The sequence below is a fragment of the Ascaphus truei genome, chromosome 3 (genome assembly GCF_040206685.1).
Source record: "Ascaphus truei isolate aAscTru1 chromosome 3, aAscTru1.hap1, whole genome shotgun sequence".
Lineage (NCBI taxonomy): Eukaryota > Metazoa > Chordata > Amphibia > Anura > Ascaphidae > Ascaphus > Ascaphus truei.
The window spans coordinates 374,203,465-374,261,824 of NC_134485.1; the positions used below are offsets into that span (position 1 = coordinate 374,203,465).

The window sequence follows — 58,360 nt, forward strand, 5'->3', positions numbered from 1 at the left end:
CAGAAGGGAGATGAGTAGAGGTAGGTGGGTGATAGATGACCGCCACATGGACAGGGAGAGGAGAGAAGATCTGGACAGTGTGAGCCTCAAAGGAGGGAAAAGCAAGAGATGGAGATAGGAAGGGTTTGATAACGGCAGAGAGAGGAGAGCAGGAGCCCCATGCCTCCACCCCTGCCATCAGTGTGCGGAGTGTGGGAGAAGGAAAGGCCACCATAGGAGAGGGCAGCTTTCAGAGCAGTGTCAGACTGAGTGAGGCAGGTGGGTATGAGGTTAGAGGGGTTAACACCAGAGGGAGTTGAGTTTGCAATTGGCAGGCGAGGACGAGCGCATGTAGGAATAAGGCAGGGACCAGGATTGGGAGAGATATCACCAGAAGCAAGGAGAAGCATGGATAGAAAGGGAATGTGTGAGGATGATTTGTAGGGGTGTTTTTTTAGTGCAGGGGATATAGCTGTGTGGTGTCAGAGGACGCAGGTAAGAAAGGAGTTCACGTGAACTGAGAAGTGGCCTAAAGAAAGATGTCCTAGCTTGTGGATCCCAATCAGTGGACCGAATAAAGCTCTTGTTAGTACCAATAAAGTTCATAGCGCCCTTCATTACCCCCTTCTAGCATACACGCCTTGCCAGCCCGGACGCGAGCACCCTGAGAAGGTAATTTGAGACTCTGAGCACGGCTGTATAGAAGGCACCTTGAGGTAGCACTCTTTTTGGTGCTTTAAACTCCACATATCAATTCTTGTCACTCAACTCTCTTTATTTGGCATCAACACAGGAAGTCACTAGCATTTTCTGTGCCATTTCTGTCCCTCCACCCTCAATGGCCTACAGCAGCTTTGCCTCCCCAAAAGAGTTACATTTGTAACCTGTTGTGCACTTCTGTGATTACAGATGCACTATATTTCTCGTAATATTCAGTGACTGGATCTAAAAAGTGACAAATAAAAGCACCCTGTATTTAATGGCAGATGCTCTGATTAGGAGGACTGCGCGCAGTTCCCTGTGTGGGCTTTGGGTGGCGCTGTGCGCACAGAGCGGCCGCTCCCAGTCTCACCCCCCTTGGCTTAGCCCGCACCAGGAAGTGTCTCCCGGTAACAGCAGCAGCTGCTGCAGGAAGCTAGGAGGGGCTCCGCGATCAGGGTGTTCAGCGCATGCAGCCCAGGGATGGAGTACATCAGGACCACCAAGGTACCGGGGCCGGGCGTAGGATGCATACAGGGGTTTGTTTAGCGCCCATCACTACACACCTAATGCTCCAGGCACCGAAGGAGTTAATTCAGCCCTGTTCATTGTGTATTTCTTACCTTCTCCCCTGGCATCCCGGGACTTGTAGCTCATTATGTAGGTAAACATGGGCTCTAAGTCCCCGGATGCATCCAGAAATCAAGGGCTTGGGTGGCATCCCCTGCATGTACCTGGGTGGGGTGTATAGAGGGTTATGATTATAGGGGACAGTGGGCTGTTATTTACACCAGGATGTGGGTTCCCATCACCAACCCCAGTGTGATCATGTTGGTCACCTTTCTTAACCCACTGTGTGCCAGAGGTGCTAAAACAATGTGTTACAAGTCTCACTGGCACCCAAGGGGTTATTGCTGACACCCTCTGTTTTCTCCTTTCTGTGCCCTATTATTTAATATGCGGGGAAGCTGGCTTCCCTGTGATGGACAATAGTGCACGCAGTATTCATTTGAATGGGGAGGTGGTATATTGACTGCACCTATGTTAAATAGTTGCTATTAAAAGTGTAGATTCCCTCTAGGGCAGAAAGGATTAATGAGATGATAAAAATAATGAACCCGGAGGTGACAGTCACATCATACCTTGGTGCCTAGCAGAAGGTTAACCCTTCCACTGCCAGTAACTGGGTTAAGATGAATTTTTTTTTAAATTGTCTTTTTTTCTTTCCTTTGCTAAGAGTTTTCCAAGTGAAAAAGAGATTGTCTGATATCTGTGAACCTAGCAACATGCTTTTAATTTCACATGTATGTATATATATATATATATATATATATATATATATATATATATATATATTTTATATTTTTAATTAAGTACATTTTCTAGATCAGCTAAGTTGGGATGGGAAACTTCGGTCCTCAAGGGCTACCAGCAGGTCATGTCCTTGTTTTAGCGCAGGTGGCTCAGTAGAAGACTGCACCAACTGTGCTGAAGCAGGGATATCCCTAATAACTGGCCTGTTGGTGGCCCTTGAGGACTGGAGTTGCCCACCCCTGATCTAAGTGATTAGTGACTGAGCGCACCCACAGTAAACACTGCTAGCGACCAGCTCATTGTTACATGCAGCTGTTTGTGGTCAGCCTTTGTACAAATAGAGGACTGGCCACTCTGTATTGGCATAGTGCTCCAAATGTGCCATTTTCCCAGTCTTAATTATTGTTCTATATTTCATAAAGTGATGTAATTGACAGTTTTATAATCGTATCATTGATATATATTTAATAATTATAAAATAATATGTACCGTTATTAATTTTGGGACATCAATATGTAATTGTTAAAGATGCATTTTGAACACCAGATTTCCTAAACCATGCTAAGCCTTGGTGCATCTTAAAGTTATATAGTAGATGAGGTTGAAAAATGACACATGTCCAACCTATGCTAAATTTAGGCGACAGATACTTTATCCTATATTTGTATTTATAGTATATTGATCCAGAGGAAGGCAAACAAAAAACCCTAGTGAAATATCATCCAAGGATGTCTTTATAAGGGGAAAAATAAATTCCTTCCTGACTCCAAATAATGGCGATCAGATGACTCCCTGGATCAACATCCTTCTCTTGTTTACTTATTTGACATTCCTGTATACCTTTCCTTTCTAAAAATATGTCCAACTTTTTTTGAAGATACCTATTGCATCTGCCATCGCAGTATATATATATATATATCTCTATCTCTCTATGTATCTCTCCTCTTAGACGCCTCCTTTTCTAATGTAAACAAATTTAAATTAGCTAGCCTCTCCTCGAGTCAGATTTTCCACCCCCTTTTTTAATTTGCTATCTCTTGTCTGCACTTTCTCTAGTTCCATAATGTCTTTTTTTTATGGATGGATGCCCACAATTGTACTCCATATATGTGTGGTCTTACTAATGCTTTATAGAGGGGCATAATTATGCTAACTTCTCTTCCATCCAAACCCCGTTCAATGCAAGAGAAGATCGTGTTTTCCTTTGCAGCTACTGCTTGACATTGGGCACTATTGCTAAGCCTGCTGTCTACAAACACTCCTAAATCGAGCACATCCAAGTAAGGATTAGTAATGTTAACTAAAACTCTGAGTGTGGAAGATCTCTATTTCATTGAATGTTTCCTTCAAGTTTTAGTGGCGAACCCAAGAGCCTGCTGGAAGGTCCTGCTGCTAATATGGGCACAGGAGGCCTAGGGGTCTGTGTACTAAAGCAATTAGGTGGCAACATTTTCTCAAACGGGGTAATTTTTACTACTTGGTGTGAAAATCTTGTGTGCGATTTGAGAAGTGTTAAAAGGAGGAGTTACATGACACACATTATGAGATTTGTGCTCTTGAATCCCATTGTCCGCTCTCCACGTGACCATAGACGAGTCACTTTATCGTTAAATGACTCGTGGCGGCACATCATTTTGTCTGCGTCAACATTTGTTTCATGGCGCACCAGATTTGGTTCAGAGCGTAACGTTAACGTGTGCACCAAAATTGGCTATGTCTGTATATAAAAAAACAATACTATTACAATCAGTCTGCATCCAAAAAACTTCAAGCTCTTAACACTCCTAAGGCTAAGGCCCCGCTCCCAGAGTCAGCGCGCCCGCACTGCAGACAGGCGGGGCGCTGACATACACAGACCGCGATATGCGGTCTGTAGGGAGCCGGAGGTGGGCGGGAGTGGGAGGCTTGAGCGGGAGGGGGGGCGTGGCTTGAGCGGAGGGACCCGCTACTAAAGGCTCGGGCTGCTGATTGAAGGTAAGTAAAGCAACACACACACACACATACACACACAGACAGAGGCAGGCACTCAGGCACACACATACACACACACAGACAGGCACGCACGCACTCAGACACACACACAGACAGGCACGCTGCTTTCACTCGACACTCCTCCCCGCTCCCCGAAGCCTCTCCTCCTCCCGAAGCCTCCCCTCCCCATTGGCTCACAGTCACACCACGTGACGCGTCAACGCTAGGGATCACCATTCTCTTGTATCCCATAGCGGCTGACGTGCCACAGCGTGTAGTACGCTGTGCAGCCAGGGGGGACCGGCTCCGCAGGATTCCCCTGCTGGTGGGGAACTCGCGTGTGGCCGCCCGCGCCACCAAGCGCAGCAGGACCGAGGCCTAACACTGCGCCCCCTGATGTACATTTTTTACAGTTGGCGCATCTGGACTCCAAAAAATGGCACGCTGCATCTAAACACTGTTCTCTGAGTTCATTCTCCTCACTTTTAAAGCTTTAAACACTTCTGCCCCTCCTTACATCTCAGCCCTAATTTCTCGCTATGCACCATCCCGACTCTTGCGTTCTGCTCAAGAATGTCCTCTACCCCTTTTGTATCTAAAGCCCTCTCCCATCTTAAACCTTTCTCACTGACTGCCCTGCACCTCTGGAATGTCCTTCCCCTCAATATCCGACTAGCACCCTCTCTATCCACCTTTAAGACCCACCTTAAAACACACCTGCTTAAGGAAGCATATGAGTTGCTCCATGGCTGATAATTTATACCTGATACATAAAGCTTGGCCCCCTGCAGACGCACTTACCAGGACGCCCTCCTACTGTCTCTGTACGTTCTTCCTACTTACCAATTAGATTGTAAGCTCTTCGGAGCCGAGACTCCTTTTCCTAAATGTTACTTTTATGTCTGAAGCACATATTCCCATTATGTGTTATTTATATGATTGTCACGTGTATTACTGCTCTGAAGCGCTATGTACTTAATGGTGCTATATAAATAAAGACATACATACATACATACAGATGCATCCAGGTACCCTCCGGTCTCCCCGAACTCCCATTTCCCCCCTCCTTACCCTCAGTATGTTTATGCAGGGCAAAGGATTTGCCGGTGGTTCTCGCCCTAGGGCGCCGCCATGTTGGGCGTGTGCGCGCACCAGTGCCGAGTAGCGCATGCGCAGAAGCGGCAAGGGCCTGGAAGAGCCATGGAAGGTTGCGCATGAGCGGGGCAAGGTCGCTGTGGCCATTAGTCGCGCATGCGCAGTGTCCTATGCGCACGCGGTCCCAATGTTAATTGTGCAGCAGAGAGACTACAACTCCCATTATGCTTAGGGAGGAAGTTGCCTGGTGACACATGATAGCCAATGGGATGACTGGATTGCTTCTGAAGGAAGGAAAGACTACTGCCTGCTGGGACAGGAAGTGAGGAGTCAAGATCTGGACACTGGAGGGGCAGGTAGCGTCCATGGAGCAGTGCTCCAGGGACTAGGCCAGAGGTATACCCCCAGGGCCCAGTTAGTCCCTTGAGACACTGTAGAGTATTGCTGTATGGTATAGGGAACTGCCTTAAGACAGGGACTCCTTCGCCATACTCAGAGAGAGAGAGAGAGTGAGAGGCTGCAGCACAGTGCCTGACTGTCAGCGAGTGTGTAGCTGAAAGAGAATCTGACTCCATAGCAGAGACTGTTTGCAAAGGATCATCCGGCTGGAGATCCCTCCCCTGGGCAGTCAGACTGTGTATCCATTTCTGTAGGGAGCAGCGCATCGCGCCGTGGGATCACGTTGCAGAGCTGCTTATCATCCAAGGATCATCCTGGTTAGGACAGTAACCAGGGAAGTAGTATAAGTGCACCAACGGGCCCCAACACAGGGAAGCGCTATCCCTCACATGCACATTAACATTATAGCTTGTGGACACTCAGAGGTCAAGTGCCCTGGCACATCAGTATACCAAGGACAAAGGGTGATGCAAGGATTGATATGTGATGAAATGCCATGATTGACATGTGGGGTGATATTCTGATGCTTTTGATGTAATGATGTTATGCAATGATAAGTTTGCCTAAGTTACCGTACATGCTCAGTAAATACTGTTTAATTCCACTGTGTGTATTTACTGTATGGTTGTTCTGGTGAGGGCACAGTCCCACTACGTTGGGATCCCTCATCAGTGGAGGCGCCGCACCGAGTGTAAGTATACCCCAAGCTCCCAGTGGCGGAGGTTCAGGCCTCTTGTTAGCCTCACAGATGACAGCAGCATCAGTAGTTAGGGTACCCCAGGGGTACACCCGCTACACATACATACATACACCCTTTTCTCTTTGCTCTACATGTAAATCACAATTAACGCATCTGTTGTTGACCAGTCATTTTGTTTCAGCATCAGATGTTGGCATTTTCTGAATTATAGCTGCCAAACCCCTCACATTTTCTTAACCCCCTAAGTAAGTAGTATTGCTTTGGTGAAAATAGCACAAACAAAGGCTCGGGCTTCACCAGTTCTGAAGATTTTTGCTTTGACCGTATTTAAAAGCTGAACACGCCTTCTTCATCAAGACAAGTATCACAAACCAAAGCATCTTTAATAGACCCAACCAAAAATGCGTTAAAGAACGATCAAAACATTTTGCTTTAGTCTCTGATGAATAAAGATGAAAGAAGAACTTCAGATGCCCTTAGCTGATAGACTTGGTCTAAACGGCTGCACCAAGCCCAGGACTTTCTGAACTTCTTCAACAAACCTTCCCTCATTCTTTCTGACAGAAGAGCTCGCAGGCCATCCCCTGTGGAATATATTGCCATAGTGAGAAAGTGTTGCTGCAGGTTTCACCTAACTGAACATTTCCCACATATTTATTTGAGTGCCCTCACGTCATAGGCACGTGTTCCCTTTCGACACTCATGTGGAGTCCCCGCCACCTCAGTTTCTGGTAGCGTCTGAGGTTGCCGTGGTAACAGGGATGGAAATTGGGCGCTGTTGTTAGCCTGGAGCCTAAAATGTGACATCTGGCACCTATGCTGTGCGCATTGCGCAATGACCTGTCAGTCACTGCAATGACTGTCAACAACGCCCTCAATCATGCTTTGCTAACCTGAGCACAACATTTGATTGGGCGCACTGTTAACGGTCGTGGTAGTGAGTGACAGGCCAGTGTGGGGAGGACAGTGGGATGGGGGAGAAGTGAGGCAGAGCACCATGGGACTGCGCACCCCCGCTCTCTCTATTCTGACTGTGTGATTGGAGGGGTCGTCAGTGTGTGCAACTGTGTGTGTCACAGATACACACTCTGACACAGCCAGCCCCCATTTAGCAAATCTCTCGCTCCTAAATATTCTGCCTGGCTTCTGAGCTTTTATATTTTTGTCCTCCCCTGCATGATGACCTTTGCACTACTCTGGGGAGAGCTCCGTTTTCACCTCCAGTTACACTGACAGGTTGTTTAAAAAAGAATACAGACAGTCCTCGGTTATCCAACGGAATCCGTTCTGGAAGTAGCGTTGGATAGTGAAACCGTTGTAAAGTGAGTCCCATGTTAATCAGTGGCGGCGAGCATTGGATAACGCATTCCGTCGTCAAAAAAATGTCCGATAGGGTTGCATTTTAAAGCGTTGGATATGCCATTTGTTGCAAAGTGAAACATTGGATAACGAGGACTACCTGTAATGGGGGAGAGGAAAAAATAAATATATATTATTATATTCCCCCCTTAACCCGCTACGTGGGACTGCATTTTTATACATATAGTTGTGCCTATAAAGTAAATATGACTGTGGTCAGATGTCATCATTTCAGTATTGCGTTGCTTTTCCTTCCGTGGCTGATTCAGCATGCGTTTTGGGAACCAACGAGTCCTGTTCATTCTTCATTATACAATAATTACTTAAACGTTGTGCTTTTTGTTTCCTCCTTAAAGGTGGAGCAGGTGAAATTATTGGATCGCTTCAGCCCCAGCAGCAAATCGACAACGGGAACTCTGTACCTCACTGCAACTCACTTACTCTTTATAGACCCGCTCCAGAGAGAGATTTGGGTATGTATATATTTATATAGCTCCGCCAAGGACATGGGACTTTACAGAAATTGTGATACAAAATGGCGAGCAAGGCATGAAAATAAAAACACATTGGTAGGAGGGAGTCCCTGACAGACAGAGATTGCCATCTAAGTTGTATTTAAGCAAATTTACATAAATCGAGTATGTGCAAACGAATTAATTAGCAGAGCATGTGTTAGAGGTAAAGATGTGCATCTGGTGTGTGCTGAGAAGCTATTAAAATGCTTCCTTAGGCCTGGTCCATAGTGCCTTTGCCCGTGCAGAGGCATGCGCGGCCGTGACGTCACCCGCTTAAAGCTGGTGAGTTTTGTGGCCATGGTATGCGCGCTGTCTGGGGGCGTGCCAGTGACGTCACGGGGCTGGTTCGCCCTAGTTGAGCGAACCGCTCATGTGACCTGTCTGTCGCACTGAGAAATCGGTTTTAACTGATTTCTCGCGCAACGCGCGCCCCCTCCCGCGGATGCGCCCACACGCCACACGTCAGCACTGCCTTAAGGCAGTCTATTCGCTCGTCTGCGGTACCATGGCCCCAGCCTTAGAGGTGAGCGTTAAAGCTGCAATCCCCTGCAGAAGCCTATACGAGTTTAACTCGTATGTTTGTATCTTTTCCCCAGCGCATTTCCTGTGCTTGTTTATAAAAAAAAAAAAAATGGGTTTGTAGTGTAGAACAAACATGGTTTTCTTGATCTCTCGCCTCTGCGGCTATCACTCTGCTCTGGAGAGAACTTCACAGCAATCTCCCGGAAATGTTATATTCAAAGGGACGAGGCATCGGATTTCAAAAATACAAACAGATTTGGAAAGGGCAACAAGTGATCTAGTGAATGGAGACCTTTAATGTGTCTTCTCTCTGCCCTCCCACGCACCATCTTTTCACCGTTTCCATATCCTGCTGTCTTGACCAGCATACTACTCCGGCACACGCACATCTCTCACTTCCTCACATCTCTCTACCCCCCTCACATCTCTCTACCCCCTCACATCTCTCACCCCCTCACGTCTCTCTACCCCCCTCACATCTCTCTACCCCCTCACATCTCTCTACCCTCCCCCCCCCCACATCTCTCTACCCCCCCACATCTCTATACCCCCCCCACATCTCTATACCCCCCCCACATCTCTCTACCCCCCACATCTCTCTACCCCCCACATCTCTCTACCCCCCCACATCTCTCTACCCCCCCACATCTCTCTACCCCCCCACATCTCTCTACCCCCTCACATCTCTCTACCCCCCTCACATCTCTCTACCCCCTCACATCTCTCTACCCTCCCCCCCCCCACATCTCTCTACCCCCCCCACATCTCTCTACCCCCCCCACATCTCTCTACCCCCCCCCCACATCTCTCTACCCCCCCCCACATCTCTCTACCCCCCCACATCTCTCTACCCCCCCACATCTCTCTACCCCCCCACATCTCTCTACCCCCCCACATCTCTCTACCCCCCCACATCTCTCTACCCCCCCCACATCTCTCTACCCCACCACATCTCTCTACCCCCCCACATCTCTCTACCCCCCCACATCTCTCTACCCCCCCCCACATCTCTCTACCCCCCCCCACATCTCTCTACCCCCCCCCCCACATCTCTCTACCCCCCCCCCCACATCTCTCTACCCCCCCCCCCACATCTCTCTACCCCCCCACCACATCTCTCTACCCCCCCACATCTCTCTACCCCCCCACATCTCTCTACCCCCCCACATCTCTCTACCCCCCCACATCTCTCTGCCCCCCCCACATCTCTCTACCCCCCCACATCTCTACCCCCCCCACATCTCTACCCCCCCACATCTCTCTACCGCCCCCCACATCTCTCTACCCCCCCACATCTCTCTACCCCCCCCCACATCTCTCTACCCCCTCCCCCACATCTCTCTACCCCCTCCCCCACATCTCTCTACCCCCTCCCCCACATCTCTCTACCCCCTCCCCCACATCTCTCTACCCCCTCCCCCACATCTCTCTACCCCCCTCCCCCACATCTCTCTACCCCCTCCCCCACATCTCTCTACCCCCTCTCCCACATCTCTCTACCCCCTCTCCCACATCTCTCTACCCCCTCTCCCACATCTCTCTACCCCCTCTCCCACATCTCTCTACCCCCTCTCCCACATCTCTCTACCCCCCCCACATCTCTCTCCTCCCCCGCCCCCACATCTCTCTCCTCCCCCGCCCCCACATCTCTCTCCCCTCCTCCCCACATCTCTCTCCCCTCCCCCCCACATCTCTCTCCCCCCCCCACATCTCTCTCCCCCCCATCTCTAACCCCCCCACATCTCTAACCCCCTTACTTTTGTTAACGTGCATGTATTTATATCTTTAGTTGTATTACATTTATATTACATGTGCTTCTTTGTTCCCACACTGCTGAGGGGCGCGAGAAAATCACGCACGGTTGCAGAATCTCTTCATAACTATTACCTCGCAAGTGTAACCAATACCGCATATTGCAGCCATTTCCTCTTCCTGTAATATATCGTTAGACTGTCATGTTAAGATGCTTCTTTTAACAAAGTGAATTTTAAGATGGGACTCGTGCAGTTAAATGGGGGCATTCAAATTGGTACAGTTTATTAATAGTAGTTTCAGGTGGCTAGAGGCAGATATTCTGACAGCAAGTTATCCTATTCCACTCTTTAAATAGAAACGCTTTGGGGATGTTTGTGTAGAGATGCTCTAATCGCTGCCATGCGTCAAATACTGCTGTGCAATGCAAATGAGAAGAGGATTCAGCTACAACTTCAATATTTCAATGTTGGAAAGGAGTGGCTCAGTGAGTGTAAACTGTCCGGGACACCGACTGAAAACAATGACACTGAGTTTCAATGAAGGGAGCCTGGTTTTATCCCAGATGTTAGCTCCTGGTGACCTTGGGCAAGTCACTTTACCTCCCTGTGCCCCAAGCACCACAATCATAGATTGTAAGCTCATCTGGGACTGTCTGTAACATTCCTATGTCCTGTGCACTATACTGCAACTGAGAATCACTGAGTCCCATTGGGAGATAAGCACTATATGAAATAAAATTGTTGTAAGTAAAAGTAATGCTCATCATTCTACTTGTTATTAATATTATCAGTCCTGTTCTGTGCAGTGTTGTCAGTGAACACGTATTGTTTACACCGTGTTACATGTTTCAGAGATAAGTGCAACAATCGGAGCATTGAGGAACTTGCAGTCTAAGACATTTTAAGGAAAATCATTTCCTTTGCACAGTTTATAAGTGGAGCTGGCAAGGAAATCTTTCTACTGTATGTAAGAAAAACAAAGGAATGGTTATGACTTGTGTTTTTTCATATAGACAAACAGTGCCTCAAATTCACTGTTGGGGTTGTCTTTTGAAGCCCCAGATTTGTCTTTGGACTGTTTTTGCCTACTACGTTTATTACTGGGCAGCCAAGTTTCTCAACTGAGTTTATATTCAAATTAAGGAGGAGGGTAACTTACATTTTTTTCTACTAAAAATTTCGTGTTTATATTTACACTGAAGTTGATCATGGACGCACAAGAGGATATGGCACAGATTACCTGCACATTTGTTTTTAATTGTAGAAAAACAAAAAGAACGATTCCTGCGCACTTACCAATTAGGCTCAAATAATAATCTCATGAAAAAGGGTTATTTTGTTAGACACTTTGGCCAAAGCATTTATAAACCTGCATGCCACGACAAGGCATAACCGTATGCAGGTACCTACACTGAATATTTGTAATAATTGTCCCATGGACTGGTGAAAAAATGTGTGAAAGCCCTTAAGGGGTTAAATAACGCATACGCTTATGCGAGTAGTGCAATTAAAATCTGGCCAAAACCAGTATCATAGTTTCCTTAATGTAGAGGTAAACTGTGGGTGCACAAATCCCTGGTGCGAATATAATTAAACGTACACATTTCTTTCTGTCAGCCTTATACATTCACCTACTCTTCAATAGAGGGTGATGTCCAGACTGACACTGGGGTGTATTATACCAGCACTAATAGGAAATTGGTAGGGGCTCTGTAACTGCTATGTAAAGCAGTCTGTTTTTAATTGTGCAGATAATTCCCTGAGGATTAGAAGGGCAGTTGAGGTTTTTGACAGTACTCTGGGGATACAGTGTGAGGAGGCTTCGGATCTCCAAACCTATTTTTCAAGATTGGAAAAGCAATTATCCCATGATGTCAGACTATGGTGGGATATAGTAACCCTTGAACATTTATATTACAGCAACATGTATTCCGAGGAGATTAAGGGTTAAAAAGGTATCCACGTTTTGGGTTTCAGGACACTGACTTTGAAAATAAGTGGAAGTCGGTGTTTGGATGATTTGCTCCTTCAGGCTCATGGGTTTAATAATACAATGTATATGGATAAAGAAACCCTAGGAAGTGAAATCAAACAGCTGCAAATTTAAACTTAAACAATACACCCTTATGGATGTTTTTAAAGACCTGGAACAATCCCTCTCATCAAACATTAACAAAATGGAGAGGGAAATTATGACAAAGAAACAGGGAAAGTTTGAGCGAGATCACCAAGATTATGTTAAGAAGCAGGTTTATTCTTGGGAGAAACCTCGGCCTACGCAAAGGTTTAATTATTCAGCTCCATCTAAAATAAATGACCAGACACCGCAGAACTTTCCATTTAATAAATCTATTCTGAAAATAAATTGTTTATAGGGTCGGTGAGTGGGGACTCGGACTTCTCTGATACGGATCCCATGGCACACTCAGTCTCTTTCCAGAGTCCCAGTCGCTCTGATGAAGAGCGCTCTAAGGTTGATCAAGCTCATGGCGCCCGAACCTTTTGGGGACAGGATTCTAGAGAATCTAATGATAAAAATTACTTTGGCTTTCGTCAACAACAAAATGAACAACAGTCACAAAACTCAAGAGGACCAGGCGGGGAGAAAGAGGAGGTCGTCAAGGAAATCCACAGAAGAGGAAAAAACATTCATAGATCAATAGTCGGGAGTTATTAAAATCTCCAATATTGAGATATCAGAATCTGATATTTCTCTCTTGAATAATGGGTTAAAGTATGCACCTACCAGTCATTTTTAAATCTTTGATACAGTGATTGATCTGAATAAATTTGTTTGCAAGATCACACTCAAGAAATTCTTTGGTGCGATAGTAAAGGATAATGATGTTACTGGAGGTATATTAGACCCCAATGCTAGTGAATCCCTTCCTAATGCGGTAGAGGGTGGTAATGAACATATGGATTTCAAAGATCTTTGTAGGATCCAAGACCTTAATGAATTGCTCAATGATCAATTTGAGGGTGCGGAGCTCCCTAGGGAATTGGATAGTACTGTATAAGCTGAAGCTTTAAGAACAAATCCGTTTTTATCCATCTTTCGTTAAGGGTCACTACATATCCACCTTTTGAGAAATTTGTTGAAAGGGATTTGCTCCTCCTTGCTGGTGGTTATAGCTTTGAGGTTTGCCCTCTTCAATATAATTACAAACAGAGTAATTTAACCAAGGCTGAAAAACTAGCCGTAAACTCCTTGAGGGAGAATAAAAATTTGGTGATTGAAGGAGCGGATAAGGGTGGGGCCATTGTGGTGCAGCATAGGAGGGACTACCATGGGGAGGCTTTACCCCAACTTTGTGATACTTCCTCCTATGCTGTACTAGGTTCTGACCCTACCCGTCCTTATCTTAGAGATCTGCAAAATCTGCTTGAAGAGGGAAAACTGTTGGGGATGTTGAATGAAAAAGAATTGGATTTTTTATTTAGACGTTATCCGACTCCCCATTTTCTACCATCTCCCAAAGATCCACAAGACGTTGGTCTCCCCTCCCCACTTTTGACCTAAAAGTGAAATGACCCTAAAAAGTTTGCTTGAAATAACTTAAAAAATGAAAAAGCCCCCAACGAACCTTGCAGCAAATAAATTGTGAAATAGAAACTTCGGTGAAATTTTTGCAGGTTTGAAAAGAAATAGAAAAGTTTGTCTGAAAATTCTCAGAACTTTGGCACATTCCCCCATTACTACCAATTATTCCACGGTGGTGGCGCTTTGGGCTGCATGATTACACGGTGTGAATATGTGCTTGTTCCATTAGATTTTACACCATCACATCTCTGCCGTGGAGAAACTTGCCTTGACTACGACTGGCTGCCCTCTGGTGATTCAATGCAAGAATTTTCGGGTGGTGCACTTCATCGTTCCTCGAGAGAGGGATTGTCATGACATTTACAACTCGCTCTTACAACTCTCCAAGCCAGGTAGGAAAATTAGCCACACAACCTCCACACTGTGAAAATAGTCCGCTCAGGGTGACATCTACTGAAATACTAAAAGTCTATTAGTAACGAATTCCAGACTATCCCCCACTGGGAGAGGTGCAAGAGATCTATACAAAATAAATGTGGCAGAGAGGCGCAAACGCAACTACAGCTCAACCCCGTTACATTAAATTCTTTATTGCTAACGAACACACACACACACACACACACACACACCCTGATGAAGCAGGGAGAGGAGAGAGCTGCAGATGCTGGTAAGTCCTCGGGAAACCCTGATCACGGCGGACATTTTTTCCCCCGTGATCCTGGTTATAACACGGTCTCATTATGTGGACCCCGAGCACAGCGTTATAACGGGGTTCAGCTGTATTTATAAAGGTGCACTCAAGTGGGTTGATAACATAAGGTTGAAGTGCAAAGGTGACATGTATGTGTAAAAACTACCATACCCACTTCCTTTCTCCCCCCCCCCGCACCAATTCTACCAACTAATTAGAGTACACGTTAGACCATGTTTTTTTTATCTACTATTGTGTTCAGTCACTTTATTTTAAGTTGTGTATTAAAATTTACATTTTAACACATACATGTCACCTTTGCACATCTACCTTTATGTTATTATCAACCCACCTGAGTGCACCTTTATAGATAGGTGTCTTTGTGCCTCTGCCACATTTACCAGGTAGGAAAATCTTCAGTGTGTCCAACATTTGAAGCACGTAGCAAATTACTGTATATTGGTCTTTTCAGATGTAACTAACTGAATAATTTTTGTGCATCAAAGTTATAACCCAACTTAACCCCACTTAAAAACATATGTTGAATTTGCAATAAAGTGACGGTAATTAGGCATATACCACCATCTCTGTCATTCTCACGAGAATTCAAGTTGTGGTGTTAGGAACTTTTTACATTCATGTAGAAAGGTCCTAATGGATAGATTACGGGTAACGCAAATATACAATTAATTGTGCTTTTGCTGGGTGCTAATTAGGTATGAAACCTGAGTGATAGCAGTGGCACTGTAAATATTGTTCTACATCAACATTGCTCCCAATTATTGATCTACTGGAGAATTTCACAATAGAATAAGTGATCAGAATGAAAGGTTAAAACATTTGTATTCCAGCTAAGGGTACCTGTGCAGTGACAGGGTAGCACCCCATCATGTAATGTGTAAGCAAGGCGTGCCAGTTTGCGTGCAAAAGGTGAAGAAAGAAATGGAGCAATTGAAAGCTTATATATGTGGCAGATGTTAACCAGGATTTCTCTCTTCCTATCAGGGCGATATGAGGATCTGTATGCATTCTCCTACAACCCAAAACAAAAGGAGTCGGAGCGAGTGGTCGGCTGGCAGCATATCGACCTGAAGGCAGAATATCAGCGCATGGGCGTGCCAAACTCTCACTGGCAACTGTCAGATGTTAATCGAGACTACAAGGTAGAGTACCAATGCTTCTAAATAAGATGGCATCATACAGCATATAAACGGGATCCGTTACAGGTACCTCCCTTTTAAAAAAAAAAAAAAAAAATAATAAACCAACATGAACATTACTCTCAATTATAGGCTAAAGCTGTTAAATTCCGGGCATTATTGAATCCCTGCTCTACGACTGGTCAAAAGTCTGGGCATTATCCATTCAGCAATGGGCCGGAATTGTTGGCACCCTGCCAAGTTTTTCAGCTAATTAGCTTGGAGTTCTCATACACAGAGTGAGAGCAGCTCTCGGACAGGGGAGGTGACTGGATAGGAGGCAGCAGCAAGGCACTGACTCCTCCCCCACCCTGTCGGCAGAGAGCTCCGTGTGTGTGTGTGTGTGTGTGTGTGTGTGTGTGTGTGTGTGTGTGTGTGTGTGTGTGTGTGTGTGTGTGTGTGTGTGTGTGTGTGTGTGTGTGTGTGTGTGTGTGTGTGTGTGTAAGAAAAAGCACATATTTAGCCATTAATAGTAATAATCCCCTCAGAGCAGGGCATTACTGGCCTCGGCTTTGCTCGGGCCTTCAACTCTTCAAGCCAGTAATGCCCTGTTCTTCTGGGATTAGTATTCCTTAATTGTTGCATGGGAGACTTCCCCATATTTTTTTACTGAGAGAAGCAGAGTACTGTAACACAATTAATGATGCATCGCCTTGCACTCACGTCATTGGAAGTCGAGGCATGATAGGAGACAGGCAAAACAATGCACGCTGTTCTACGTGACATGGCATTCTTTGTTCTCCCAGAGCAGTCGCAATGTGAACAGAAGAGGAAGAAATATGGGGTTCGCAGCCATGTGATTGTTACACACTTTGGTGTTGAGTCTTCAGGCACCCTAAGAGTTAATGCATTACTGACTGCGTTACTGGGCGTCTCGCTGTATTTCTTCTGTGAATTCGAAAGGCAGAATTTCACCCCTTTGCCACCAGAGAGGCCGCCCATGCTTTGCGGGATTCCTAGCACTTGTTTTGTGCCCGCAGACTGCCTGCCTCCCATTTATAGGATTTATTTTATCTGTAAAACTGCAGGAGAGGGAACAGCACGTACACTGTTATCTCCTCATTCTGTCGATATAATGCTTTCTGCACGTTTCCTGGTAATGATTTAATTGTCTGAAACCAGACAGTGAGATGATATCCGCTGCTGGCTTTCCTTCTTTTTTTTCTTTCTGTGTAACTTAGGAAACCAGTTCCCTCCAGTTGCTCAGAAAACTACTGATTTCTGGGCTGTTCTGTACCAAATCCCCCACAAGAGACTGCACTGATTCCCTTAAATATGGGAAGCTGTGCGTCTTCTACTTCTAAGATAGAAGGGGCGGATGGAGGGGCTGTTTGTGAGTGTGTTTTATAAGGAGGTGTGCGTGTTGGGCACATTTATTCTATATTTAGCCGTCGCCAATCAGAGCAGGGCTCATCTGGCTGATGATGTCAGAGAAAGGGGCCTGGCTATCTGCAGGGAAGGCTCCGCAGAGTCTGAAAGAACTGTTGGGGCCTTTTCCTCTGCCCCTCCTTGCTACCAAATGGCCCGACACCTCGACATCCTGGATTCCCTTTGAGGCCAGATGGCTAGGCAGACATCATGTCTCCTATGCAAATGCTTAGGCTGACTGCATGGATTTTTATACATACAGTATAACACCCTATGGACCATACTTTATTACAGCATACATTTTGGGGTACCTCATATTTGGTTGGGTCATCCACACACCCAATACAGGCCCTGGGACACCTTGGCACTAATTGGGATACCCCCACTTAACCTAGGCATTCCCTCCGCTACAGAGATACTTTTCATCCCTGTGCCTCATTTTACTGTGCACAAAGCATATGTTTTAAAACACACTGTTCAATAAAATATACACTTTACAAATATCCTAAGTCTGTGGGTTATGGGAAATAGAAGAAGCTGCACGTTATTTCTTACTAGCCGTATTCCCCACACTCTAAACAATAAACGTAGGGCTGGACCTTTAAAAGTCACCTCACAACCTCATAGATGATTGGAGTACCCCCCAGAACCTCTATAGTGGTTCTGGGTGACCTGGCATTAACTGGGTATCCCCATTAACCTAGGACCCCTTGACTGTTTCAGGGCCACCTCACATCCCTATGCCCCTTTTACCTTTCTGGTCTGTACTGAAGCAGGAAACCCCTAGTGGTGAGTAGCGAAAGCGTTTTCAAGGGGAGATAGTACCGAGACAGTGTCTACATGCATCCAGGAATCTACCTGATTCCTGGGTACATTTTTTAGGGGAACCAGCAACCCTGGGCCCTGACTAGATAGACATATTCTGACAACACTTTCTCTGCAACATCCCCCCCCCCCCCCTTCTTTGAAACTCCTACAACAGCAATCTCTGCTTGTTGGCACTCCTGGAAAGGTAAAAACACATACAATACTTTATTACTACACATTACAGGTTATGCATGTACAAACCCTGGGCTCCATAGCTGACACTCTATAAACCCAACACACATCAGGGGTAACCAAACGGGATTAAACCTTTATTTGATAGCCTGGCTGCCCCCTACCGTCACAAGCACCCCTTCCCTAATTATATATTTAAATCTACGAGGTGATGCCTGTAAAGTGACCGATATAAAATGTAGGTTTTAATAGCATAGTTTACAATGCTGCTTTAACAAAAAGAGACATCATGACTGCCTCTTTGCATCATCATCATCATCATCATTCATAGTACTAATTGATGTAGTATGTCAACTATAGGACAGGTTTAAGCTTCACAAGAAGGGCGACACAACACCCCAATTTCTAATGAAAAAGTTTAGGCTATTGTTTATCTTTCTGTTTTTGTTTGCAGGTATGTGATACTTACCCGAGAGAACTGTATGTCCCAGTAATTGCCAGCAAGCCCATTATTGTGGGAAGTTCAAAGTTCAGAAGCAAAGGAAGGTTCCCAGCGCTATCATATTATCACCACGAGAAACAGGTATCTATATATTGCATTTCACTACAAGAACATTCCTGTAACAGAAGAGGCAGTTAATATACGGGCTGGGAATATATATTTGTGAGCTGTAAGAGTAGTGTGGGCTTTGTCATGAACACTTTTTGTCTAGGTGTCTAGTGTAATTGTATATGTAGCAATGAGACTTTCTTTCTCGATCTTCTCTGAACGGCTTGATAATTATGCTGATGTCATGTTAGCATAATTGCAGCCAAACTGTCTTTGTATCAAGGCAAGTTTGGAACATGGAGCCTTTCTCTTGAATTTATTGCTTGTTCCTGTGTGCCAAAAATCTCTGCCAGTTCTGTCTCTCCTTCACACACTTGTGACAAAATGGCACCTGAAAATGTTTTATTTAAATAGAAGCTGAAAGTGTTTCTCTTTCTGCTCAGATGTAATACAGCAACGTGGGAAACTGTAGACTTGTAGTGTCACTCACGAAGTGGGATTAAACGTTTTAGCGAGTGGTATCACTAAATAGAAATAGCTTCACTAAGGCCTCTTACTGTTTGTGTGTGTGTGTGTGTGTGTGTGTGTGTGTGTGTGTGTGTATACATACATACATACACATACATACACACACACACACACATACATACACATACATACACACACACATACATACACACACACACACACACACACATACATACACACACATACATACATACATACATACACATACATACACACACATACATACACACACATACATACACACACATACATACACACACATGCATACACACACATACACACACACACATACACACACATACACATACACATACACACACACACACACACGAAATCACTGCACTCTTCGTATTAAGGAAGGGTGTCGGTGCTAGATAGAATGGGTGTCGGTGCTAGATAGAAAAAAAAATATCCAACTTGAAGAAAAGACCACAATGGTATCATCTGCACCAGACAGAATTAATGCAAAATAGAGGATCTTTATTGACCCATAACACACAGGAGCCCGATGTTTCGGACCCCAAAGGGACTTTTGTTTAGGGGTTACCTCACCAAGTGAAAATCACACTTTAAATACACAAATTTAGCACCAAGGGAGAAACACAGGGTGGGAGGTGGAGGGTGTTAACTAGCAACATGTAAGAATACAAATTAGCATACATAGAACAAGACATTTAAAAATGAAAGAGAAAGACTTCTATAACTTGGCACCCATGACAACCATTGGAACAGAAGACAAAGTTATCACTGGACATATGGCTCAAAAAGATTCACACAAAAAAATATCTCAACAATTATGCGCACCATAGCAGTAGTCCTTCAGTGCACAGGATAGCTCAATGCACACAATCCTTAATCAATTAGTCCTTGCCTATATGGCAATTGGACAGAATAGTATCTCTGAAATGTCCCTCGCAGTGCAAGTCTCATCAGCGTGAGCCTATATAGATAATAAAGGTGTCATTCCTCGTGAAATTGTATTACTAGTTAATCCACCTCTGTCCAAGTGTGTTAACCCCATCATGAAACAGAGCGTCTAATCTACTTGGGCTGCATATGAGCTGATTAGGTTCAGGTGATAAAGGAGGGTATACATACAGATTAACATGTTAATTCACAGGGATAACTCCTAAATAGCACAGATTTGCTTGTATGCAATAGCTGTAGATATTTATAAACCAGAAGCAGAGGTTCACTTCCCAGGGAGAACATAGGGTTAAGTGCAATAAAAGGACCATAAAGCATATCAGAAATCACACATCATGCTGTTGGGTTCACTGAAATATTAGACATGGCGACAGGCAGAAGTAACGCACAGTATATTACACTGAAGAACACAGCCTAAACGGGCTTCATAATTCAAGATCTCATGGGTAAATATAAAGGCATATATCTATCTGGGAGTCAACCCACGTTACTGGCAAGTGCACAATTTATATGTGAAAAAGGCCCTATGGGTTTGTACATCCTTTTATACATCGTCTCCCGATGGTTGTGTTTATCAACCCTAGATCCATAGAAACAGCTGCTATCGGCGAGGTGCTTGATGGTATCCATAGCAAGGAAGTCTCATTAGTCTCTGCGTCACCATGGGAAATGTATCATGCTTTAGTTATTAGTTAGAACTTAAAGGATGAATTTACAAGTAGTCCATAGTACAGCATAAAAAAAATCCATACAAAACAATTGTGAAGTTATCAATCCTGTAACAAAGTCCAGCTGGAAATCCTCGCATAATCAATGCTACTAATCTGTATACCCCACCGCAAAAATGGTTGGAAACAAAAAAAAATAATAATTTATATCCATTTACAAAAAGCGTGAAAGGTTGAAGTCCTCATTTAATCCAAGCGGTGTCCTAGTTTTGTGTGAGAATATCCATCGGGCCTCTCTCTGTAGCAACATTTGATCTCGGTCTTCTCCTCTGCAAGGTTTGGGTATATGGTCAATAGGCATGCATTTGAAAGCTAAAAATGTTTAGCTACAGGTTGATGTTTTAGATTCCCCGCGGCACCAATAGGTCTGTAAAGCTAGTTTGATAGAAGACCTATGTTGTGCTATTCTTTCTTTGAGTTTACGCGTAGTTTTACCAATGTGTATCAGGTCGCAAGGGCATTAGATCAATTATATCACATACTGTGAGTCACAATGAGCCTTTTCCTTATTTTGATCAATTTACCAGTCTGTGGATGATTACATCCTCTGCCAGATATTAGATGCTTACAGTTAACACATCTGGTGCATGGGTCAGCTCCTGCCCTGGTACTCAACCAGTTCCCTGCCTCTGATTTGAGCCACCTGTGCTGAAGCGGGGATATCCTGAAAACCTGTCCTGTTTGGGGGGTTGAATGACTGGAGTTGGGCACCCCTGGGTTAGCGTGATAGAGGGTAAAGCGGTGTTGAGGAGTAGGAAGTAGCAGCAAGATTTAGCCAGATCATCAGTGTGAATAGAGAAAGAGAGGGAGGCGTCAAATGTATCACCTATGCAATGTGCTTTATTGACTGGAACGATGGTGCTGATGCTTACAGAAGCATGAAGATGAAGATGATATTGGGTGAGGTTTAGGAGAACATTTTAAGATCTCCATATTTAAGTTTGAGAGGGTGGGGCACCATCTATACTATAGCTGAGAGGCAATATCCTTAAAGTCAGTAAACAAACTTGCAGTGTCCTTATCCCATGTAACATACCTATCAAAACGGATTCAAATCGCTACATAATGACACAATACTGCAGGAGTGCACTATTTGTAGCTGTATGTCAAGCCTCCATAATAACCTGCTGCAGGCTGCTCTTATGGGCTACTATTTGTTTTATAGCAAGATGTACTTCCAAGTACAGCATAGTAACAGAACTACATATGTCACACCATACCTCACTATATCTATCTTTTATAATACTAGAAAATACTCTATATGATTAATGAAATACGCTGCGAGAGTGCGAGACATACATGTACGAGTTCTGTCACTACTGCAACTGAAATATATATTAACTGGGACTGACCCCTTCATGCTCTCATATCTGTACAATCTTTTTGCAGGGAACGTTTTTTCTTGCCACACAGTCGTTTTCCATGGTATTTACCCAAGCATATTAAAATAAGTTATTTTGTGCGTACTTTGTCGGTGAATACATAGCTTAGTAAAGTGTTCTCCTTGGGAATAAATTAGACACCCCAGGTTTAGGAATAGCCAATACATTTATTGATGCTTATTGATATAGGAGCTCAAAATCTGGTCCCTGAGGAGAGACATCTATCATACAGGGGTAATTAGATATGCTTTAGGTTTATTACAGATTGCGCTATCAACTTGCATTTCCCACCATTTATTAAATGAGTCACGAATGGTGACAATAAATTGGCAGGAACTTTTAATCACTATAAATAATTGGTTGTTGCATAACCCAACTCATTTCCGGTCCTGTCTTTCCTCTGGTCAGGCTGCCATTTGTAGATGTAGCCAGCCTTTGTCTGGCTTTAGTGCCAGGTGTTTGGAGGATGAACACATGCTTCAGTCTATCAGTAAGGCCAATCCAGTGTGTCGGTCCATGTACGTCATGGACACGCGGCCAAAGGTAGGTTATTCATATTTCTATCTGTTACATTAGTATTACATATTAACTCGTACTACAGCGGTTATTTAAATAAGCGTATAATTAGGGATTCATATCAACAATGGGGTGGTGGGCCATTCCAAGTGGGCCCTTCCTTTTCCGGCCCCACGTGTATATCGTAAAAACATAGAAACACAGAATTTGACGGCAGAGGAGAACCACTTGGTCCACCCTGCCTGCCCATTTTCTTACTGCCGTTAAACTTTAGACCTCATTTAAAAATGTACACACACACACACACACACACACACACACACACACATATAGTGAAGAGATGACCACGGCGCAATAGGGAAGAGAACAGGAATGTGAAAAAATATATAAATCGACACTATATTGGAACAATAATGAGGCACTTTAGTTGATGGGGATCCTGAAAAACAATGTCACTATATCCAACTGGAAAAGGGAATTGTAACTGCATTCATTTAGACTGTAGATCGTATCAATATAGAAGGAATAATGAAGGTAAATAACCAATATATTAAGATTCTAAAAATCACTTTTATTATAAAACTTCCTCAAGTACAAAAATAAAAAACATCAATGTTTTGTTGAGAGAGGATAACACTGAATATAGTTGGAATAAATGTCCCAATTTGTATCTAAGCCTTTAAAAAGACTTTGAACAACCTGTTAGATCCGTAGGGAAAAGTTCCTATAGTATAGGATATAATTCACACAGAAATTACAATCGAAGTGCGTCTCCTTACCCTCCGTGTGTCTGTCCCAAGCATTTGTTTATTCCCTTACTGTATTGGCCTCTACCACCTCTGTTGTGGACCATATAGCCGCTCCTCTTTGCATAATCTCTTATTTATGTCCTTCTGGAGATACGGTCTCCAGAACTGAAAACCTAATTGTAGATGAGGTCTTACCGATGATCTGTAAAGTGGCATCACCACCCCTCTCTTTCTGCTGTTAATACCTCTCCCTATACATCCTAACATCCTGCTGGATTTCGCCATTGCTTTGTTACATGATTTGCCTATTTTTAAGTCAGCTGAAATAATGGCTCTGAGATCCCCTTATTCTATAGCAGTTGACATCATGGTGTCATTATTTCTGTATTCTGTCTTTGCATTTTAATGATTGAATTTGCAACATTCTTGCATCTATCCCCTAATCTATTTATCTACCTACATTTTAATAATAGTGGTGTATCCCCAACATTTCTTCAGTACCATATATGTGAAACGTTGTATCTCAGAGAGATGTTGGTTACAGTACATCTATCGTGAGCCTTGATTTGCAAGTGTCTGTGCACTACTCAAATGTTTCTACTGTTATTATGGTTGAATCACGTCAGACTGGATCTATCCTTGCCCTGAAGATACCCTGGGACTGGGGGGTTTCAGCTCAAAGTTGCCATACAGACAGGAATCAGTGAATAAGGACTTAGGCCTCGGGCATGGTGCCTCGGGCCGCGCTGATCCGCGCTCCTGCTCTGCCTCGCCTGCTCAAACTGGGGCTTTTTTGTGTCCTGGCAGGCGAGGCAGTGAGTGCGCTTTGTGGGCGGGGCGAAGTCGAGGTGGAGCGGAGGTGTGGCGGGAGGCGAGGCTAGTCCCTCGCTTCCATTGGATGTGAGCGGTCACGTGACCGCTCCCCCGCTCCCCTGAGAGGCAAATTTTAAATTTGCCTGTCTCCTCAGAATTTCTCCGCCTCTGCACGCATGCGGAAGCAGCTGCTAAAGCAGCGCTGATGACAGAAGCAGGGGGTAAGTGAATCTGCTCAGCACGGCTCAGCACGGCCTGCTGTACTATGTCCCAGGCCTTATTGGAGTGATTGGTTAGTTTTCTTTTAATGAATGATCTCTCCCATTATTTTCGTAGCTTAATGCCATGGCTAATAGAGCTGCTGGTAAAGGATATGAGAATGCAGACAACTACTCGAACATCAAGTTTCAGTTTGTTGGAATTGAAAACATTCACATTATGCGATCCAGTCTGCAGAAACTTTTAGAAGGTATGTCTTAAACCTCTCCAAAAGTCTGTTCATACCATGCCTATGATTGTGGTGTCTGAGTGACAAGGAACTGACGGTGGAATTGAACCAGGTTCCCCTGATTCAAACTCGTGTCATTGTTTACAGAGTCAGTGTCTTTACTCGCTGAGCCGCTGCTCTAGTACTATTTTCAATGTTCCACAATGATTTGTTTCATACAAACTACAGCTTCACAATAGTGTAAGAAATGAACATTTCTCACAGAAAACTCCCAGTGAATATCTCATGACATCAGCATCTATGTTACTTGGATCGTTATTGAGTCTTCCTTTTGACAGATGAGCTGAATATTATTAAACATATTATTGTAAAACATCACTGTACTAATCATACTCCTGAACTGAACAACGCTGTATACACTTTGTTAATGTTATCATACAGTATTCGGGTCATATAGCAAAGGAAATGTTGTTTTCTAATCTCTTCTAATTGAGGCAGTTCACTTCCAGAATAACCATGTTAATGTTGCAATCATAGAGGCGGTAAAGACGTAAGGGGGAAGGAGAAATGTATTTATAAAGTATATCATAGCTCTTTAAAAAGTGAGGGGATGAGTAGCGTATAATAGCTCACTAGAGCCAAGCCAACATGGTTCTACAAAGTAGCATCTTATTGCAGCATTACTCCCTAAAAGTGTAAACCGCCAATGGAAACAATGTACAATATATGCACTAGGCTGGTCTCTGGTCTCTGTATCCTTTGCAGCATTTTTACACAGTATATCATTGGATTCCGCATGCAATAAAAACTTATTCAAGAATTACCATAGCATACACCACATGCTAGCATCTATTTATTGTTTAACCAATAGACAAGTGCATTGGCTTCTTTCCCCATGTTATAGCATGGCCACTTTCTTGCTTTCTTTTTATGTCCTGTAGAATGTTTTCTTGCTGATAACGTGATCTCAAGTTATTTGGATCAATGGAAGGGTTAAACGTGCGTAGTGGTTGATATACAATGCAGTTGTATACCATAGTTTAATACAGATCTTTTAACGCAACAATCCCCTTCAGAAGCCCATATAAGTTTAACTCCTATGATGTTGGTGTCTTGCCCCTTGAGCATGTCCTGCTCCGTTTTAGTTAAAAACAATGATTTTAATCTGTAGTGTCTGAGGTTACCATGGTAACCATTATACTGCGCTGGCTCGGGGGAGGGCTCAATTTATCCCCCCTGACACTTAATATTTCAAAATCTTATATCTCCCGAAAGGGGCATCGTGTTTTTAAAATAGCAAGGAGACATCTATTAAAGTAGCCGTGCGGCCTGTTGCTTTTAAAGGGAACACACCATGGCCCATACAGCTCAACCCCCTTATAACGCTGTGCTTGGGGTCCAAAGAATCACATTGCGCTATAAGCGGATCGCGTTAGAAATAATGTACAATTGTATGCATTGTACAATAAAGTATTTAAGATACCAATAATCGTGTTGTAAAGTCTTCATAAATACGAAAATTTGGATCCTTGCTTGCATCGCGTTATAAGCGGATTCGCGTTGTAACGGATCGCGTTATAACGGGGTTGAGCTGTATTTATGAAGCTGTTTCATACAACACATTCTAGTGCTGGAAGATACATTATGGATCTTTCTAGTGTATGGGCCAGAAGGTGTCTTATGGAGCAGCACTGCTTAGTGAATATGGGCACACATCTGCGATGGTATTGTTAGTTTTGGTAAAATGATTAACTTTTGTGCCTTTTTGTTTTCAGTTGGTGGGACAAAAGGCTCGTCGGTCAACGACTTCTACAATGGCTTAGAAAGTTCAGGATGGCTTCGCCACATCAAGGCTGTGCTGGATGCCTCCGTCTGCTTAGCCAAGGTACATCATACTAAATACTGTTATATTAAATATATTTATTATTATTTATTTTTATTACTTATATATTGATTTGATCAACATTTACTACTGTAGCTGTTGATCCCCAAATCTACACATTGCCATACTTTCTTGCTTGGCAGTGCTTTGTAGGCCCCTCTGGCATTTAGGGGGTTAATTCCACTCCACCTTTTGTATCCCCTCTCCTAGGTTTTCCCGTGACCGCCCCACGTTTTTTGTTTTTTTACGTTATATTTGTAATCATTTTTTTTTTTAAGTGAAACTTCTTTCGTGGCACTGCCATCCACAAAAATCTCATAGGGGAAGAAACTGAAAATGGTCACAAAAAAATAACGGAAGTGACTGCGCATGTGCAGAATTGTATTCTGCGCATGTGCAGAATTGTATTCTGCGCATGTGCAGAATTGTATTCTGCGCATGTGCAGAATTGTATTCTGCGCATGTGCAGAAACGTTGCACGAGTAGGGCCCGACACTCCGGACCACAGTACCGCTGTGTCCAAGTGCTTCCGGGAGCACAGGGCCTGTGTCCGTGACCAGCTCCCTGGGGCCTCTTGGCCGGGGTGTGAATTGGAAACAGGGCCAAGGTCCCGGCCCTAGGCTCCCACACATTCACCTTGTAGGCCCTGTAGCCAGGACGTGCGGTGCAGCACCGGCACACGGCTGCATGAGTTCCGGCTGAACCTCACCGTGCCGAGTGGCTGCCCCGTCATGGTGTTCCCTGGAGTGCTCACTGCGGAGGACACGGTGGCAGAGGGGCGTCGTCATGGCACCCATGCCGCCCTAATAACCCAGGAGTCTGCGCTTTATAACGCGCTTGCTTGGCGCACACACCCTTTTTTTTCCTGGCAGCTAAGGTCTTACAAGTTAGGGCCATTCGTTCTGTGGGGGAAACAAGTAGTCTAATGGTTGATATGACTGCGATATACACACATCCTGGGGTAAATAGGACCTTTTAGGGCTGTTACATTCATTCTGGTGACCCATTAACTGACTGATTTAAAGTAAAATGTTACTTGTTACAAAGGTAAGAGAAAATATGCATGATGAAGAGACATATTAATGATTGAAAATCTGGGATTTTTACTAAATACTTCTCAAAAGTGATGATATATCTTCTCTAAAATGTAGATTATCAAGAGATATGGTGAACAGGTTAATATGTGAAACAGGTTCCTGGTCCAAAGAAATATCTGATTTCTGTTCACTGGTGTTACAAACGAACTGTTTCCCCCCCCCCCCCTGCTTTTAATCAGAATTAGATAAAAGTTGCATTGATTTTGTTTGCCTTTCCCTGTATCAGCTAGTACTTAATGCAATATTATTGGATTAATTTAATATTACTATTTTGCCAGATTAGGACGTTGTTGTTGCTTTCCCTTACTTTAACTGCTTTCACTGTGTGACTTTATCTTAATGTGAGCTGCGGTTGAGCTTACATCTGCACTATAGTGCTGCACCACAGTGTGACTCACCCCAGTTGTGTACTGGACTGCATTATTCTGGCATATGTTATGTGCATACTCCTCTGCTCATTATCCAACATGACTGTGTGACGCATTTATGAGAAGTCCACTGTGTGTTAGTACATGGGATTATCCCACGTGCAATGTTGGTGGCAGGTTCCATTTTGTCTTTGATTTTAGGAGGCTTGATTTCAGGGTTGAGGAAAGTACCATTGATCCCCCAGATCAATGGGAACGGGCCTGAAGAAGGGGCTCACCCCTCGTAACGTTGCCGCCCTCATTTCTCTGTTTACCAATGTCCTTATTGTCCTTTCCTCTCCTCCCTCCCCCACCTCCCTTCCTTCCCGTACCCTGTGTCCTCCGGTCACATTCTCATCAAGTGTCATTTGTGCAGGGTCTAGGGTCCCTCCTTGTCCCTGCTGCACCGCATTTCACCACACTTTATTCCTATTATTCCTATTGAGAGCTGTCTATTATATATACTTATTAATCCAATATTGTGTTACATTAAAGGTTGAACTCCGTGCAACCTGAGACCACACCAACTATGTAACTAAAAGGTTTTAGAGGTTTGTAAAAAAAAATAGAAATAAATCCACAGTGTAGGACATCAGGGATAGATTATCAGTAAAGTAACATGTTTAGGATTCTTTGCAACAAAAAAAATGTTGTGCATCAATGTTTATCTTGAAATGTAAACTACTGAAGGATCTGACCATTAAATGTGGAGTCAGGATGATAAAGCAAAGACAATTTGTGGGACTGCATCTTCTTGTAGTAGAATATGGTATTATTTCCTTATGTCTATTTTTCTTTTGCAGGCCATATACGTTGAGAGTGCCAGTGTGTTGGTGCATTGCTCTGATGGCTGGGATCGCACATCTCAAGTATGTTCTCTGGGATGCTTATTGTTAGATCCTTTTTACAGGACCATCAGAGGATTCATGGTAAGTTTTTAGCTGTAGCAGCTCATTCCGTGAGGCAATACAATACACTTATCAGCCAAACTAGCCCCACAACAAAGCAACACTTCCCTTTCTAAACATCCTAGTGCTGAGTTTGCCAATTAGAGTCGTGGCTCAACCTCAAGAACCAGTAAAAAAACGGCCTAAGATTTTTTTTTTTTTTATTAATATTATCCTTTTGAATTATGTTTACACTTTATATTTTTTTTTTAGATTTATCAAAAATGATATTGGCTCACAAACGATAATATCTGCCAGCACCATTTTTGTTGTGGAAGATCTGGTTGTGTTCGGGGTTCTATGTAACACAGCTTGGAGATCATTGAGCTAGAAGGATCCCTGGATTGAGTGGAAGCTTTCAGAAGTTTCTTTTAGTCCAACTGCTCTGCACTGTGTTACATCCCCCCCCCCCAGAGGGACATGTGGGATCTCCAAACGTTAAGTACAGATGACACCTAGGAAGAGCTATTAGCTTGGATTATTAAAAGTTAGTAGAGCCAGCAAAATAACCAAAGGGCGCTTCTGATTTCCTTTAGGCTACAGGAAATGTTCATAGTTTGCGTGAATTGTTGTATCCAAACGACAACATACTGTAACCCAAATTATTTCTATTCACTTTATTCAATAGGTTTTAATTGAGAAGGACTGGATTGCATTTGGTCACAAATTTTCAGAGAGGTAAAAGCTTTCCCTCTAAGTCCTAACTATTATATATGCATTCTATTTCTTTTTTATAGTCAAAACTAACGACTGTGGAGTCAACCCCCACGTATAACACACACACAACACGGTATCCGCACACTGGTTCAGTCCCATGTAGGACCATATTGAAGTGACCGTACATAGTTTTAACAAACAATGTCAAATCGTTTTTCCTCAATGTGCTACAATTCCTTCATTAGCACCGTTTAGCTGTGCCAAGCTGATTTTGCTAGGTGCTAGCTTTCTAAACCACTGTATAAACAATCAATAGCATCCTTTCTAAGTGGTTTCCTTTTTGGTGTTTGGAAGGGATTATGGGGCATTAATAGCAAGCACCTATCTATAGCAGTATCGCTTGGGAATGGGTAGAAGAAGCCAATGTATATTGCAGAGTCATACGCATTGTTTTATACAGCAAAATATTCTGAATATACAGAAGTAGCAGACGCTATTCGCCCAGTTAACACGATCTGATGCATTAACACAAGCGCACTACTTAACGCACACGCTATTATTGTTTTCAGTGGTGATGCAATAGCTCCTTAACGCACGTGTTCTTTTTGGCGTTGTTTCTCATTACCACACGGTAAAAGGCTCCACTACATCTGTATACTGTTGCTTTTATTTGGTCTTCTGCATGCGAGAGAATAATTATCTTCACTTTTCATGGCAGAGGTGGACAATTGGACAGCGACTCAAAGGAGACCTCACCTGTGTTCACCCAGTTCCTGGAATGCGTTTGGCAACTGACGGAACAGTTTCCACGAGCCTTTGAGTTCAATGAAGCTTTCCTGCTTCAGATCCACGAACACGTTCACTCGTGCCAATTTGGAAACTTCTTGGGAAACTGCCAAAAAGAACGAGAAGATTTAAAGTGAGTAATATATACACACACCACACACCACACACCACACACCACACACCACACACACACACTAACTGCATTTCGGGCGAGTACTCATTCTTTTATCAATGTGAAAATGCTAAACGTCTAGATTGCCCCCCAAATATTTTCCATCTTGTGGAATTTGTCGGGTGTATTCGGTTCTTTCAGTAGTACAGTTTAGTTTATTGGTTAAGTAGAGAATAATATGCAACGATAATGTTTTAAGTATATTAAAAAGGTACTACAGTAGTTCATTGGTAGTGGGGCACAGAAATGTTTCTGCTTGTAATATGGTATAATAGAAAGTTCTCTTCCCTTTTCCTTTCACTTCACTCTTCTATTTTGATCTCCTAACTCACAATATATTGCTTAATTCACTAGCATTTGTAATAATTTAACGCTTGAGTGAAAATATAGTTAAAATTAAATGTAAATCTTGCTTGCGGGGTATGTTATTGGTTGTTCTTAGACTACCCAATGGTAGAATATAATTTAACAGCAAAACTAAAAAAAAACACAAGATCAACGCAAGTTCAAATTCGCTAAAACCCAACATTTCATTATTCATATCATTATGCCACATAAAAGCATGAACAGCTTTAACTATTCAAAATATTTAAATTAAATTGGGTTTGTTACGTATTTTGGCCAATGTATGATTAGCTTGCTCACCATGCCAGGGTAACCCCATGTCAGGATGTGTATGGTAAGCTTGCCCACCATGCCAGGGTAACCCCAGGTCTGGATGCGTTTGAAAACCTTGCTCACCATGCCAGGGTAACCCCAGGTCAGGATGCGTATGATAACCTTCCTCACCATGCCAGGGTAACCTCAGGTCAGGATGCATATGATAACCTTCCTCACAATGCCAGGGTAACCCCAGGTCAGGATGCTTGCTCATCTTGTGTTCTTTGCTTTTGACTTTTTTGGTCACATCTCAACAGCACTCCAGTGAATGATAATACATCGTAAGTATTGTTTGTACTGGGTGATGTTTCCATAACACATGGCACAACATCATTTAACCCGTGGGATGCCTGTGCCTACTAATGTATTGCAAAAGAATGCCTTAAGGCACCAGAGAGGTTAACATACAGCATAAACACCCAATAAATACAATATTTGCAAATGTATTAAGCCGTTCGTAGCCCAAGTGGCTAGCTAGTCATGGGTTGAACACTAAGTTTTGACTATATTACGTTTCCTATTTTTTAATTTTATTTATTACTAGCTGAGAGACCCGGCGTTGCCCGGGATGTAAATGCGTAATAGGTAGTATTATTTATAAATCGTGGAACAATAGGTGACTATTTGTTGTAAAGGTTGGATAATAATGTTGAAAAGAAAGATGGAATAAAATGTAATACGATGTTGTATAAAAATGGTTTATTGTAAACACACCACAGTACAATGTATATTTTGGTGACATAACAGATGTAAAAATGTGAGGCGTGTGTCCTGCTAGGGTGTGAGGCGGCACGTGGCGCGTGGGTTGTGAGTGCTGTCTGTGAGTGGGGGTCCTGCTAGGGTGTGAGGCGGCAGGTGGCGCGTGTGTTGTGAGTGCTGTCTGTGAGTGGGGGTTCTGCTAGGGTGTGAGGCAGTGGGTCAGTGATGTCGGTGCATAGGGGCGGGAGGCAGCAGGTGTGTGTGGCGGCAGGTATGTGTCGAGTGTGGCGGGTGTCTGTTGAGTGCGTGCAGCGGCTGTGAGGCGGTGGGTGAAAGGCAGAGGCGGCCGGAGTAAGGGCGGGTGAAAGACAGAGGCGGGTGGGCGCGAAAGCAGAGGCGGGAAGGGGTGGAGGAGGGGGGGAAGGGGTGGAAGGGTGGGAAAGGGGGGGAAAGGGGAGTGGGGGTGGGGAAAAGGGGAGTGGGGGTGGGGAAAAGGGGAGTGGGGGTGGGGAAAAGGGGAGTGGGGGGGGAAAGGGGAGAGGGGGGTGGAGAGCAGTGGGCATATGTATTGTCATAATTTATGTATGTGCATGTCCCCCCCCCCCCCCCCCCCCTCCGTGCGTCCGTCCCCCTGCTGGTTCGGCTGGTGGCCCGTTCCCCGTGACTCGCGGCTCGTTTCCCCCCCCCCCCCCGTTCCCTGTGACTCGCGGCTCGCCCCCCCCCCCCCCCCCCCCGTTCCCTGTAACTCGCCCCCCCCCGTTCCCCGTGACTCGCTCTCCCCCCCCCGGCGCCCGCTTTGTCCCCCGATGTGCCGTCTGGCTGAGTGAGGCGTGCAGGCGGCGGCAGGAAGCGCCCTGTGTGGGCCTGTGTGGGCCTAAGGCGCGAGGGTCCGGCTGAGTGAGGCGTGCAGGCGGCGGCAGGAAGCGCCCTGTGTGGGCCTGAGGTGCGAGGGTCCGGCTGAGTGAGGCGTGCAGGCGGCGACAGGAAACGCCCTGTGCACCGAAATAGGAGAGTTACTGGCGCCATAAGCTGAGACGGGACGCGCAGTGCTGTGACTTACCTGAGGGGGAGGTAGCGCCGGGGAGGTAAGGGAGCGGCTGGGGTAGGAAGGCCGCGCTTCCCGTCCGGAGCCGGTGCAGGGCGGCGCACGTGATGGTGTGTGTGTGTGTGTGTGTGTGTGTGTGTGTGTGTGTGTGTGTGTGTGTGTGTGTGTGTGTGTGTGTGTGTGTGTGTGTGTGTGTGTGTGTGTGTGTGTGTGTGTGTGTGTGTGTGTGTGTGTGGCCCGTCACTCCGCCTCAGGCCAATGAGAGGTGTGCGGGGGCGGGCGGCCCAAGGGACCAATGAGATTTCCCCCAGGGACACCGGACATCCAGGCAGGCATACAGTGCTTTCACTAATCACACTTGATTCCTCTCTCTCATTCTCCTCTCATATTCAAAACGTTTCTAAAACTTGTCGCTTTTTCCTCCGCAATATCACAAAGATACGCCCTTTCCTCTGTTACTCAACTGCTAAAACTCTGACTCAGGCCCTCATTCTCTCACGTCTCGATTACTGCAACCTCCTGCTGTCCGGCCTTCCTACCTCTCACCTGTCTCCCCTACAATCTATCCTAAACACTGCTGCCAGAATCACTCTACTCTTTCCTAAATCTGTCTCAGCGTCTCCCCTGCTGAAATCACTCTCCTGGCTTCCGATTAAATCGCGTATCTCACACTCAATTCTACTGCTCACTTTTAAAGCTTTACATTCTTCTGCCCCTCATTACATCTCAGCCCTAATTTCTCGCTATGCACCATCACGACTCTTGCGTTCTTCTCAAGGATGTCTTCTTTTTACCCCCTTTGTATCTAAAGCTCTCTCCCGCCTTAAACCTTTCTCACTTTCTGCCCCACACCTCTGGAATGCTCTTCCCCTCAATACCCGACTAGCCCCCTCGCTATCCACCTTTAAGACCCACCTTAAGACACATTTGCTTAAAGAAGCATATGAGTAGCACTGGATAATCATGGACACATGACACAAAGCTTGGCCTCCTGCAGACGCACTTACTAGTATTCCCTCCTACTGTCTCTGTACGTTCTCCCTACCTACCAATTAGATTGTAAGCTCCTCGGAGCAGGGACTCCTTCCTTAATGTTACTTTTACAGTATGTCTGAAGCACTTATTCCCATGATGTGTCATTTATATTTGCTATTTATATGACATGTATTACTACTGTGAAGCGCTATGTACATTTTATGGCGCTATACAAATAAAGACATACATACATACATACATAATATAGTATAAGATCTATTTTAGGTTGGCTAGTCTTACCTTGCTTCTGTATATATTGCCATTAACATATATAGGCAATATAGCCCTAATGCCAGCCTGCGGTAGGTGATACGAATTGGCAATTTGTAGGTGTTAGCCCAATATCTCCAGGTATCGATGTTTAGTGAATAGCATGTAAATAAGCCATTTAGTGCAATAAACCAATTTTCATTCTTATTCCCAAGTTTGCCATTTTAACTCATATGGGTAAAATATGCCTTATTTTATGCGAGAACACGTTATTAAATTACCTGATAAAATAAACACGTCTTTAGGGGCTTAACTTCGATTTGTTTGTTTTTTAACCTTATTGGAGTTCGTGAATCCGAGCCTAAGAACAATTAAATCTAAAGTGCAGAACAGCTCACATCTGTCATCTTTTTACTACTGCAGTGCAGTAACTAACACTGTTTTCTCAATTACTTTTATAAATGCTTAAAACGATCTGCACTTTAGTGGGCTGAAAACCAGCTCCCCGGTTTAGACACCTATTACTGTGTCTGTAAAAATTCCTATGTGCTGGGTACTGCGTACTGTACTGTATTTAATATCGCCCCTTTCTCCCAAAAAGACTCAAAGCGCTTCACAATTAAAGTTGGTGGTGTTGTTGTTTATTATTATTATTAGTTGGCTATAAACCTGTGTTTGATAATTGGCAATAATTAGGTTAATGGACTAAAACAATTCTTTTCAGGAATAGTAGTGCCAGGTTTCTGTGATTAACGCTGAAGGTCACCCCAGAGCCGAGCCAGAACACCACTATAGCTCTGATTACTCCACCGATATGGATGCGAGTGTAACCATTCTCAATCCTCGCTCCTAGTAAAAGCGTGTCAGGAAGAGAATAGCTGGTATGATACCTTTTTTTTTTTACCAACAATGGTTGAGTATACCAGTTTTCAAACCTCGCCCAACAGATTTCCTGACTTGCCGCCTCGTTTCATTTTCTGCTAATCCCTCGAATTTGACCTAAATAAATTGTCAGTGAAGCGTAACTAATCCTCTCAGTATAACATTTCCAAAGATCATAAAGGAAGAAAACAACTCTTTACAAGCAACACTTTTTGTGCACAAAGTCAAACTGAATCAGATGCAGAAATATGTTTTATATTTGCTGCTAAGCTTCAGCTTTTTATATTGAAAGTTTTTGTTTTAAAAAAAAAAGTACGGTCAGGCTGGACTCTAATTCTAATCATTATTTGCTTTAATTTCTGACCCGCTTTGCAGAGGCATTAGCAGTATTTTGCTTATAGAGGCAGGGTCATCGCATTTTCAGGTGTACTGAGGGAATATGTGCTCTGAGGCTCCAGATGAGTCACCTTCAGTTTTAACCTTTGATTAACAACTTGACAAATTGTAGAAACAACCTACCTATATTCTTATTTGAATGCATTTGTTTTTCGCTTGGTTCCCTTGTATTCCCACACACTGTATGTATGTAGGCTGAAAGAGAAGACACATTCCTTGTGGGCTTATCTTCTGGAAAAGCAAAGCGAGTATCGCAATCCTGTCTTTGATCAAAGTTCCTTGAAGACCCTCACAGCTCTAGAGCCAAACACGATACACTTCAATTTCAAGTAAGCGGTTTTTTTCTTATTTCATATTTGTTTGCCGCCATATGTGAGATATTGATGGGAATTTGTAACTGCAGTACTGAGAGCTTCTCCTTTTTGGGCAGGTTTTGGAGAAACATGTACCATCAGTTTGACCAGTCCATGCATCCCAGGCAGTCTGTATCAGGCTTGGTTTTGAAAATAAGCAATGAAAACAAAGTTTTGGAAGATGAACTTAAACAATTACAACTGGTAAGGAATATGAGGCTGTATGTTTGCTGGGTACACATAATGTGTGTGTGTGTGTGTGTGTGTGTGTGTGTGTGTGTGTGTGTGTGTGTGTGTGTGTGTGTGTGTGTGTGTATCATCATCAGCCGTTATCGAGCCACTGATGTTCTAGGTACTGCAGTCTCTTTGATATCCCTTTGAATTCAGTTGAGTGTGTATACGTGTATGTATATATTTATTTCCCAGAATTCCTGGCAGCAGTGAAAGCATTTGTATGCTAAGAGATAATGGGGAAAGGCAGGCCTGTCTGAGACCTGTAAGGTTGCGGCCATGGTCGGGGAGACGGCGCGGAGGCGTGCGTGCGCGATCACAGTGCCTTATGGCAATGATCACGGCCATATTCCGCGCGAGGAATCAGTTAAATTTGATTCCACGGCACGACTGCCAGATCACGTGAGCGGTTCGCCCAATGAGTGTGGACCAGCTCCGTGACGTCACTGCCACGCTCCCAACACGGCTCCCCGTCGCGTCTACCCTGGCCACAAATCGCTGGAGCTAATGCGGGTGACTCGCCCTGTCCCTTTCTCTGCATAAGAGCATAAATAGGGTTTTGTCAATAATTTTTTGTTCGTCACAATAGTGTGTGTGTGTGTGTGCGCGCGTGCAAACACACAGACATAAACATACACACAAAAACATATGCGCACAAACGCGCCCGCACGCACATATGCATATACGCACGCGCACAGTGCAAATAATTGAATGAATTGAGAGACGTCTTATAATACAGACAGTGACAGTGCTAATAAACAAGTGCAAAAAATAAAAGCAAAGCGCATTTGGGGCACAGAGCTCTGTACAAGGTGTAAAATGCACATTCTGTGCACTCACGCCATGTTCGCTCCTTTTTTGGGGAGCATCATGTTCAAAATTGAGGCTTTTTGTGTTTGCTCAGGAGGCTAATCTTGAGGTAAAAAGGTAGAAAGTAGGAGAATATGCAAAACTTTGACAAATAGAAAAACATTTCAGAATAGTCAAAAGTTTGCAAAAGAAAAATGCAAATGGAAGAATATTCGCAGAAAAATGGCAAAGAATATATAAAAAATAATTTATATATTATAATTTATATGATACAATTCTTCTAATTTGCAGTTTTTGTTAAGATGCTCATTGCCTAGTACTAGCAGGGATTACCTCTGAAGCATGTGTTCCCTTTTTTATAGAAAGTCCGGAATCTGAAGGCGGAGGAAGAGTATGCGAGCAACGACTTAATCTGCTCCACTAGTCCAGTGTCACCAAAACTCAAGGCATCGCCATGTTTCAAGAAGGAGCAAGCCATGCATCCAGTGAGTGATGTCATTCGAACTATAGAGGGCAGCAACACCGCAGACAACCGCTACACTGAGTATGCAGAGGAGCTGTCAAAAGCTGAACACTCTGTTGTCAGCTTGGAGTACGGCGTTGCAAGAATGACATGTTAGTTAAACGCTGGAATTAGTTATCACACAGCAGTCTCTCTGGGCTATCTGTTTCACCCCTCTTTTACTGATGGGGCCTGCATCTTTGCATATTACTTGTACCTCTGGAACTGGAAGGGTAACAAAAAGCTTGATTGCTTGCCTTAGACAAATGAAAAGTGGCAAATTTAGACCAGGCACAGATTAGATCGGGCTTGTACGTTCGATGTGCTGAATATAAGGTTGCGGGACCAGCACGGAAGGATTTGCTCATTTAGGAAAGTCGAGTTCTGAACATGTAACCATTGTCATTTCACAAATGTACATATTTTATTTGTAGAGTTTAAATCCCAGGTCATTGTAGAGTAAGCTACACGATGCAAAGGTTGCATACGTTTGTACAACATTTAAAACAGGCATGTGAGATGCGATTAAAGGAAATTGTGCTCATTTAGGTAAAACTCTAGTCCCCAAGGGCTAGAAATCTGTTTTTATGCATAGACCTATTACATAAACCTATGTATCTGAGTTCAGTCACTCATTCTGCAGGGGCATCCTGTAATTCAAGTGGCAGTGAATAGCTTGCTCTCTACTGAAGAGTAGGAACTACAGTAGACCAAGTTTAAAACCTCTTTGTAATACGTGTGTCCATGTTTAATGTAAGGCCTGGGACATAGTAACTTGAAGCTCGCTGAGGCGCGCTCCTGCTCTGCCTCGCCTGCTGAAAATGGAGCTTTTTCCTGTTCTTGCAGGCGAGGCAGTGAGCGCGCTCTGGGGGCGGAGCGGAGGCGTGCCAGGAGGCGGAGCGGGAGGCGGGGCTAGTCACGTGACCGCTCCTCCGCTTCCCCGAGCGCCATATTTGAAACTTCCCTGTCTGTTCCATTTTTCTGAGCCTCCGCACACATCAGCGCGCATGCGGAAGGGGAAACTATAGCCGCGCTGATGACAGATGCAGGGGGTTTGTGCATCTGCTCAGCGCGGCTCAGCCCGCCTCATCGAGTTTCCATTCACTATGTCCCAGAAAGAATAGAGACTTATTCAGTGTAGCTTGGGCTTATTGCATTGCAGGCCATTTCTGTTCTAAAGAGGTTAATGAAAAACTTGATCTTTTACACCACTCCAATCCTGAATTGCTAGGAACAGACCAGTTATTTTTTGTTTTAACCTTAGGAACAATATACAATACATCTTTTTGTTTTGATTTGCAAAATACAAATCTCGGTTCCATGTTATTCAGGTTTACTCGGCCTGTTCTGAAATATTGGCCGCATAGAAACGTTTATTGTACTTGTTTTGCTGTGATGTTTAGGTATGCTGTACTAGTATAACAGGGCATTCAAAAAGTCAGATTTTATAAACTTATTTCTAATATGAAAGGGAATCATTTGCACTACAAAAACGTGGAAAGTGTAGGACTTGCGTGAGTGATGCAAGCAGATATTTACATTATGATTATTTTTTTTGTTAATACAAGGGAATGTTTGGAGATATTGTCTCATTAAACTCGGATGCTGCTATGCATTGTCCATTTAGTCCGGCGTTTCTCAAACTCTCAACTGGACTCTGAGCCAGACCAATTTTTCCGTCAGTCCGTGTCCATTCATGTACAATGTAGGTGCAGCATTCGTGTGTTTGTTCTAACCTGGTCTGGCTGCCAGTAATGCAATATGAATGTAAGTGAGGTGGTTGACACTAATATAGGTAACCCATTCTTTGTCAGGTGGCTGAGCAACACCAACTAGTGTAGAACAATATATTGCATACTGCATTGGTACACAAAGAGGTGCCTGTGTTATCATTCCTCTCTGTCCATTGCTGTATAGACTATAAAAGTCAGGTATGCATCACACTAATTTTATTTTACTTGTAGTCCTCGCAGGCGTGGAACAGGCTAACGTGTCTACATTTGACTAAAGGTCACACAAGGCAGGTCCATATTACCCTGCTTTGCAATGGCCATCTGATAGCCACAGGGGCCAACCCATTTAGCACCAGAGAGCTCCCATACTGCAAAGACAGAGACCTTTAAAGGTAATTTGTGATGATGAAATGTAGCATCCAACAATCCTATTCATTAGCAGCGTTCTCCGTTACAAGCGAAGGCCCAGATCCACAAAACTCCATTCAATTTGGGCTCATAATGTGACCTTACTAAAATAGGACGTTATGCTCTCGGAGGTTCAGTCGTGTCCTCAAAGCATCGGCTATTCTTCATCTCATTAGCATCCTGTATGCTAAGTGCCACATTATTCTAGCATAACGTTTTCTTATCTTACAAGGATTGTGTGTTATCTTCTACTAATAAAGGGCTGTTAACTATGTTCTAGCGTTACCCGACCCAGACCCTGAAATAGGGTGTTAGCTGAAGTGGAGAGAAAGAGGAGAGGGAAATAACAAACAGTGCGTTAACTCGTGCCTTAACAATGTCTTTACACCCACCCAGACCATGCGAAAGCCTTATTACAGGGTCTGGATGTGAGCAACATCACTTTTAGCTATGACCCATGTTAAGTCCCTGCGTTAACCTTAATGGATTTTTGTGGCTATACAGTGTTCTTATAATGCCTCATTTGCATATCATTTCGATAACTATAACGATCGTTAGTGATAATGTTAACAGAATGCTCAATACAGAAGAAAACGTGGCATCGTGTTACATTATTGTCCTTTGTAGTCACATTGTTAGTCTTAATGTAACCTTAAGTTACGTTAATATCACGTTAAAGAGACCTAGTAAACTAGGTTTGAAGCAGAGCGTCTCCGGAGCTGAACCGCGTTGATTTCAGCTCCAGGGACCCCCTGCTTCACGAGATACTCAGATTGGAAGGGGCTGGTGACAGCAGCTCCGGCTGGGCACTCTAAATGTCTGTTTAAAGGTTATGCGCCCTTGTGGCTTCCTATTGGTCCGTGTGACGGTGGACCTTTAAACATACAAGAGATACCGGCATCACCTTGCTATGTATGTTATCTGGGGAGCAGGAGGTAATGTGGTTCCGCTCCGGAGATCCCCTGCATCCCATATGGGGGGTGAGGGGGTCATATGACGTCCTGTCACGTGACCCCGCCGCGTCATTTGACACGCTTTGCCATGGCGATGCGTTGCCGAAGACACGGCAGAGAACAGGTAAGGGAGTTACAGAGGCCTCACGACTCCCCCGGCATTTAATTTAAATGCCGTAGGGAAGAGTGCAGGGCCTCTGTAACCGCCGTGCCTCCCCTAGAAATTGTACGCCCCCCAGTTTGCGCACCACTGCTTTAAGGGACTTAACCGAGCTTTGTGGATCTAGGCCTTCGTGGAAATAAAGCTAACAAAAGTGGTCCTGTATACTTGTAATCCCGCCTGTTATAGGCCAAAGCTTGGTTGGTTGATGTGCCTCAGATATTTTTCATGTGACGTTAAGAAGCAAAACTTTACATAACACAAATGGGAATATTACCTAATAAAAATATTATCTAAACATGTTTACGTAAAATACTAAAATAGGGTACTTTGCCAAAAAAGGAATGTGTGTTTTTTATTTCTTTGTTTTCAAACTGTAACTATATTCAATGCAGTAAAATGATGTGTAAATGACATGTGCTTGTGTTTTATTTGCTGTCGGAAGAGCACAATTACAACATAATTTTTCCTGACTTTTAATTTGCACTGATAGTGCATACATTATTAAATATAAATATAAAGAAGTACTGCAGATTGTGTGTAATTCATAGCTCTAATAAGGAAGCTATAAATTGCCCACACCGCACACAATCTTGTTCTTATTTTCCAGCATGCTTGTTTTTTTTGTGTGTTAAAATGTCTGTTGTGCTGGACAAAGTGTGCTTTAGTATTTTTTAATCACAATCTGTAGTGTGAATAACATATACACAGGAGAGCAGGAATAACTTTTGGGGTGGAGGTGCTGTACATACAAAATCCCTAACATACATTATCATAATGTAAAACTGTATAAATCCAGAGTGGGCTGCAGCCAGCCCCCCACCCCCAACCTGCACCCTGATTTTGTGTGTATGTACGCACAGCAACATCAGCACGCGCAAATACATGCACGTATGTATGCATGCGCACATTCACACAACACACACAAATATATTCGGAGACAATACAAGGGGCTCTCAAAAGAACGATTCGTCCCAAGGGCAGTACAAAGGGCACTGGGTCACCCCTTACGGTTGGAGGAAAGGAGATTTCACCAGCAACAAAGGAAAGGGTTCTTTACAGTAAGGTCAGTTCTAATGTGGAATTCATTACCCATGGAGACTGGAGGCAGATACATTAAATCTCTTCAAAAAAAGGTTTGACATCATTTTTTTTAATTTATTTTTTTAAAGGAAAGGTATACAGGGATGTACCAAAAAAAAAAAAAGCTGTGTGTGCTGTGCACGCGCATAGTAAGTGAAACTTCTATGACTTTTGTCACAGAAATTGACTTAACGCGCGTGCTCGGCACACATGTCAGTGTATGTGTCAGTCAGAGTATGTATGTGTGTCAGTCAGAGAGTTTGTGCATGTGTGTTTGTTTGTGAGTGTGTGCATGTGTGTCAGTCAGTGTGTGCATGTGTCAGTCAGTGTGTGCGTGTGTGTCAGTCAATGTGTGTGTGTGTCAGTCAGTGTATGTCTCTCTTTCTCTCTGTGTTGTGTGACTGTCTCTGTGTCGGTCAGTGTGTGTGTGTGTGTGTGTGTGCGTGCGTGTGTGTGTCAGTCAGTGTTTGTGCGTGTGAGTGTCAGTCAGTGTGAGAGTGTCAATGTCTCTCTCTCTGCGTTGTGTGTGTATGTCTCGTTGTGTTGTGTGCCTCCTCCCCCCCTCGCACGCAAATTCTGGACCTCCCTCGCACGCAAATTCTGGACGACCCCCCCCTCACACGCAAATTCTGGACGCCCCCCCCTACCTCGCACGCAAATTCTGGACCCTCCCCCCTCGCACGCAAATTCTGGACCCCCCCCCCCTCGCAAGCAAATTCTGCGGGGTACATGCGCCCGGTACGGGCGTGAGTGACCGAGCCCCTGTGCCGCGCGGGTTGCGCCCGGGTTTGCGCCGTGTGCCAGTGGAGGGTTGAATGGCGCCACTGCAAATGGGCGTTAGGACTAGGAGCGTGTGGGGGGAACGACGCCGCTTCTGCGCATGTGTGGCGTCCGTCAGCGGCGCCATCACAACTGCGCGGCATGGCAGCGGGCTGGGACCAGCGTCCGGCCGTGGCAGCGATCCCCTTTTGATGGTGCTGTGGGGAACGCAGCGCACTCAACCCCCCTCCCCCCCCCCCCCCCCCCGTTACGGGAGCAGGAGCCGTTCCATGCCTCGACCGGGGGAGGTCAGCAGGGAGTGGCGGCGATTACATTTTGAGGGGGAGCGGCGCCGCCGCATGTCAGCGGGTGGGAGGAGCAGTGCTCGTTAGGAGCTGCGGCGGCGAGTAAATGTTGAGCGGGTTGGGGGGAGCGTGTTGGTTAGGAGCGGCACCGGCGCATGTGATTTGCCAGAACACAGCCTGGCCTCAACTGCCAGCACTGTGACGTCAGCACTTTGACGTCACATCCGTTTCATTTTCTATCCTCACAATCCATTTTTGTCCCATTAGGAATGAGGTGCCACTAAAGAAGTTTCACTTCAAAAAGTAAACATGGGAAGGATGTTCATCCAGGGAGAAATCTGATTGCCAATATTTGGAGTCGGGAAGAAATTAAATTTTCCCTTTGAGATATCATTGGATGATGTTTCACTTGGGGTTTTTTCCCAGCATTCCTCTGGATCAAAATACTGTAAATGCAAATGTAGGATAAGTATCTGTCGTCTAAATTTAGCATAGGTTGAACTTGATGGACACACTTTGTCTTTTTCAACCTCATCTACTATGTAATTATGTAAATCTTGCAAACTATTTATCTAAATACAGCTCAACCCCGTTATAGTGCGGTCCTCGGGGGCCACCCGATCCGACCGCGCTACGGTGGCTGCTTGGGAATGTGCCGCGTGCCCGATCAGGAGGAGGGAGGAAGAGGTGGAGTGAGGCGCCGGCAGCCCTACACGTCCCCAAGCAGCCACCGTACTTACCCCAGCATTCCCGCACCAATCCCCCCACCAGCCCCGCAACCCCACGATGCCTCAGCAGCTGACACCAAAGATTGGGGGGGGGGGGTTGTGTGTGCTGTGAGTGTGTGCAATGTGTTGTGTGCTGTGTGTGCTGATGCCGAGTGTAGTTTGTGTGTAGTGTTTGTGTGCAGTGTGTGTGCAAAAAAAAGATATATATATATATTTTTTAAATATTCGGGTCCACGCTCAAACTGCGTTATAAGCGGATCTGCGTTATAGCACATCGCGCTATAACGGGGTTGAGCTGTATGTATATTCAGAGATATATTCAAACATATATTTGTGTGTACACGTGGATTTAGCAAAGTATTTAGACATATTTGATTATATAGATACGTGTGTGTATATATAGCTATACACACAGATGTAGCGCCTGTTATTTTAAACTCGCACTCCTTATGCGATTTTACTAATGCACATTTTAATGCGTCTGCGGAAATCCCACAATATAAAAAAAGTTGAGCCGCCTGTTTACAAACTGCGAGATTTAGGTGTGTGTCTGTCTTTGTAAATGTACTCTTACATACACGTACTGTCCCAAATATAAATGAAAGTTGGAAGCCCATTTACAGTACTATAAACTTTGCAAAAACAGACTGGACCATAGGCAAGTGATAAGACTGTACAGTATATCGCCCTTTTAATTGCCAGATTGAAACCTGGCACTAATATCCCTTGTAGAAGAATTCATGCACGAACGGAAAACGAAAATACTTACCTAAAATCATATATTGAATCAAATTTGACCAATTGTTTCATCAGACATTCTAAATCTCCGGCAGCTTCAGCTTTTTTATTTTTCATACCAAAAAAGAACAGGGAACTGAAAACTTGCATCGATTATCGAGCCTTAAACAAGGTAACCATTAAGAACCGGTACTCGATGCCTTTAATACCAGTCCTGTTGGAACAAGTCAATATGGCTACGATTTTCACAAAAATGGATCTCCATGGGGCATATCATCTTGTGGGAGTGTGAAGGAGACGAGTGAAAAACAGCCTTCTGTGCAAAATTTGGACTCTGCATAGGCCGAATGGCATCATTTGATATTCAATGCCTTCAAGCATTTTATAAATGAACGATTGCAAGGGTTCTGTGTCATAGTATACATTGATCTTCTCATCTTTGGATGAACATGCACAACATGGCCGTTTTAAAAGAATTAAGACCGACTATTTGTAAAATTGGAAAAATGCCAAATTCATGTTACTACGATGGAATTTCTGGGTTTTGTTATCACACCCAAGACATTTGCTGATAGTGAAGATTAGCTCCTCAGTACGTTATGCGTGATCAAGTTTGGTTTTCTTCCAAAAGCTTAACTCTAAAGGATCCCAGGAAATGTCATCCACGTTTTATTGGTCCATTCCTGGTTGCAAAATGTATCCACCCTGTGATTCTTAGACTTAAACTTCCAATTACAATGAAAATTCATCCTGTGTCCCATGTCTCACTACTAAAGCGGTTATCTCCCAAAGTAAGGTTAACTACGCCTCACAAGCCTTAGGTCTTAGACTCTAATCTGCAGTATGAGGTTTGGAGCATCCTGGATTCCAACTATCAGAGGGGGAAATTATTTTATATGGTGAATTGGGTAGATTAGATGACAGGTCATGGGAACCAGCCACTCTGGTTCATGCCCACCACTTGATCTCCAGGTTTCATGTCAGACACCCCAAAAAGCCTGGCGGTAGGGGGAGGCCTAAGAGGGGGTACTGTCAAAATTTCCTCAGACAATACTCCCTGTAGATGCGCACAGAGGAGTGATGTTCAGGCTGGAGCTGGTAAGAACTAGTATCTCCCATGAGGCCAGCGGCCATCTTAGCTTTGGATACACCCCACCCACCCCGCTAGTTTTTGCTTGCAAACGTTTTTCTTCCAGAGCAGCAGTCTGGCCATTCTCTTGCCTCTTGTTCTTCTTTTATTTCACTGGCTTCCAATACTTGCATCTAACTCTGCAGAATTTTCAGGTATCTTTTTGTTTTGGCTTGTGCTTCCCCTTGCACTTCATGCCCCCTGCTGACTTGTCTTCTCCCTGGCTACCAATTGCAATTTCATGTAGCTCTGCAGACTTGGTTTTCCCTTGCTTCCCTCTTGTGCTCGTAGTAACCTGCTCTTTTATCTTTCCCTGACTATCATTACTTTTGTATGTAGCTTTACTGATTTTTCAGACACATTTGTGTTATTACCTTGGTGTGAGCATTAAACACTATCAATTTAACTTATTCCAGTCTCTTGTTTGTGGGGTTCACACCCCTGATACTAACACTAAACATAGGGTAGCTACATGTAAATTAAGTAGTCTACTTAGATTTTGCAAAGGCTTTTGATACTGTTCCACACGAGGTTAGTGTACAAAATAAAGCAAATTGGACTCAGTAATAATATATGCACCTGGATTGAAACTGGTTGAAGGACAGACAACAGTGGGTTGTCATAAATGGAACTTTTTCAGGTTTGGCTATAGTCATAAGTGGAGTATCTCAGGGATCGGTACTGGGACCCCTGCTATTTAACTTGTTTATTAATGACCTTGAGGTTGGTATCGAGAGTAAAGTCTCCATCTTTGCTGATACTAAATTGTGTAAGGTAGTAGAATCAGAGCAGGATGTAATTTCTCTCCAGAAGGACTTGGAGAGACTGGATACGTGGGCAGGTAAATGGCAGATGAGGTTTAATACAGATAAATGTAAGGTTATGCATGTGGGATGCAAGAATAAACAGGCGACTTACAAATTAAATGGGGATAAATTGGAGGAATCCTTGATGGAGAAGGATTTAGGAGTGCGTGTACAGTAGATAGCAGGCTTAGCTATAGCACCCAAAATCATGCAGTAGCTGCAAAGGCAAACAAGATCTTATCTTGCATTGAACAGGCAATGGATGGAAGGGACGTAAATATAATTATGCGCCTTTACAAAGCATTAGTAAGACCACACCTTGAATATGTAGTACAATTTTGGGCACGACTCCTTGGAAAAGACATTATGGAACTAGAGAAAGTGCAGAGAAGAGCCACCAAATTAATAAAGGGGGTGGACAATCTAACTTATGAGGAGAGGCTAGCTAAATTAAATGTATTTACATTAGAAAAGAGGCATCTAAGAGGGGATATGATAACTATGTACAAATATATTCGGGGACAGTACAAAGAGCTTTCAAAAGAACTATTCATCCCAAGGGCAGTACAAAGGACTCAGGGGCATCCCTTTAGGTTGGAGGAAAGGAGATTTCACCAGCAACAAAGGAAAGGGTTCTTTACAGTAAGGGCAGTTAAAATGTGGAATTCATTACCCATGGAGACTGTGATGGCAGATACAATAAATGTGTTCAAAAAAATGTTGGACATCTTTTTAGAAAGGAAAGGTATACAGGGATATACCAAATAAGTATACATGGGAAGAATGTTAATCCAGGGAGTAATGTGATTGCCAATTCTTGGAGTCAGGAAGGAATTTATTTTTCCCCTTATGAGATATCATTGGATGATATGACACTGGGGTTTTTTGTTTGCCTTCCTCTGGATCAATAAGTAAGTATAGATATAGGATAAAGTATCTGTTGTCTAAATTTAGCATAGGTTGAACTTGATGAACTTACGTCTTTTTTCAACCTCATCTACTATGTAACTATGTAACTATGAAAATCCTAAGATACAGGATAATTATCTTCACAAACTAACTGGCAAAATAATTACAATTCCTTTTAGGAGAAAGATGTAAAAGTACTCTACCTGTCAGGAAGTTTATCCTGCAAAATTCTAAACACCGTTTTGTAGTTATGCAAATTAAAACATTTTTTTCCTGATCACCCTGGCAGTGGGCACCATTGGGTTAATCCCTTCTCACTCTAGGTAGGACAGGAAATAGACATTTGCAGGTAGGCCATATAAAGCCCCTCCCTCTACCTGCACCTTAGTCTTTTTCCTGTCCTCACAGCTAGGAGTAGGATTTTTTTATTTTCTTACAGGACTCACCTACTGCACCTTGTGCAGATATCCAGGGTCTCAGCCTCTCTGCCCTGAAGCTCCGATCGACGCGCCCTACGGGTGGCAAGACGGAGACCCCTTAGAGTCGGGGGAGCCCCTGTTGGGGGGGGGAGCAGCTGCAGCCGCGGGTGGGGAAGCTTAGGTGCAAAGCCCCAGGACCAAACAAAGGCACACAACAGCTGCAGCAGGGAGCCGTGGAGGCCCAGACTCACCGCATTAGCGTCTGGTACGCTGCGGTAAAGTACCCAGGAGCCCGCTACACGCGGAGGGGGGAGCAGCCATAGCTGCGAGCGGAAGGCTCAATGACCGCACTAGCGTCTGTGGATGCGGCGGTAAAACTACCCCAGGAGCCCCGCTACACGCGGAGGGGGGAGCAGCCATAGCTGCGAGCGCAAGGCTCAATGACCGCACTAGCGTCTGTGGATGCGGCGGTAAGACTACCCCAGGAACTCTGCTAGAAGCGGAAGGAGTAGCAGCTTTAGCTGCGAACCGGGAAAGGTTCTTTTGACCGCGTGAGTATTTGAAATACTGCGGAAAAAAAGGGTACAGTACACGCGGCCGCTTGGGAGCGCGCGCGTCACGCCGGCAGATACGTGCACAGCACATGAGCCGTGCACGAGCACTTGATGACGTCAGAGAAGCGACGACCACACGGTGTATGTGTGAGTGAGAGCTGCAGCATGGAACGCTCAGCAGGGAGAAGCCAAGTGCTGGAAATGGATTCAAAAACGGAAACACCCAAAACTTCAGTTCCCAAGACTAGGTGAGTCCTTAGTTTTAGTTCTACAGGGGAAAGAGAGATGGTATATATATACATTAGGGTGTATGTTTAGTATTTATTTTGTTTTTATAATTTAGTTCCGTGGTTACACTCCCAGAAGCAGAATCTTCAAAAGGGAAGGGGGAATCCCTGCAACATAAAAGAAAGGTTGCTAAGAAAACTAAATGGTGTTCAGCTTGTGAGAAACCAGCCCTAATAGGGAAGAAATTATGTGAAGGTTGTCTTAAGGCAGCAGCAGGTGACAATGAACAAATGAGCAATTTCCTTGTATTAATGAAGGAGGCAGTTAAACAGAGTGTGGATGAAGCAAGCAGTTAACCCTACGCAGAAAAGATCTAGATCCCAAACCAGTTTGGATAAAGGGAAAGGGTTTTCGGCAGATGAGTCTGAAATTGATTGTTTTCAAATATCAGAAGGGGAAGTGGATTCATCAGATCAAGATATTCAGGAGGAAGAATCTGAATTTGATGTAGAGATGGTGGATCCACTTATCAAAGCCATGAGACAGGCGTTAGAACTAGAAGACACTGAGGAGTTAACCCACAAGAAGGATAAACTTTTTGGGGCAAGACAAAAGAAAGGTAGAGAGTTTCCTATCCATCAAGTGATTAAAGACCTCATTCAGGTGGAACTGGCTCAACCAGACGCCAAAATATTTGCGCCTAAAAGATTTGGGAAGATGTATCCATTCCCACAGGAAGAGGTAAAAAATTGGGAGGTTAGCCCAAGGGTGGATACTGCTATTTCCACAATAGTAAAAAAGACCACAATCCCAATAGAGGAAACTGCGTCACTAAGGGACGCTATGGATAAGAAAATGGATTATGTTTTAAAAAAAGCATATGTTACCGCAGGAACAGCCTACAAACCTGCTATAGCAACTACGTCAGCAGCAAGGGCTATGCGAGTATGGATTGCCAACATTGAAGAGGCAATAGACAAAGGCGTAAAAAGAAGTGCTATTCTTAAAGCACTGTCAGACGTAAAATGGGCAACAGATTACATAGCAGAAGCTTCGTTGGATGCAGTAAAATTAGCTGCCAAATCTATGGCACTGACGGTATCAGCAAGAAGGGCTTTATGGCTCAGACAGTGGATGGCTGACACAGCATCAAAGAATACCTTGTGTGCATTACCATTTGAAGGTGAATTCCTCTTCGGCAGCAAACTGGATGCAATAATAACAAAAGCATCAGGAGGTAAGAGCACTTTTTTACCTCAGGAATACAGAGCCAGAAGATTCGGCTTCCAACAGGCTAATAGAAACCAGTATAAAGAAGCAAAGACATATAGACCTGGTAGGTCTTTCCCAAGACAAACAACATGGAGAGGTGGCCAGAATCGGCTTTTTCGTGGCTCCAGAGGAAGAGGATCATTCACAAGGAATAAGTCCACATGAAGGTCAGAGGGCCCAGCAATTGTCCGTAGGAGGGCGGCTGAGACAGTTTTATACAACATGGGCCCAAACAATACTGGACAATTGGGTATTACAGACCATTCGTCAGGGGTACAACATAGAATTCAGGGAGATACCAAGAAGGAATATGGGCGTAATAACATGTATACAGTCCAAGGAAAAAAGAAGACAGATGAATTCGGCTTTAAAGAAATTATTACGAGCAGAAGTAATAAAGAAGGTACCTCAGGAAGACAGAGGAAGCGGAATTTATTCCAGGATTTTTCTAGTAAAAAAACCTACTGTGGATTACAGAGCAATCCTAGACCTAAGAAGGGTAAATTCATTCTTGAAGATAAGAAAATTCAAGATGGTGTCCTTGAATCTGAATATTCAAGAAATACAACCAGGAGACTGGATGGTGGCGATAGACTTAAAAGACGCTTATCTGCATGTGCCCATAGCAAAAGGACATCAAAGATTCCTAAGGTTTGCAGTAAATCAAGATCATTATCAGTACACAGCACTGCCATTTGGTCTGGCTACTTCCCCAAGGACGTTTACAAAGGTTCTAGCCCCTCTAGTGGCAGAAATGAGAGAAAGGGGGGTAGAAATATACCCTTACCTGGACGACATCCTGGTAAAGTCAAAGGATTTGGAGAAACTCCAACAAGACCAAAATATGGTAATAACCTTCCTAGAACATCACGGTTGGTTAATAAACAGAGACAAGAGCCATCTCGTACCCACTCAGCTGTTAAGATTTCTGGGCGTAGAATTCGATACAGCAAAAGGAGAAGTGAGACTACCAGAGGCAAAAAGACAAGACATAGCCATACAAACAAAGAAGCTCAGGAAAGCTACCAGGACTTCAGCAGAAGAATGCATGAAGCTCCTAGGGAAATTCGCTTCAACATTAAGCGTCACAAAATGGGCAGCACTACATATGAGACCACTGCAAAACAATTTCCTACAGCAATGGAATGGGAATCACAAAGACACAAGACAAAGAATATTGTTACACCCACACACAAAACAGGAATTAAAGTGGTGGGAAGATACCCGAAACCTGGGAAAAGGAAAAACGCTACAACCTGTACACTGGTTAAGAATTACAACAGATGCGAGCAAAACAGGTTGGGGTGCCCAGATGGGAGAAAATGTGGTGCAAGGAACCTGGGGAAACCAGGAAAAGCACCTGCCATCAAATCTACTGGAATTAAAAGCAGTACAAAGGGCCCTAGAAGCTTTCCAAGACCATATAAGAGGTGGCTGTATAAAAATAGAATCAGACAACAAGGAGGAACCAGGAGCAGAAAGCTGATGAATCTCACAGCAGAAATCCTCTTTTGGGCAGAACGCCACTTGTTGGATATTACAGCCATACATATCCCAGGACTAGAAAATGTCACAGCAGATTTTCTAAGTCGGAACATCATACACCCAGGAGAATGGTCATTAGATCCAGAGGTGTTTCAAGAATTGGTAGAGCGATGGGGTCATCCAGACATAGATCTCATGGCAACACCCCAGAACCGCAAGGTAAGGAACTACTGTGCCAGACAGTTTCATCCAAGTGCACAAGCTACAGATGCTCTCAGCTTCAAATGGGACTTCAAGTTGGTGTACTTGTTCCCTCCAATTCCCCTAATTCCAAAAACAATCAGGAAAATCAGGGAAGACCAAGCAGAGGTGATATTCATAGCACCATATTGGCCAAGAAGGCTTTGGTTCACACACTTGGTAAATATGGCAGTAGACGCACCATGGCACATACCAGATCGCAAAGGACTGATGCGACAAGGACCAATATGTCATCCGAATGCCAAACAATGGGCTTTGACGGCATGGCGATTGAGCAGGAAACATTGAGACTGAAGTGTTGTTCAGACAAAACAATTCAAACCCTTTTACAAGCAAGGAAAAGTTCCACATCAAGTGTATACCATAGAATCTGGCTTTGCTTTTGCGATTGGTGTGAAAAAGAGAAACAAAATTTCCTTTCACCTGGAATTGTATCTATAGTGGAGTTCCTGCATAAAGGATTTGAGAAAGGTCTCAGTCTCAGCTCTTTAAAAGTACAGGTGTCTGCATTATCAGCCTTGTTGGAAAGAAATCTGGCAATGGAAAGATTGATCATCAGGTTCTTTCAGGCAGTTAAAAGGTTAAGACCTCAAATCAAAAACAGGGTACCTACATGGGACTTGTCCCTAGTATTGGATGTACTAACAGCAGCTCCGTTTGAACCTATAGAGGAGATAGGCCTAAAATGGTTGTCATGGAAATGGCGTTTCTGATAGCAATCACCTCAGCAAGGAGAGTGGGTGAACTACAGGCGCTATCTGCCAAGGAACCATTCCTAGTCATACATCAAGACAAGGCAGTTCTCAGACCAGTGCATCAATTCCTGCCAAAGGTGGTATCACAGTTCCACATGAATCAAGAAATTGTGATTCCGTCATTTTGTCCAAAACCAAAAAATAAGAAAGAAGAAAGACTACACAAGTTAGACGTGGTAAGATGTCTAAAGGTGTACCTGGAAAGGATGCAAAATGTCAGAAAGTCAGACAAACTATTCATCATTCCAGAGGGAACAAAGAAAGGTCAAACAGCATCAAAGACAACAATTTCCCAGTGGATCGTGTCTTGCATTAAAAAAGCTTATGAAAGCAAAGGACAAGATAAACCTTTGAACATTAAAGCTCATTCTACAAGGGCCATGGCTACTTCATGGGCATTTAAGGCCCAGGCTACACCAGGACAAATATGCAAAGCAGCTGTCTGGTCCTCATTCAATACATTCTTGAAATACTACAGCCTAGACGTACAATCATCAGCTGACGCAAGCTTTGGGCGTAGAGTGTTAGAAACTGTAGTAAAATAAAGTGTAAAGTGTATTAATAAAGGTTAAACTGATAAGGCATTAAACTGGTGTTGTCTATTCTGATGTATCCCTGCCTAAAATGTGCACTGCTTGGGTATGTCCCAATGGTGCCCACTGCCAGGGTGATCAGGAAAGGAGAAAATTTAAACAACTTACCGTAATTTTCTTTTCCTTGAACCATGGCAGTGGGCACATAGTTACCCTCCCTATGTATGTCTAATGCCTATCAGTTATATATTTCAGCTATGGAAGAATCGTAAGACTAAGGTGCAGGTAGAGGGAGGGGCCTTATATGGCCTACCTGCAAAAGTCTACTTCCTGTCCTACCTAGAGTGAGAAGGGATTAACCCAATGGTGCCCACTGCCATGGTTCCAGGAAAAGAAAATTACGGTAAGTTGTTTACATTTTCTCCTTTGCATTCTATGATAATGCTTATCAGAAATGATGTAAAGATTTTAAGACTCCATTCCCCTACATTAAACCAATGAATAGGTCACTCCCATTAGTTTACATATGTCTGCACCTAGACTCACCTCCTTGATGTAATGCAGAATTTTCACATTTCATCTCTATTTTTGTAGCTGTCCCACTGCCTGGTCCTGAAACTGCACAGCGATTTGAAATGTGCTTTATACTGCTCTGCATGATTATCAGTGGGAAACAAATAAAGAAAATATTCACCACTCTATTTTTCAGTCTCTCTAGGGAAATCATCATATGCACTTACTCAATAAGCAGAAACACCATGACTTCCTATTTAAGGGCCAGCCTTTTTTATTTCATTTATTGTATATCTTTCTTAATTAAGTGCATATATATGTGTGTATATTCAGAGATGTCAGACAATAAAACTATGACAACATTCAGAAGTAAAAACCTTTGTTTCTGCCTGTTTAACAATCAGTCCAAATGTCTTAGCAAAGTTAAAGAGGCAATCCAAATGGAACTTAATTTTTATATATATATATATGTGTATATATATATATATATATATATATATATATATATATATATATTATTATTTTTGTTTTAATACATGCAGCCTTTGATTACTTTTATTGAAAATGAATTACCTAAGCTACCGATCGATTCGTTCTCCTGTAATCGCTCAACAAAGATCCTGCTTCCCAGTGTTCACTAAAGAGCTGCCTTTCAGTTTCAATCAACCCTTCAGTCAGTGTAACTCAGCAGCTACAATGTATTTGTATATAATTGAGGTAACATTATCTATTGTTACAGTTTACAGCTCAAACTGCTGGGAATATTGGCAACAAATTATCTCAAACAGGGAAGTGTTCCAAAGATCTTGCACTGCTGGGGCGATGGGTTAAAAACTGCTATAGAAACCAAAGGATGCTCATTATATTAAAGCTCATTAAAAATGGCAAGAGTTGAATTAAAAAAAAATGTAAGTATCATTTAATACTACATAACAGATATGTTCAAAAAGCACACACGTAGGATATTGCGTGAATTGCTCCGTTAACATTGCAGAATAAACATTTATGCAACAACTTGTTTCTGAAAGTCGTATTACTTCTTTCTACTTTGTATTTACTCTCATTTGGATTGCAATTGGTATCTTCACCATACGCCCATGGTTGTTATCTTTTCACTAACATAACGATCTAAATAATCAGCACACCTTTCATAATTGAAAAAGCAATTCAAATGGAAAAGAGCTAAAATTGGGGAATATTACCATTCATGTCTCAGTTGTGCCTCGAAAATGAAAATGAAGCTAAAGGCTTTAAAATATAAACTCTCATTTCTGGGGGTAGTTTCAAAATAAAGGGTTTCCATTTCTGCAGAAATGTACTACTCCTAACATCTTTGTTTAAGGCGGCATCAATTCTTTCTGTGGACATAACTCCAAACAGAAGATCACTGAGTGGGTGAAAAGTGGGTGGTTTTAGCTTTTGGCCAATTTGTTATTAGAGCTTTGTTTGCCATAAGGAGAATTAATTCTATTAACCTACGAAGAAATTTAAATTGCAGAATAAACAAAGAAGCCTCAATCCATATCCAATATGACAAACAATTTTGGTAATTTCTATGTTTTTTTTCTTCTCATAAGTATGTGTAATTTAGTTCAATCTTTTGGCCAAAACATATGAAGCCTGTAACTACATCAATGTGCAACCCGTTCAGCAGGTCCTACACTACCTTTTGTGTTCCTTCCACTGCATAAGGAAAAACAGAAACAAAACAATGATAATCAATAGCATGGAATGCGTGACATATATGCAGTGCTTAAGGGGTTAAAATGTAGGTGCTACAGTGTTGTTAAAACTGATTAAAAACCAGAAGTGCCTATACATACATACATACATACATACAACACAGAAGCAAGCCTGCAACAGACTAAATATAAAGAAACCAAAATCAGTAGAATTGCCTATAAAGAAACAACAATAGGATACTGACGGTGCTGGGGATAAAGCATATATGAAAACAAAAATAGAAACAAAGTATCCCACGTAAAGCACTCTGGTGTAAACAAGTATAACAAATTTATTAAAGACACATAACATACAAACATAATAAAATCACTCTCTCACACCTCAAAAAAGTATGGAAAAACAGACACATGCAACCTGTAATAATAGTGGGAACCAAAGCTAAAGCCAGAAATTTATAAGCAAAATAATAATCAAATGACACATAATATCAGAATGGTGAGGCTCAAAATAAAGCCTCCCTTCTGTAGACCGGCCGGTCAGCAAGGAAAAAGCTGCTCAATTAAGAATGCTGATACCAAGACCTAGCTAAGGCAAAGACCATAACAACAAAACCTGCTACAGCATGAATATGCACACATAAGCTGTTGCTATACAGTTGAAAAGGACAGCACTATATCTAGATCCTGCTGTAATAATAACTACTGTAACAGGCAATGCAGAATAGCTGAAAAATATACAGTGGCGGCTGCATTTATTCTCCTGCGGCCACCACCGCGGGTTTTCCAAATGTGCGGGCAGACGTGGCTTTTTTTGGTATTTAAGGTGTCGCTTCCTGAAAGGATACATAGTCATCAATGCATTATCATTTCTTACACTACGCATTATGCGTTCTATGGCTGAGTGCTTTCAGCATTTATATATTGACTTTTTTGTTTGTGCAAATTATTATGCTTTGATGCACTGTTTCACTTTCTATGTATGCTGGTGCATTAACCATACGTATTTGGTGCATTACGGTGTGTCAGATACCTCAGGTCCCTTTTAGTCAAGAGCCACCTGTGGCAATGTTTGCTGAGAGTGTGACACAGCATTTATTCTAATTTATTACCAGTTTCCCTATTTGACATTGTCTGCATTATGTATTTTTGTTGGTTTTTAAGGTGTCGCTTCCTGACATGATGCATAGAGTCATCATTGCATTATCATTTCTTACACTATGCATTAGGCGTTATATGGCTGAGTGCTTTCAGCATTTATATACTGAACTAGATTCCAGTCAGCCACGTCATCCACACGTGTGTATATATGTTTTAATCCCTCACATTTTTTTGCACATTTACTGTGAGTACATCAGGTGTTTCACATGTTTCGATTCACTTGCAGTTACAATGTGTACTTTGCACGTCCCTGAAATAGTTAATCTATCCAGGTATCAGCTCCAGATCAGTTTAGCCCATGCGCACTCTCTCCAGTTATCCAAGATATCGCTGGGTCTGGCAGACTTATGTATCTCTCAGCAGTAACATTATGCAATTCCTGAGCCTTTTTGCGCATGCCCAAACACATATCAGGTAAACAAATATAGAGGTAATATATTCAAAATGGCCACTCTATACCTGCTGATACTGTGGATGCATGTCACATAGGCAGGTGAGGCCTAATAACTGTGATTGGTTTTGTTGAATTGCACTGGGGTTTGGGGTATATATGTATTGTGCACTGCATTCAATTGCACCACCTTGAGAAAGGTCCCACTGGGGGACCGAAATGTCAGTTTTTGTGTCTTCTATCAAATATAGAAAATTCATGATTTACTTACCTGCGTGCTGTCCCTTGATGTCGTGTTGCAACCGGAATCGTATGGTCTATATATATATATATATATATATATATATATATATACAGTGTTCGACAATCCTATACATTTACACGCCCGGGGCGTGTGGATTTAACCCCCGGCCGAGTAAATATTGGCCCAAGCAGAACACGTGCTTGTTTTTTTAAATTTTCCCGCTCGCGCTGAAAAAATAAATAAATAAATAACTCCCCCTACCTGATTGCTGATTGGCGCGCGCTCCCAGGCTTTGTGGGCGCGTGGCCAGGCTCTATATGAGCCAGCCCCCAACGAGCGGCCATTTTTTCTGGCCAGAGATCTGTTGGAGAGTACAAGAGTAAGTACTCTCCAATCCTCCATCCCTCCTGCTCCTTCCCTGCCTCCTGCAGTTCCCCCTTACTCCCCGATTCCCCCCCCAATACCCGCGCGTCTGGAGATGGTAGCGAGGGTGTTCCGCCTTCTCTCCCCGGCCCCCGCTTATCCGCGCTGGGCGGAGGTGTCCACCCCTTATTCTCCCCAGCTTCCCGCGCCACTTCCAGCTTTCCCCGGTCCCCGCGCGGGGCGGAGGTGTCCCCCCCTTATTCCCCCCAGCTTCTTGCCCCACTTCCAGCTTTCCCCGGTCCCCGCGCGGGGCGGGTGATGGTAGTGGGGTGTTCCCAGTTTACCCCGGCTTCCCGCGATCCCCGCGGGCGGGTGATGGTAGTGGGGGATGTCCCCGCTTACCCCGGCTTCCCGCTATCCCCGCGGGCGGGTGATGGTAGTGGGGGGTGTCCCCACTTACCCCGGCTTCCCGCGATACCAGCGCGGGACGGGTGATGGTAGTGGGTGTTTTCCCGGCTTCATGCGCCACTTCCCGCTTCCCAGATCCCCGCGCAGGGTGGGAGATGGTAGCGGGGGTGTTCCCCTCTTACCACCTTGGTCTCCGCTTCCCCGCGGTCCCGTGGCTGTCCGCGCAGGGAGGGAGATGGTCGCGGGGGGCGAGCGGGGCAGTGGTGGTTGTGGTGCTCGGTCGCGCGGCCTTTCCTCTTCTTCCCCCTGTCGTGTGTGTGTGTGTGTGCATGTATGGGAGAGGTGTGTGTGTGTATGCATGCATGCATGCATGTATGGGAGAGTTTGTGTGTGTGTGTGTATGCATGGGAGAGTGTGTGTGTGTGTGTGTGTGTGTGTGTGTGTGTGTATGCATGCATGCATGGGAGAGAGTTTGTGTGTGTGTGTGTGTGTGTGTCTGTGCATGCATGCAGGGGAGAGTGTATGTGTATGCATGGGTGTGCGTGCGTGTGTGTGTAGGATACCAGAAATGTCACCCCACCCAGTCACCCCAGTCACCCCACCACCCCACCCCAGTCACCCCGTCACCCCACCCAGTCACCCCACCCAGTCACCCCACCCAGTCACCCAGTCACCCCACCCAGTCACCCCACCACCCCACCCCAGTCACCCCGTCACCCCACCCCATCACCCCACCCAGTCACCCCACCCAGTCACCCCATCACCCCACCCAGTCACCCCACCCAGTCAACCAGTCACCCCACCCAGTCAACCAGTCACCCCGCCACCCCACCCAGTCACCCCACCCAGTCACCCCAGTCAAC

General features: G+C 44.0%; 1 protein-coding gene across 1 annotated transcript; it reads left to right on the forward strand.

Moving 5' to 3' along the window:
• The first annotated feature begins 1,055 nt into the window (after nt 1–1,055).
• MTMR6 (myotubularin related protein 6) lies at nt 1,056–41,188 on the forward strand. Its single transcript, XM_075592228.1, has 14 exons — nt 1,056–1,185; nt 7,873–7,989; nt 14,081–14,243; nt 15,548–15,705; nt 18,563–18,691; nt 22,632–22,766; nt 24,638–24,770; nt 26,525–26,634; nt 28,939–29,064; nt 29,711–29,760; nt 30,458–30,658; nt 35,819–35,953; nt 36,055–36,181; nt 37,381–41,188. Exons 1-14 carry the CDS (start codon nt 1,162–1,164, stop codon nt 37,636–37,638), a joined length of 1,866 nt encoding a protein of 621 aa, XP_075448343.1. The 5' UTR covers nt 1,056–1,161; the 3' UTR covers nt 37,639–41,188.
• Nucleotides 41,189–58,360: the final 17,172 nt, after the last annotated feature.

Excerpts from the sequence above, each read along its gene's own strand:
- MTMR6 (XM_075592228.1), top strand. The coding sequence starts at position 1,162 with ATGGAGTACATCAGGACCACCAAG. Across the intron at positions 1,186-7,872 it reads AGTACATCAGGACCACCAAG|GTGGAGCAGGTGAAATTATT; the intron begins GTACCGGGGCCG and ends TCCTCCTTAAAG. Across the intron at positions 35,954-36,054 it reads ACGATACACTTCAATTTCAA|GTTTTGGAGAAACATGTACC; the intron begins GTAAGCGGTTTT and ends CTTTTTGGGCAG.